The 72089-nt window shown below is 42.9% G+C and overlaps 4 protein-coding genes across 4 annotated transcripts; all 4 read right to left on the bottom strand.

Moving 5' to 3' along the window:
* Window positions 1-2990: 2990 nt before the first annotated feature.
* LOC118400488 (green-sensitive opsin-3-like) lies at window positions 2991-6495 on the bottom strand. The gene is made up of 5 exons (XM_035797406.2): window positions 6051-6495; window positions 5388-5556; window positions 4057-4222; window positions 3688-3927; window positions 2991-3509 (listed from the first exon to the last, which is right to left on the bottom strand). The coding sequence occupies exons 1-5, from the start codon at window positions 6409-6411 to the stop codon at window positions 3408-3410; spliced, it is 1038 nt and encodes a 345-aa protein (XP_035653299.1). The 5' UTR covers window positions 6412-6495; the 3' UTR covers window positions 2991-3407.
* A 21571-nt stretch (window positions 6496-28066) lies between these two features.
* LOC118383316 (green-sensitive opsin) lies at window positions 28067-31832 on the bottom strand. The gene is made up of 5 exons (XM_052473715.1): window positions 31397-31832; window positions 30811-30979; window positions 29968-30133; window positions 29553-29792; window positions 28067-29085 (listed from the first exon to the last, which is right to left on the bottom strand). The coding sequence occupies exons 1-5, from the start codon at window positions 31758-31760 to the stop codon at window positions 28981-28983; spliced, it is 1044 nt and encodes a 347-aa protein (XP_052329675.1). The 5' UTR covers window positions 31761-31832; the 3' UTR covers window positions 28067-28980.
* A 4355-nt stretch (window positions 31833-36187) lies between these two features.
* Window positions 36188-49043, bottom strand: LOC118400487 (green-sensitive opsin-like). The gene is made up of 5 exons (XM_052473716.1): window positions 48616-49043; window positions 48068-48236; window positions 39179-39344; window positions 38764-39003; window positions 36188-38649 (listed from the first exon to the last, which is right to left on the bottom strand). The coding sequence occupies exons 1-5, from the start codon at window positions 48977-48979 to the stop codon at window positions 38545-38547; spliced, it is 1044 nt and encodes a 347-aa protein (XP_052329676.1). The 5' UTR covers window positions 48980-49043; the 3' UTR covers window positions 36188-38544.
* Window positions 49044-58816: 9773 nt separating this feature from the next.
* On the bottom strand, window positions 58817-59818 carry LOC127906065 (green-sensitive opsin-2-like). The gene is made up of 3 exons (XM_052474568.1): window positions 59614-59818; window positions 59163-59241; window positions 58817-58842 (listed from the first exon to the last, which is right to left on the bottom strand). Exons 1-3 carry the CDS (start codon window positions 59779-59781, stop codon window positions 58817-58819), a joined length of 273 nt encoding a protein of 90 aa, XP_052330528.1. The 5' UTR covers window positions 59782-59818.
* Window positions 59819-72089: the final 12271 nt, after the last annotated feature.

The raw sequence follows: 72089 nt of genomic DNA, 5'->3' as shown, positions 1-72089 counted from the left end.
AACTAGAAGCACAAGCATTTCGCATTAACATTTTTATTTAATTTTATTTTTTATTTCACCTTTATTTAACCATCCTTAAGAGGTTTTTAAGCATCTGCCTCTGATTCCAAAGATTGCAAGTTCAAGTCCAGCGATAGAATGCTTTTTGGGCTTTAAAAAAAAAAACTATCCCAAACCTTCACTCTTACCTTAACCATTCGTAGTTAATGCTTAACCTTAATATTTTGGAGATAATGTGTAAACTTATCCCTAACCTAAAAAATTCAGAGGTAATGCCTAAACTTAACCTTAAATAATTCCACATTTGACATTTGCAACAATTTGACAGAAATGGATGAACGTCTAATTCTGACTCGAGACTGCGAGCTAATTGACAAGTGCATGCTGGGCTAAGCATGCCCTGAGCTCCTGAAGTGAAGTGAGCTCTACTGGAGATGTACTGGAGCGAAATTGGAGAGGGCAGGGAATGCCGGTGCTACAACCTTTGAGAAAGTCGTTCTGCGCTCCAGTCAAATTGGGTACGCTTCTCGCTCCAGCTCTGCTCACATGCTGGTGACCCTTGATCCCGTCCGGAACATGATGTCAGGTCTAGAGTGTTTTAAGCTCCAGAGGCCCTATGCAAAATGTGATGGTCACTTTCAGTAGCCTTAAACTACTGAATGTTTTTGGACTTTGTAGAAACACAAGTCATGGAAACGTTGAGAGAGATATCACTGCACATGGATACTACACTGGATTTTGGCGGCACAGCAGGAGTTAAGTTTATTCCGGGTCGATACTGAACAATATATAGTCTCTGGGGCCTCGCAGATCATCTGAAAATGATGTTCAATTTTTCCGTACGGTGTGCCACAAGCGCATGAAGCTAAAGGTAGGTTATAGTATGCAATATCTAGTGCTTCTGTGATTCCAGGAGAATATAGGCTCCAAGAATCATCCAAGAATAACTAATAATACAACTGTGAAAAACATTTATTCGTAATCAAACGTATAACTACAAAATGTGGTTCAAATTATTATGATGATCTCATGGACTGTGAGTACTCACACTCATAGCCCAACATTTCTCCAGCCCCATCCCTCATTTGTACAACAAATCGGTGCAGGACATCATATTGGCTGAAAAAAGCACTGAACTAATTCAGGATTGTGGTATTAAAGAAATCGTCTCAAACTCATGAACTGTCATTCTTTACATCCATAGCAATGACTTTAAGATTGCATTTCTCCAGCTGCCATTTTGCTGAAACTCAAACTTCATGTTGTGACTTTAAATTGACTATTTGTTATCCTTATGTTTTGTTTTGACTATTTCAGGTGGAGAGATGGACAAAGTTGGATCCACAGGAAAGGTTTTGCAGACCATGAAGGAACCATGAAGATATTCACATCCAAGAAAATGCATTATATTCCTTTTATCTGATAAGAATGGAACTCTCCTGATATTCTATAGCATACTCATTATTAGGCATGTTATTCTTTTACACCCTCTTTTTTCTGTTCTAAAGAGCTGTTCCACTTTTAAAGCTAAACATATGTGTTTAAGGCTGATGACACAATGAACACTAAGTCAATACCAAAGTGTGTCTCTCTTATTTCTGTTGCTACATAAGCCCTTCCATTACTCATAAAACACCACTGCTACCTTACTAGCTAATCTCTGGTCAGAAAACTGGTTTAACAGTAAATCTGATTTAACAGAAACACACAGACATTTACATGAGGCCAATATTTGATTGTTGTACTTTACACCATTTGTTCACTAAGTCTGCTTGTGACAATAAAAAGATGAGGAGAAATGGAGTATATTTTTGTTTTGGTCACTTTAAGGTCAAACTAGTTGAACTATCTCCTTAAGCTGTTCACAAGTCACCATACACTTAAAGGTGTAGGCCTTTATTCCATTATTTGAAATGGCTAATGAGTGTCTGAAAATCTCAGAGGCTAATGAGTGTACAGTATATGCTGTGATTTCTTACATGACTTAAGTTATTTCTAACAGGTTGTCCATGCAGAAATAAACATTGTGAACTCAATTGATGAGGTTAAGCTTGCCTTGTGTAATCACATGGGATATTTTTACATCTGCTCTGCAAGCCTATGTGTCTAGATTGCACTAATCTTGCTTAAATAGTGGAACAGGATAGGGATAATACTATGCCACTAAAGGACTATCGCCTTTATTATGGAGTGGCACACTAGAACTACGGCAAGGTAGTAATAGAATGGTATTTCAAGTGATAGTTCAGCTCCATGAGTTATAGTGTGATAAATGTGTAGATATCTATAACCAAGGTAGTGGGTATGTAGAGGGGCAATTCACTGCATTTTAACCTCAAATCCATCAGACCTGGGTTCAAATACTATTTACTGTATTTGAATTATCAAATACATTTCAAAAAAGGATTTGACAAAGTTTCTTTGAAAATACAAATAGTTTAGTATTGGAATGTATTTGAAAATATTTCAAATAATTGGAATGGAATTGAAATCATGAGTTGATTAGTCCCATGTGGCTCTGTTAGTAGAGCATGGTGCTTGCCATGCCAGGGCTGTGGTTATGATCCCCCATGGGGGAACAGTAGGAAAATGTATGCACTCACTACTGTAAGATGCTCTGGATAGAAGTGTTTTCTGAATGCCAGGATAGGTACACTGAGTATAAAAAACACCTACTCTTTCCATGACATAGACTGAGAATATTAGGAAGGTTCCTATGTTTGGTACACAAAGTGTATATTGACTAGATTCTCTAAGGGACGCTCTAACAATGAAAATACATGTATTTTAAAAAGGAAGGCAGTTGGGAGGCAAGATCAGATGGGATCATTCTAAACAATGAGAAAGCAGATATGCATGTAAACTAGTTAACACAGCCACAAAGTCAGAATTGGCTAGCCTATATTAGGAATGTGTAGAATATGCAACATTAGTGCTAATCATCTGGACTAGAAATCAGTAAACAAATGTAAATGACCAGCAAAAAGTAGTAGTTTCATGCATGTATTTATCTAGTACTAGATTTATTTATAAAATACTGTATACACAGGAAATGATGACAACAAAATAATTGCTGGCCTCGCCATAAAATAAAAATACAATTTCATGATCCATCAAGACAAACATTAGAGCTGTTCTGAAAGCCTGAGGCTCATCCATTTGTTACCACCTATAAGAGGCAAATCAGCTGTTTCTTTTGGACGAGTATAACATGTATGTCAAGTCAATTCTCAACTACATTAAGTGGCACAGTCTGTGAGCGTAGAGAGAACAACAGAGCCCAATCATTACAGGTCAGTACAGTTTAATGTCCATTTGGTGAAAGAAGTGTCTTCAAAAGCAGTCCATGTAGAGCATCTGACAAGGGTAGAAATCAGAGGGCAGGAAGTGCAGCGTGAGGGAAGTCTCTATGCAGGGCCCACAGAAGACACTTCTGTCTTGCTTGTTGACACAGAAGTCTCATCCTCAGGGGCTGCTATGCCTACAGCAGCCAGCATGCAGTTACGGAACTGTAGAGAGAGAGCGCGAGACCACAATGTCAGAGATGGAAGAGTCAAGATGCTAGAGTACTAGCACAGACAGTAGAAATTACTTTTATGATATAAGTAGGCTTATGTTGTTGGTGACCTGTGACCAACCTATTTGTTGAACACTAAAAAGGAAAGACCAAAATCCCATGTTACCAACCTGTTTGTTCATCAGCACATAGATGACTGGGTTGAAGATGGCTGAGCTCTTTGAGAAGAAGGCTGGGACAGCCATGAACTGGGCAGTGAACGCAGCTCCTTTGTTGAAGAAGATCCAAGCAGCAACAGAGGCATAGGGGGTCCAGGCAATCAGGAAACCACAAACCATCAGGAGGCACATACGTGTCACTTCCTTCTCAGCTTTCTGGGTGGATGCTGAGTCCTGCTGGGAAGCTGCCGCCTGAAAATGAAGAGAAGCAAGATAAATGCTTGTGCGACTTATTAGAAATCATATCCTTAGCATAAGAATCCAAATGCTATGACTTTGTGGGTCTGCTAGTTACATTTTCTGTGTCTAAGAACCACATACCGCCTTGACTGTGAGGACAAGGCTTCCATAAGTGAAGGCAATGATGAAGACTGGAACCATGAAGTGGCAGACAAACATGTATATGACATATGAGTCATTGTTGTAGCCTGGACTCAGAGTATAGTAGTCAGGTCCACATGAACACTGCATACCCTCAGGGATGTATCTATGAGGGAAAGTCAGTTGATGAGACAGTTTTAGATGATACATTATAAGAAGATCATCAGTGTTAACCTTGACTAACAACCAAAATCTCTACAGTAAATATTTCGGTATGTCGACAAAACAAAATACACGAGGCAAGGTGGGATCTTTTTGTGTCTGTAAAATTAATTATATGAAGAAATGTCTGTGGAAAAGATTTTACAAGCAAATATTTATATAACTATCAAAGTAAACTTGGAGTCACGCAATGTACATGTTGTGTGGTCCCCTCCACTATGACTCATCGCTAAAGCATGCACTTTATTAGGTAACAGATTCAATAAATGATGATGAACTTCAGAGGGTGTTGAAAGTGCAAAGTGATGAGCATGATGCTTCTTTCCAATAAATAGCATAGTCTTATTCTGGTGACATGATAATTGATGCTAAGACTGCCATTTGACAAATAATAATAATCTCATCATTTAGGCTATATGTGTTCTCTAGCCAACTGCGTGCCAATACCACTCATTATGTGACACAACATTTGTTTTGCGAAAACCATCAGCAGAGTTGAAAATGCGATGGAAACCCATTTAACTTTTATTTTGTTTATTAAGGAAACATGGAATTTAACCGCAAAAGGTATTTTATGTGAACTTCGTCATCCCGCAGAACCTTATATCTGCAACAAGTCAATGTAATAGAAATCCATCACTGGTGGGGAAATGTGTGTATTGTTTTAATGTAGATTTTAGAATATTCGCATGGAAATCTGTCACCAATTGGATGGAAACCTAGCTAATGTCACTAAAATGCAATAACACAAAAAAGCCAACAACTTTTGCTAGAGAATACCATGATTGACCAAATGCATTATATGTGATGCATTGTATTAAACCTAACCTATTATTGTCTTTACATCATTGTTTGATCTCATCTCATAGACATTACACCTGAATTTATAATGACTGTGTAATTGATGTGATTAAAAGATCAGACAATTATATGAATTGCAAATTGCAACATAAGGGGATGGTTTCTCTTAAGCCTTCTACTGGATTAGAAAGCATGGTCAATAAAGATACTATTGAAATCGTTTTTTAGTCCAGGACTAAGCTTAATCTGTGTCAGATAAATGTAGTATCTTTGTGTTTTACTTTTATATCATATTACATGCACTGTACCTGGACCAGCCAACCAGTGGGGGAACAGCGCAGGTGGCAGCCATCACCCAGGTGAATCCAACACCAGCACCAGCATGGGCGACACTGAATTTGAAGCTGCCCATGGGCTTGCAGACCACAATGTATCTCTCAATTGCCAGCACCACCAGAGACCACAGAGCCACCTGACCTTGAATTGAGAATAGGAAAGGGAAGAGATTTGTTTTTGCTTGTCCTGCAGTTGTTAGGCAAAAGAGGTTGGAGCATGGAGATGCAAACAACAGAGAAGGAGATCTAATTGCTGCATAATATGGACTGTATGGAATCTTGGATCTTACGATACAACGTTATTTCTAAATGACCAGACTATTATTTCATTAAATCTAAATTCTTTAATCTTGATTGAGACTATCCAAGTATATTTGACAAAAATCTGATTGCATACCCAATCCGTGAAATTTATTGAAACTACTTCTTCACATGTTAAACAATGAAGTCAAGAAAACTCTGTTGCTGTGAACACTAATTAACTAATGTACCATATGGGGAGAAGAATGGACAGCAGGAGAGTGAACCTTTATGCTCTCGCCAACTTCATTGCTGTCATTGCAATGCCAATTCAATAAGAAACAGACTGGCACCCATGCTATCCAAAGTGAACAACCTGCACAAAAGATTTCTCACCTCCAAGTGTAGCCATGAATCCCTCAACGGCACAGCCCAATGGTCCCCAGATGAAGTAGCCATTGACAGCAGATGTAATGGTGATAGTGAATCCAAAGAGAACCATGATCAACCCAGCCAGAGCCAAGTTGACCAGAATGAAGTTGAGGGGTTGCTGGAGCTTCTTGTTTGTCGCTGTGACGTACAAAGTCAGACCGTTGATGGGGAATCCAAAACAGATCAGGAAGAACATGTAGACAGCAAGCAGATAGAATTGCCATGGAGGCGCCAAGTAGTACTGTTGGTATAGAAAAGGACTCCTTACAAGCCCAGTCCTGTTGGACATGGGGATGTAGAAGTTGTTGCCCTCAGTGCCATTCATTTTGAGTAAATGGACAGGTGGTGAAGGTGAAGAAAAAGTTGAGTAATTTGGTCAACCCTGTCTCTTTGGATGCAGCAGCTCTCTAATGCAAATGTTGTCTTGAGATTGATTTTATACAGTTTTGTGGAGGCTGCTTTCAGGGGATTTAAAATCTATTAATAAGATTAGTCTGGGATTATGAGATTCAAAGTCTTACAGTTGACTAACCTCTGATTCCAGGGGATTTGGATATTTATTCATAGGCCTTTGAAGTGTCTGTGATAGTACAAGTTGTAAAGACATTTCACAGGTTGGTATAAAAAGAACAGAAAGGCTGTATATGCACCCAATTACCACCATTATTTTATTCATTTGTTTGTTTATTTGTTTGTCTGATTTTGCACTTGTAACAGTACTCTTCTGGCGTTGTGTACATCAGTCATCGACACGGAACTCCAATATGTAGCTCCAATCATGTAGCTTTATTCTGATAAGAACGACACAAGATTGCACGTCATGCAATGCCCGTCTCACCATCCAACTCTGCACTCACGCACGCTGGTTTGGTGCTTGTTCACTGGGGCAGTTACCAAAATAATACAATTACAATATAATATCTTTAACAATGTACCTGATAAGAACGACACAAGATTGCACGTCATGCAATGCCCGTCTCACCATCCAACTCTGCACTCACGCACTGTACAAAATATATGAACCCCCCCACCAGACACAGTAAGTTGCTAGCTAATACTGGCGTGAATTCTCTACAACAAAATGCACAACAAATATTCTCCAAAAACCCCTGCATCTTATGTGTGATGTTTGAATAACATTTACGAACTATTTGATATAAATTGTACATTTAAATAATCACTTGAGAGCATAAAATCACTTTTGACGTACGGTGCTTTGCAACCAACAACTTACCGCTGGTTTGGTGCTTGTTCACTGGGACGATTCTAACTGGAACATCCCCCCTCGTAAGCAAGCTACGCAAACCAGCCAATAAGATGCCATGTTGAGTAGGTGAAGGCAAGACAAACTCAAACCAAAAACCCATTGGCTTAACAATAAAGTGGCAAGGGGAATCACCAATATAACCCTGTTACACTCCCCCCTACTGAATTCCACTTGCCAAGAAAAATAACAAAATACAAAACGGCACTGTGCAAACATACCAGATACAGAGACACTCAACATATGTACAGAATAATCCAGAGAAAAAAAATGTACTACCTAATAGAGAACTAAAAGGTAACGCTGTGTATATAAAGGATGCAGACCCTGCTTTAATTAAATCAGTCACTAAATATTCCAGTCCTTAGACTATTCTCCTTGAGAATTAGAGTGAAAAGCGGTTGATCAAACCCCTTAGCCCTCATAGGTAAACATGCCCTATCACATGTTAAGTACACTCGGTGACTTTCAAACATCCAAGTAATAAAATAAACCACCATAAGAGACTTTATCATATGTCACATTACCATCCTGCAACCTCTAATTATGGTCACAATGATGTAAAAGCAAAACAAATAAAAGATGTCAATACCATTGACCCTCTATTCACATATTTTACCTTCAAGAGCTAACTTTCTGCTGATTCATAATCTCAATCAGTCTTGACACTGGTTTAAATAGCCTTCCTGCCCTTGACCTAATATGACCCCGACTACCTTCAACTGCATAAGGGGTAACAGTGTTGTGCACTGTTGCAATAGTGTCCGTCAACACAGTCAGTACTTAACTGATCAGGTAAGGAATGGTCCGCGTTTGGTAGGTCAGTACGGATATCGTAAGCAGACTGGTCAATTAGCTCACTCACTACACTGTTACAGTCTCGGTCAGATTCTTGAAGACTCTCTGATCGAGGCAGACCTTCCAGCTGCATTATATCATCCACGGAAACCAAAGGTGGAATATCCTGAGCATCCAAGGATCGCACATCACCCTCCAGGCTTGTGTCACCTGTTCCTTCGGAAGACAACTCTGACACCCACACTCTGGTTCTGTACTCAGCACCATCATCCACTGCAGTGTCCATGGCAGCTGAGACCACTAGGCTGTCATTCATGTCCTCAGACTCTGTTAATCCAGACATGTCTGTTCCCTCCTCAACAGCAGCATGGGGAAGAGGAAGAAAGTTGACTGGCATTATCAGATTGCGATGTACCGTCTTCTCCCGTCCAGTGGAGCTGTTCTGAATCTTAAAAGTGTGACTGTCAGCATTCAATCCAGTGACAAGGTAGACAGTATCCTCCCAACGGTCAGCGAGCTTCCGCTTTCCCCGCTCCCCCTTGTTAGCCAGCAATACACAATCCCCAATCTCCACTGGTGCTCCTCTGACTCTTCTGTCATAAAGGTCAGCATGTCTCTTCAACTGCTTCGCTGCAGATGCCTGTGCTGCATTCATGGCTTCTTTCAGATCTCTCCTCAAAGACTGAACAAACTGGTCATAGTCGACAACTTCTGGGTTCTCTATGACCGAGCCAAAGACTATGTCAACAGGCAGTCTTGGCGTCCTCCCAAACATTAGCAGGAAAGGGGCAAAGCCTGTGGTCTCGTGGATTGTACAATTGTATGCAAACGTAAGGGACTTCAGCGCCTGAGGCCATCTGTGCTTAGCTCTCGTTGGCAGGGCCCGGATCATGTTTCCCAAAGTCCTATTCATCCTTTCGCAGGACCCGTTCCCCATCGGATGGTACGGCGTGGTGTGAGACTTCTGAACGCCTGCAACACTCAACAGTTCGGCTATTAAAGCGCTCTCAAAGTTGGCTCCCTGGTCTGAGTGTATACGGCGAGGCATCCCGTAGACACAGAAATAGTTGTTCCACAACTGATGAGCTACTGACTTAGCAGACTGGTTCGGACACAAGAAGGCATGAGCTAATTTGGTAAAGTGGTCAGTAACAACGAGCACATCCAAGGATTTGTTTGAAGAATCTTCTGCAGACCAGAAGTCTATGCACACTAGTTCAAGAGGCTCAGTTGTTATTATGCTCTCAAGAGGAGCTCTTGCTTCCGGATCAGGAGTCTTGCTCACCACGCATCTCCTGCAGCAATTCACATAGGCTTTTACCTCCCTCTCCAGGCCATGCCAGAAGAATCTCTGTCTTGTCAGGTAGACTGTTCTCTGTTGGCCCTGGTGGCCAGCTTCATCATGGACACCCTTCAACACCATTGCTTTCATGGAGGCTGGAACCACATAAAGATACATTTTCCTCTTTGTAACCACATTCTTTGAAACACGATACAGTACACCCATCTTCATGGTCAACTTGTCCCAACTTCTGAGAAGACCCAAAACCTCAACACTCTCATGGGCACGCTCTCTCCGGGATGGTCTTCTCCCCCTCTCAACAAAGAAGATGACTTTGCTGATCACGTTGTCATCACGCTGCTTACTCATCAGTAGGTCGTGTGGCAGAACATCGACATTGGTCTGCTCTGATGGCATAACAGCCTGTGGGAGCTGTGGCAACAGCAGTGCATGTGAGCCCACTTCACCCACCCAGCACCTATGTGAATGAAGAACAGCTGCAACTTCATGTCTTGATAAAGCACCAGATGGGGGGTCAACAGTAGCCTGACAGCTAATGACCACTTCGTTGGAGTCAGAGGCTTTGTCAAAGGGGTGGCTGGACCAGCGAAACACATCTTGCACTCTGTCTGTGCGCACAGCGTCGGCTTCAGCTAGTAAGGTCTCGTACGGGACCCTTGTCAGGCGATGGAGTGCACTGGGTCGTACGAAGGGCTCTCTGCTCAAAGCATCTGCAACAACATTCATTTTTCCAGGGATGTATTTAATGTCAAACTCGTACGGTGCCAGCTTGGCGACCCATCTCTGTTCACAAGCATCAAGCTTTGCTTTGGTCAGAATGTATGTCAAGGGATTATTATCCGTCCATACCGTGAACTGCTGTCCCCGTAGCCAGTGGTGGAACTTGTCACAGATAGCCCATTTCATGGCAAAGAACTCGAGCCTGTGCGCAGGATACCTTGACTGTGCATAACTGAGGGACTTGCTCGCGAAGGCTATAGGTCTCGCTGTAGCTCCCGGTTCTTGCACCTGAGATAGCACAGCACCTAAGCCATTGCTGGATGCATCCACCGAGAGTAGAAAGGGTTTTTCGAAGTTGGGGTGGGCCAACAAAACCTGGTCCAGCAAGGCTTGCTTTAGCTGGAATAAGGCCTGTCTGCATTCTGTTGTCCAGTCGGCAGCCGTCAACTTCCTGACAGGTGAGCTTCGCTTCTTTTTCCAGCGTGGAGCCCTGTGTCCAGTAGTCAATCCAAAGAGAGGCTTTGCAATGGTCGAGCAACCTTCAATGAACTGTTGATAATACACCACCATCCCAAGGAATGACCTCAATTTCTTCTGAGATGGAATGTCAGTGCCATCTTTCATCAGATCATCTTCTGTTACTCCTGTAATGGCCCTCACCTTCTCAGGGTCTGTAGCTACACCATCCGCACTAATGATATGCCCCAGAAACTTCACAGACCTCTGCAGAAAGTTACACTTTTTTGGCGCCAACTTCAGGTTGTGAGCCTTGAGACGCTCAAAAACCATTTCCAGGCGCTGTATAGCCAGATCTTCAGTGGGCGCATAGACCAAGACATCGTCAAGGTAACACAGCAGGCTAAGAAAGTTCTGATCCCCAAAGATGTTTAGCATCATCCTCATAAAGGTTGCCGGACTATTACATAACCCCTGTGGCAATCGATTGTATTCGTACAATCCAAATGGGGACGTAAAAGCTGTGAATCTCCGGTCATCCTCATGCACTTCCACATTGTAGTAGCCAGAGGTAAGGTCCATTGTCGAGAAAAAGGCATTTCCACCTAACGCAGCCAGCGCGTCAGCCTGGTGAGGGAGTGGGTGGGCGTCTTTGATGGTGCGAGCATTGAGCAAACGAAAATCAGTACAGAGTCTCAGGTCTCCAGACTTCTTCCATACAAGGACAAGGGAGAGGCGAACTCACTACTAGACTTCCTTATGATATCACGTTCTTCCATCTCATTCAATGCTTGTTTGAGCTTCTCATAATTATTTGGTGAAAGGCGTCGGTAGGGCATCCGAAAGGGTTTCTCATCACTCAGTTGAATGCGGTGAAGACATCCGGAAGCTTTTCCACAATCCAACTTGTGCCTGGAAAAATAGACTGGTACTCAGCTATGAGCTGGGTGAGTTTCTTCTTACCAGCAGGAGACGCTTGACAGGAGGAGACATCAATATCAGTCAAACCTAAGTCACGTAAGACCTCAGGCTCGCTTGAACTGTCAGGTCCGTCAGTATCGTGAAGTTGGCTGGAACCGTCAGTCAGTGTCAAGTCATCTTGGCAGTCAGTGAGTATATCAGCCGTTCTCTGCACTTGCTGCTGTAAAGCTGCTGATGAACCATCATTCACACCCGAACAGTCAAAGTCCTCTAGAGCCATGCAAGGAAAGACATCGGCTAGAGTGGCGTTTCGTCTCAATGTCACTGTCTTCTGAGAAGGGTTTATCACTCTAACAGGGAGCCACCCATCCCCCGCAATAGAGCTACTGTCCTCCCTACCAGTATTGACCTTGGTGTTGACCTTGAACTGCTGGGCTCAATGACAACAGCACTGCCAGCTGATAGATTCTGAGTGTTTCGTAGTCTGCCCCAGACTAAGTGCTCCTGCATAGGCTCTAGAGTCACAGCCCCTTTTAGTCTCACAGTTCCAACTTTGTCAGGTACTTCACTGTCTCTCCATCTCTCCACATTAGCCATCATCTCGATTAGCTTGCTCTCCTCACCCCGTCACACACAGGAGTGTAAACCCTCTTCCAGAGATCTCCATCCGTCTTCAGGTGGCGAATCAAGTGCTTTAGGAGATTGCTGCCCAAGATGAGGTCATCACTCTGGCCTTCAACCACCAGTGTAGGCACAGCGACTCTACATCCGTACACCTCCATCTCCAGCTCACATACTCCCAAAGGCCTCGTCTTCAACCCACCACAACCAACCAAGACTACCTCTGTAGGACTCAATGATGGACTTTTCAACACTCCTGCATGCAACAGTTCAGGTAAGACCCTAGAGCTCAAGGTACAAGCCATGGACCCACTGTCAAGCATAGCTCTCACTTCCACTTCTCCTCCTATTAACACCGTGGGCATAGAATAAATCATCATACGGGAAAGTCTCTGTGTGTTCTGCATTATGATACTCTTCTCAGTCTCCATTTCGTCACAAACACTTTTATATACAGACTCCAAATCAACAGCTCTCACTGATGGGGACTCTACAAAAGGCCCAACACTCTCCCCTTCTACATGCAGGCCTACTAGTTTTCCGGAAGCTGAGCAGTGATTACTGTAGGGACTCCACTAGCTGTGCTCAGAGCTGCGGCCTTGGGGCACTGAGAGCGTGCGTGGCCAGCTACATGACAAAGAAAGCAGAGGTGATTGGTCCTGCAGTGAAAGTAAGTATCATGTCCAGCATCCCCGCACACGTTACATGGCCCATTAGACTTCACTTTGCTCCTATTCCCTTTTTGGAACTTATGGTCAGACTGTTGTGGCCTCTGCTCCAGCACACGCTCCAGCATGGCAAGGATACGTTCCATGGGCTCAGCTGAGCCCTGAATAGGCTGGGCTGGGTAAGGCAACGTATTGGGTACTTCCATGTGGGACCTCACAGCAGGCATGGTGATCGGCATGACAGCACCAACTTCCTGCTTCATTGTTGCGATGGCTGGGGTCACCTTAGATAAGTGAGAGTACCTCCGCTCCCTCCTGTATTCATCCAGCCTCTCATGAACATCTGCAGCGGTCCATTGCTGTAATGGCTTGCACTTAAAGATAAGGGACAGTTCAGCGTTAGGGCAATGTCTGATGAACATGACTGTGAGCTCACGAGATGGGTCTTCAACACTTTTTTTCTGTCTCTTTAGACAATCTTCTGCAACCTCCATAGCCCTGTTCATTCTGAGCCAATATTCAAATGGTTGTTCATCAGTCAGAGGTAATGTGGCATAAAAGTCAGCAAGGGGCATGCTTGAAAAAACAGTGTCACTAAAATGTTGTTTCAGTATGTCAAAGATGGGACTCTGGCCTTTAGATAAATCAATGGAGGGATTGCTGCGTATGCCAACTTTAACAACATCGCGGGCCCTTCCCATAAGCCTGCCCATAACCTCAACTGCTTGGTCCATCACAGACACGCCCCTCTTACGCATGTAAACCATTACCATATCCTCCCACTCATGCACTGTGCACTTTTCAGAGCCATCCCCCCGAAAATACACCGGTTCCCTGATATCAGACTTCAATACCAGGTTCAGGCCTGACACATCCATACCCCTCGAGCTGCATACACTCCCCATAACATTGTCCCCAACATGTCCAGCAATTGCCTTTGACTCCAAACAGGAGGCAATGTTCTCCCCAATGGAATGACCAATCTGCTGTACTATGTCTGCTATGAAATCCATGGAGACCTCCCCACTCCCTGTATTTGGCATACCTCTTTCATACACATCCTTGGGCGTGTCCATGGATAAACTATCATCAAAACCCTCCAGTTTGGGCATAGGTGTAGAAGTAACTGGAATTTTGGCTGAACCCCTACCCACAGATGGTGACAGATTAAATGACAGGAAACCCCTACCTCTCCCAACACCTTCCATTTTAACAATGGGAAATCAACACCCTAATGAAAATGTAAACAGCAAAACATGTATAAATATATCACCTAAATCTCACCTATATCTAGTACACTGGTAAAACTCACCCTACTTATATCAGATATACATCAGAATTGCAAATAAACAAGTAACACAAAAGTTATCCTTTGTCTGTGAAGGGCCTCAGACAGAGAAATTATCAATTGCAATAATAAAACGTTCTAATGGCGCCATCTTGTGGCGAAATGCGATATCGCCAAACTGCACCAGCAACGTCTTATCTGATTCTTCAACAGCAACCACGGCGAAGTTCTGGGATGGAAATCCAACGAAGGATGATCCGATCCAGAAGAACAGTCACGGCACCACTGTAACAGTACTCTTCTGGCGTTGTGTACATCAGTCATCGACACGGAACTCCAATATGTAGCACCAATCATGTAGCTTTATTCTGATAAGAACGACACAAGATTGCACGTCATGCAATGCCCGTCTCACCATCCAACTCTGCACTCACGCACGCTGGTTTGGTGCTTGTTCACTGGGGCAGTTACCAAAATAATACAATTACAATATAATATCTTTATCAATGTACCTGATAAGAACGACACAAGATTGCACGTCATGCAATGCCCGTCTCACCATCCAACTCTGCACTCACGCACTGTACAAAATATATGAACCCCCCCCACCAGACACAGTAAGTTGCTAGCTAATACTGGCGTGAATTCTCTACAACAAAATGCACAACAAATATTCTCCAAAAACCCCTGCATCTTATGTGTGATGTTTGAATAACATTTACGAACTATTTGATATAAATTGTACATTTAAATAATCACTTGAGAGCATAAAATCACTTTTGACGTACGGTGCTTTGCAACCAACAACTTACCGCTGGTTTGGTGCTTGTTCACTGGGACGATTCTAACTGGAACATGCCCCCTCGTAAGCAAGCTACGCAAACCAGCCAATAAGATGCCATGTTGAGTAGGTGAAGGCAAGACAAACTCAAACCAAAAACCCATTGGCTTAACAATAAAGTGGCAAGGGGAATCACCAATATAACCCTGTTACACACTCAGCACCCCGAAAACACAATAATTTCAAAACTTTTAAATCAGACTAAAATGTAAATTTACCTCAAAGGTCAATGTATAGACTTGTAATTGAGTCAGAGATTGCACATTTGAATTTATAAACCCAATTATACATCTTATAAATAACTTCAGTCAAATATGTCCACAAAAATACTACTAAAATACTAATATGAAGTGAAAATATAAAGCAACTAAGATTGCCTGTAGGCTGGGTCCTTTATGTTGTGGTTTGTTGAGCTGATAATTGTATATACAGTAGCCTATAAAAGCATTCACAGCGTACAGTATGCAGCAAAAGTGGGCATAGCACTTTGGTGTTCTCAAATCAAATCTATATGTTATACTGCCACATTGTGAGATGGGAGTAATATTATGTTCACTTGATAATATATAAATAATATAATACCATTAATATATAATACAAAATAATATATACCAATTAGCACACCATTTTATCCAAAGCATATTACAGTAGTGTGCAGACCTGGGTTCAAATACATGCATATTATATGTCAAGTACAGAAACATTCTCTCACAGTAAACTGCGTTTATTTTCAGCAAACTTAACATGTGTAAATATTTGTATGAACCTAACAAAATTCAACAACTGAGACATGAACTGAACATATTCCACAGACATGTGTCCAACAAAAATGGAATAATGTGTCCCTGAACAAAGGGGGGTCAAACTCAAAAGTAACAGTCAGTATCTGATGTGGCCACCAGCTGCATTAAGTACAGCAGTGCATCTCCTCCTCATGGACAGCACCAGATTTGCCAGTTCTTGCTGGGAGATGTTACCCCACTCTTCCACCAAGGCACCTGCAAGTTCCCGGGCATTTCTGGGGGAAATGGCCCTAGCTCTCACCCTCCGATCCAACAGGTCCCAGACGTGCTCAATGGGATTGAGATCCGGGCTCTTCGCTGGCCATGGCAGAACACTGACATTCCTGTCTTACAGGACATCGCACACAAAATGAGCAGAATGGCTGGTGGCATTGTCATGCTGGATGGTCATGTCAGGATGAGCTTGCAGGAAGGGTACCACATGAGGGAGGAGGATGTCTTCCCTGTAATGCACAGCATTGAGATTGCCTGCAATGGCAAAAGCTCAGTCCGATGATGCTGTGACACACCGCCACAGACCATGATGAACCCTTCACCTCCAAATCGATCCCGCTCCATAGTACAGGCCTCGGTATAACGCTCACTAAGTTATTTGGGTATTTACAAATGATCTTTGAAAAAGGGACGTTTCTTTTTTTGCTGAGTTTATTTTCTGTGTATTTAAGTATTTCCAAATACACTGGCCAAAGTTTCTGAATGTCTACCAAATACTTCCAATGGTAATTGAAACCATTTTTAAATATTGTTTTTCAAAGACATTTAAAATATCTATTAAATATTCTGCTATAAAAATACATTTAAAAAATCCATAAACGAGTATGTTGGAGACCCCTTGTTGGCTCATTTTAATTTGAATGCAAGGCAAACTGGTTTTGGGCTTCTAGGGGTAAAGCATTAGTATTTGAAAGTACACTTTTCAGTGTGTTTGACTATTTTCAACTCCACAGCCAAAAACAACTACAGTCTTGACTGAAATGATTGGCACCTGTAAAAAATGTAACGATGCCATTGACCTTAATTAATAAGGGCCCCAGGACCAGTGGAAGCGAAATATCTCCATAACTGTCACGCCCTGGCCTTTAGTATTCTGTGTTTTCTTGATTATTGTGGTTAGGCCAGGGTGTGACATGATTGATTATGTGTTTGTCTTGTCTAGGGGTTTTGTAGATTGATGTGGTTGTGTTCAGTGTAGTATTCTAGGTAAGTCTATGGTTGCCTAGAGTGGTTCTCAGAGGCAGTTGTTTATCATTGTCTCTGATTGGGAACCATATTTAGGCAGCCATATTCTTTGGGTATTTTGTGGGTGATTGTTTCCTGTCTCTGTGTTTTGCACCAGTTAGGACTGTTTCGGTTTTTCCACGTGTTCTTATTTTTGTATATGTATATTGTTCACGTTATCATCTTTATTAAAGATGTTCAACCATAACCACGCTGCATTTTGGTCCTCCTCTCCTTCCCAGGAAGAAAAGCGTTACAATAACATCAAAGATTCACCACCATATTTCATATTAGGTAGTTCTTTGCATCCTTTTTTCGATGTCAAACCCACCACTGGTGTGTGCTGCCAAAGAGCTCTATTTTGATGTTTTCTGACCATAGCACCAGTTCCAATCCAAGTGCCAATGCTGTTCAGCAAACTTCAGGAGTTTACATTTATTGTATGACATGAAAATAGTGCTCTTTGGCAACACACACATCAGGGTCACCACTTGTAGTGCCAAGCAATATTTCAAGTATCACTAATATGAATTCAGACATAGTTTATCAAGAAACTGATACAATTCAATATTGTATGAATAGCTTTCATGCCTACCAATATTGACTCATGAGTTTCTTGCTAAAGTGTGTCTATGAATATTAAAGGTTATGTATCTATCTTGTAGTTGTGTGTTGACTACCAACCTTGTTGGTTATGTATCTGTAATGTACTGTGTCGAAGCCTCAGGGGTGAGGGGTCAACTTGCAATTGACTGTCCCAAGGACAAATAAACATTATTGAATAGAATTTAGCTTGAACGTGAGTTGAAGCTGACCCCATTTCAGGTCAGTGAAAGGAAAAGCTATCTAAAAGTCAACAGTAAAATCTAGTGAAAGACTTAACTGACAGCTTTTTTCCATTTAGTGACACACTGGCCACGTGTGACTTGTCACAATCAAGTGCATATCAGAATGTTTTCTTAACTGACTTTCTCGTGGTACGAAAAGGTAAACATATGAATACAATCAAATGCTGTCTGTGAGTTACCAGCTGCTACACATCTGCACGTCTAAACATATTACTTGATTAGAAAATCATTATTACCCATGATTAGCTGTTTACAGCCAGGCACCACTCGTAACAGCTAATTAAGACGTTCCTGCTACTCCATGAACACTTGGTGGTGGGGCAAGTGGTTTTCATCATGTATGTTGTAGACACAATCCATCTCTATAAGAATAAAGGGTTGACTATGAACATACCATGTCATTGGAGGGCAGTATGAATTGAAGTTACACACTAAGAAATCCAGGTTAATAATACCAGCCAGTACATCTTACAGTATTGGCTCAAGCTTCACCATTGTGCACAACCACTTTGAGGAATTTGTCTGGTATTGTATACCATGAACTAAAAACATTCTGCCTAAAACAGTACCATAAAACCTGTTGATTTTAATGTGTGTATTTGATCCAAAGTCATGTTACCCCATTCCCAGTATATGAAATAACTAATATTACCTCAGTTGCAGATTATTTTATGGACTTGCTTACAAAGTATTCATACCCCTTGACTTATTCCACATTTGGTTGTGTAACAGCCTGAATTCAAAATGGATGAAATACACTACCGGTCAAAGGTTTTAGAACACTACTCATTAAAGGGTTGTTCTTTATTTTTACCATTTTCTACATTGTAAAATAATAGTGAAGACATTAAAACTATGAAATAACACATATGGAATCATGTAGTAACCAAAGAAGTGTTAAACAAATCCAAATATATTTTACATTTTGATTCTTCAAATAGCCAGGCATTCTCTCGACCAGCTTTATGGGATAGTCACCTGGAATGCATTTAAATTATCCGGGGTGCCTTCTTAAAAGTTCATTTGTAGAATTTCTAGTGTAGAAGGAGCGTCTTCCACTTTCAAAGATGAAGAATTTTCAGAATATGAGGGTCATGTCTCTGTCAATTCAGAGTCTGACAGTGAGGACCAGCCCGTTAGCATCCAGCTCATCAGCAGCCTGCAGGAGAGGAAATATGGAGTCAGAAAATGGTGAAATTGAACAGTCTTCTTGCCCCAAGGAATGAGCTACCCCGCATGGCTGCGGATGGAACCAGGAACAAAACGAAAGACTTTTACTCATGTACAGGACATAAAGTCTTCTTTTGAACTATTCATCCCAGACACCATCCGGAAAATCATGCTGGACTGCACTAATTTGTAGGGAAGGTGTGTTTTTGGAAGGAGATGGACCAAACTCATTTACATGCATACGTTGGTGTTCTTATCCTTGCTGGTGTTTTCAGATCCAATGAAGAATCCACAGAATCCCTGTGTTATGCAGAAACTGGCAGAGAACTTTTCCGTGCCACAATGTCTCTGGAAAACCTTCCACATTATTTCCAGGAATATCCACTTTGATAACTGAGACACCAGAGAGACAAGCTATCTGCAATCAGGTCAGTGTGGGACAAGTGGGTGGACTGCCTTCCCCTGTTTTACAACACTGGGCCCAACGTTACTGTTGATGAGCAGCTTATGCCATTTAGGGGCCGCTGCCCTTTCAGGCAGTCTAAACCTGCAAAATTTGGAATCAAGATCTGGGCTGCTTGTGATGCTGCTTCATCATATGCGTGGAACTTGCAAGTGTATACGGCGAAGCCAGATGGAGGAGCCCCTGAGAAGAACCAAGGGATGCGGATTGTCCTGGACATGACACAGGGACTCTGTGACCACAGTGATAACTTTTTTACTTCGCACTAGCTGTCCACTTGTGATATTCTTCAACATGTTGGACATCTCGGTGTACAACGCGTTTGCCATCTGGATGGCGCTGAACCCAGATTGGAACAGAGGGAAGGTCCAGAGGAGACAGCTCTTTCTTGAAGAGCTGGGCAAGGCATTGGTAAGACCTCAAATCCAGAGGAAGCAACATATCCCATGGACCCCAGCTTCTGCAGCCATCGTGAGGAGGATTCAGGAGGAGGATGCTGGTGCCCCATCCACCCGACCCACAGAACCAACAACTCCAATACCTGAAGTAAGTATGATGTTGCATGTTTGTGTGTCTGACTCTCCTACCCTGGCCTGCTGTAACAATATATGTGAGTGAGTGAGTGAGTGAGTGAGTGAGTGAGTGAGTGAGTGAGTGAGTGAGTGAGTGAGTGAGTGAGTGAGAGATGTTAGCAAAATTCCTGAACTAAGTGTTTTCATCGTTCTAGATTGCAGCTGGTAGCAACAAGAAGCACTGTGATGTGTGTGGACCCAAATAGGACAGGAAGACACAGTACACAAGTGCAAGAAATACATTTGCAACACACACACAGTAAACTCTGTCCTTCACGTGGTGTGTAGACCTTTTTATTTTATTTATTTTACTAGGCAAGTCAGTTAAGAACAAATTCTTATTTTCAATGATGGCCTAGGAACAGTGAGTTAACTGTCTGTTCAGGGGCAGAATGACAGATTTGTACCTTGTCAGGTTGGGGATTTGAACTTGCAACCTTTCAGTTACTAGTCCAATGCTCTAACCACTAGGCCACCCTGCCTTAATTTGTGTTCAATGGGCTCATTTATCATGTCCATAAAATACTGTACGTAATATTTGTCCTTCCAATTTGCTCAGTTCAAAGAAAATAAATATCAATAGTGATTAAAATCTTGTTTCATTTATATTTGTTCAAGATTAACATGATTTATTCCACCCATCTCTTGATTACAGTTTATTTAAAATAAATTAACAGCGATTTTATTGATAAATGTGATCGAGCAGAGGTAAATGGCAAATATTAATCATGTATGCTGTCTATATCACTTGCAATTGATATAAGTCAACATCTAAGTATTAAGTATTAAGAATTTTTACATAAGTTGTTATGGCTGTATTGTTTTAATCTCAGGGCCAGGCGTCCCGCTAGATGTATAACAAATTATTGTTAATCTAACTGCGCTGTCCGATTTACACTGAAAGCATGCCATGCGATTGTTTGAGGACGGCGCCCCACATCAACATAAAAAAATATCCCAAAAAGTCAGTTTAGTTGGCGCTGATTTAAGTAATCCACTCGTTCAACGTGCAGAGAAAGGAATCCCAGAAGCTACCGCTAAGCTTTGTTAAAACAAGTCAAAATATGTTTCTATTTAATTCTCAGGTACCCTAAAACTGTAATTAAACTATAATATTTCAAACGGAAAGAAGTATGTTCAATAGGAAAACGACATTAGCAGGTGCGCATCCTCTTCATCGCACGCGCACAGACTGATTTCCAACTTATAATTCTTTCTCATTTGGGAAGAAACAAACCTGAAACCTTGAACTAAGACTGTTGACATCTTGTGGAAGCCATAGGAATTGCAATCTGGTAGCTGGATTTGGATATGCCCTTGTACTTTCCATTGCAAGAGCATGGGCTCTCAAAGAAAATAATCTGGTTGGTTCTTCTTTGGATTCTTTCCAACCATATCTATTGTGTTATAGTCTCATACATTATTTTAAAGTTCTACAAGTATGGAAGTATGGTTGTTTTAAGCCTACCCCCCAAAAATCTCCTTGATTTAGCACAGACACTTCAAAACCTTATGTCTTATGATACATTTGTGGGATATTAGGTTGTTGTTACCATTTTACCATGTCGCTTTCTCAGTTAATACCTGGTCATTTGACTATTTTGTGCATTTGAACTAGAAATATTGTCTTGTTGAGTGCATGAACCACCAAACAATCAAAAACTAGAATTCAGTGATACAGACACTTTTTGTCCATGCAATTCATTTATCTAGAATTACATTCAGTGTTTATAAAATCTTTAAAGCAAATTTTGACATACAGCTGGCCAACAAAGTCATTTCTTGCCTCACATAATACAAATTAAGTATCAATCCCTCAAGACAGATGTCACGATCGTCGTATGGAGTAGACCAAAGCGCAGCGTGGTCAGAATACATTCTTCTTTATTTAATGAAGAGAACACTTTCAGATTTACCGTATGCAGGTACATAGCAGGCTTTGCAGGTGTGGTTCACTTGCGAGCACTGAATACATTTAATTAAACCGCTGAAAACCCTCCCACTTGCTGGCCAACAGATTTTCTCATGGATTGTTCATTCAACATGGTTATCATAAGCCATCCCTTTAAATACAGTTTACATTTAATTATAATTTTTGTCAACAGATACATCAAGACCACGGGTTCAGAATATAGGGATTAATGGAAGAAAGCCATCTAAATAGTGTATATGCGTGGTCGTCTGTTTCAGCGCCAACTGGTAGATTAAAGATATTCTGATGTTGTAGATCATTTAGACATATTTTGGGGTTAGGAATATATGTATAAATCATAAAAAAACAGGTTTGGATAGCCTATAAAATATATATTGATGAATAAAGGATACCGTGGTTTCATTCATCCTGAAAGTTGTCATATTCAAGTTAAATCCATACAATTTTGGAAGTTGGGAAAATTTTTAGAACAGGGGTTGAACAATAGTCAAAAGTCAAAAAGTCTTCCTAATCATCACTAATCATGAAACTGTACTCCAGGTTTAAATTGCTACTTGTAGTCTGAGTTCCATAATGATCCCAAATTATTGCACAATGTTAGCATAATATGATCCACTATTGCTAGTGACCCTCAAGAACAACTACAAGGACATGACTGAAGAAAGGTAAACGGAATGAAATGATGCAAAATGTACACTACAAATTGAAGGAAACTAACACTAAAGTGACAGTTATAAATGTACACTGAGTATACAAAGAACACCTATTATTTCCATTACATACACTGACCAGGTGAATCCAGGTATAAGCTATGATCCCTCATTGATGTCACTTGTTGTCCACTTCAATCAAAGTAGATGAAGGGGAGGAGACGGGTCAAAGACATGTTTTTAAGCCTTTAGACAATTGAGACACTCAGGCCGTCCTACAATCTAAGCTAGATGCTCTCAATCTCACACAAATCTTTAAGGAACCTACCAGGTACAACCCTAAATTCGTAACCATGGGCACACTCTTAGATATCATCCTGACCAACTTGCACTCTAAATACACCTCTGCTGTGTTCAACCAGGATCTCAGTGTTCACTGCCACATTGCCTGCATGCGTAATGGGTCTGCGATCAAACGACCACCCCTCATCACTGTCAAACGCTCCCTAAAACACTTCAGCGAGCAGGCCTTTCTAATCAACCTGTCCCGGGTATCCTGGAAGGATATTGACCTCATCCCGTCAATAGAGGATGCCTGGTTGCTCTTTAAAAGTGCTTTCCTCACCATCTTAAAAACCTCTCTGGGATATGTGGGACGCCCACCTGGCCAAAAGCCAGGGAAAATGCAGAGCGCCAAATTCAAATAAATTACTGTAAAAATCCAACTTTCATGAAATCACACATGTAAGATACCAAATTAAAGCTACACTTGTTGTGAATCCAGCCAACATGTCAGATTTAAAAAAGGCTTTTGGGCGAAAGCAAACAGTGCTATTATCTGAGGATAGCACCTCCGTAAACCAAGAGAGAAAAGCATATTTTAACCCTGCGGGCGCAACACAAAACGCAGAAATAAAAATATAATTCATGCCTTACCTTTGACGAGCTTCTTTTGTTGGCATTCCAATATGTCCCATAAACATCACAAATGGTCCTTTTGTTAGATTAATTCCGTCGATATATGTCATAAAGAGGAAATGTTCAACTTCATTAACCTTTTGCGTGTAGGGGGCAGTATTTTCGTTTTTGGCTAAAAAATGTACCCATTTGAAACTGCCTATTTCTCAGCCCCAGAAACTAGAATATGCATATAATTGTCAGATTAGGATAGAAAACACTCTAAAGTTTCCAAAACTGTAAAAATATTGTCTTTGAGTATAACAGAACTGATATTGCAGGCGAAAGCCTAAGGAAAATCCAATCAGGAAGTGCCTCTTATTTTGAAGCCCTTCTGTTCCTATGCATGCCTATCCTCCATTGAAAGGGATATCAACCAGATTCCTTTTTCTATGGCTTCCCTAAGGTGCAACAGTCTTTAGACATAGTTTCAGGCTTTTATTTTGAAAAATGAGCGTGAAGGATCACATTGCGTAAGTGGATGTTATTGAAAAAACTACACACTCGGTTGATATATTATCAAATATATATTTTAAAAACAACTTGAGTATTGATTATAAAAAAACGTTTGACATGTTTCTGTGGACATTATGGATATTATTTGGGATATACTTCTGCGTTGTCGTGACCTCTCTTTCCTGTGGATTTCTGAACATAACGCGACAAAGAAACGTTGGTATTTTGGGTATAAAAATAATCTTTATGGAACAAAAGGAACTACGTCTGGTAAGACAAGGGCGGGGGTGTGTGTCTATTTGTCAATAATATCTGGTCCGCAATGTATAATATTAAAGAAGTCTAGAGGTATAGAGTAAGGTATAGAGTACCTTACCATAAGCTGTAGACCACACTATCTACCAAAAGAGTTCTCATCTATATTATTCATAGTCATCTATTTACCACCACAAATTGATGCTGGCACTTAGACCGCACTCAACGAGCTGTATAAGGCCACAAGCAAACAAGAATGCTCATCTAGAAGTGGTGCTCCTAGTGGCCAGGGACTTTAATGCAGGCAAACTTAAATCCATTTTACCACATTTCCACCTACATGTTTCAAGCAGACCACCATAGTCCATGTGCCCCAGGCAGCGAACCTGCCTAAATGATTACCACCCTCTAGCACTCACGTCCGTAGCCATGAAGTGCTTTGAAAGGCTGGTCATGGCTCACATCAACAGCATAATCCCGGATACCCTAGACCTTGGCCTGGGCAACTCCAGTCCTCGAGGGCCTGATTGGTGTCAGACTTTTTCCCCAGCCCCAGCTAACACACCTGACTCCAATAATCAACTAATCAGCTAAAAATGCAATTAGGTTAAATTAGTTGTGTTTGCTAGGGATGGGGGAAAAGTGTGACACAGATCAGGCCTCCAAGGACTGGAACTGCCCATGACTGCCCTAGACCCACATCAATTCGCATATTGCCCCAACAGATCCGCAATCTCAATCACACTCCACACTGGCCTTTCCCACCTGGACAAAAGGAACACATATGTGAGAATGCTGTCCATTGATTACAGCTCAGCGTTCAACACCATAGTGCCCATAAAGCTCATCACTAAGCAAAGGACCCTGGGACTAAACACCTCCTTGTGCAACTGGATCCTGGACACCCTGACGGGCTGCCCCCAGAGGTTAAGGGTAGGCAACAACACATCTGCCACGCTTATCCTCAACACTGGGGCCCCTCAGGGGTGCGTGCTTAGTCCCCTCCTGTACTCCCTGTTCATTCATGACTGCATGACCAAGCACGACTCTAAGACCAAATCAAATCAAACTCAAATCAAATACAATTTTATTTGTCACATACACATGGTTAGCAGATGTTAATGCGAGTGTAGCGAAATGCTTGTGCTTCTAGTTCCGACAATGCAGTGATAACCAACAAGTAATCTAACTAACAATTCCAAAACTACTGTCTTATACACAGTGTAAGGGGATAAAGAATATGTACATAAGGATATATGAATGAGTGATGGTACAGAGCAGCATACAGTAGATGGTATCGAGTACAGTATATACATATGAGATGAATATGTAGACAAAGTAAACAAAGTGGCATAGTTAAAGTGGCTAGTGATACATGTATTACATAAGGATGCAGTCGATGATATAGAGTACAGTATATACGTATGCATATGAGATGAATAATGTAGGGTAAGTAACATTATATAAGGGAGCATTGTTTAAAGTGGCTAGTGATATATTTACATCATTTCCCATCAATTCCCATTATTAAAGTGGCTGGAGTTGGGTCACTGTCAATGACAGTGTGTTGGCAGCAGCCACTCAATGTTAGTGGTGGCTGTTTAACAGTCTGATGGCTTTGAGATAGAAGCTGTTTTTCAGTCTCTCGGTCCCAGCTTTGATGCACCTGTACTGACCTCGCCTTCTGGATGATAGCGGGGTGAACAGGCAGTGGTTCGGGTGGTTGATGTCCTTGATGATCTTTATGGCCTTCCTGTAACATCGGGTGGTGTAGGTGTCCTGGAGGGCAGGTAGTTTGCCCCCGGTGATGCGTTGTGCAGACCTCACTACCCTCTGGAGAGCCTTACGGTTGAGGGCGGAGCAGTTGCCGTACCAGGCGGTGATACTGCCCGCCAGGATGCTCTCGATTGTGCATCTGTAGAAGTTTGTGAGTGCTTTTGGTGACAAGCCAAATTTCTTCAGCCTCCTGAGGTTGAAGAGGCGCTGCTGCGCCTTCTTCACGACACTGTCAGTGTGAGTTGACCAATTCAGTTTGTCTGTGATGTGTATGCCGAGGAACTTAAAACTTGCTACCCTCTCCACTACTGTTCCAATGATGTGGATAGGGGGGTGTTCCCTCTGCTGTTTCCTGAAGTCCACAATCATCTCCTTAGTTTTGTTGACGTTGAGTGTGAGGTTATTTTCCTGACACCACACTCCGAGGGCCCTCACCTCCTCCCTGTAGGCCGTCTCGTCGTTGTTGGTAATCAAGCCTACCACTGTTGTGTCGTCCGCAAACTTGATGATTGAGTTGGAGGCGTGCGTGGCCACGCAGTCGTGGGTGAACAGGGAGTACAGGAGAGGGCTCAGAACGCACCCTTGTGGGGCCCCCGTGTTGAGGATCAGCGGGGAGGAGATGTTGTTGCCTACCCTCACCACCTGGGGGAGGCCCGACCATCATTACGTTTGCTGACAACACAACAGTGGTAGGGCTGATTATCGACAATGATGAGACAGCCTGTAAGGAGGAGGTCAGAGACCTGGCCACGTGGTGCCAGGACAACAACCTCTCCCTCAATGTGAGCAAGACAAAGGAGCTGATCTTGGACTACAGGAAAAAGTGGGCCGAACAGGCCCCCGTTAACATCGGCGGGGCTATAGTGGAGCGGGTTGAGAGTTTCAAGTTCCTTGGTGTCCACATCACCAACGAACTGTCATGGTCCAAATACACCAAGACAGTCGTGAAGAAGGCATGAGAACACTGTGCAGTAACACTCCCATCCAACCTGAGCTTGAGAGGATCTGCAGAGAAGAAATCTACAAATACAGGTGTGACAATCGTGTAGCATCATACCCAAGAAGGCTCGATGCTATAATCACTGCCAAAGATGCTTCAACAAAGCACTGAGTAAAGGGTCTGAATACTTATGTAATTGTGGTATATATAAATTATATAAATTAGCAAACATTTCTAAAAACCTGTGTTTGCTTTGTAATTATGGGGTATTGTGTGTAGATTTGATACATTTTAGAATAAGGCTGTAACCTAACAAAATGTGGAGAAAGTCAAGGGGTCTGAATACTTTCCGAATTCACTGTATGTCTTACCACCAAGTAAAAAACGAAACAATTGTTGAGCAACCCCTGAGAGGAGTATTAAAAAGGAGACGCTTCTTGGCTGTACCTTCTTATACACAGTTACAGTGTGGTGCTTAGACGTGTTTTGTATCTTAATATGGCCTTTCCATGTATACATTAACTTATTGAGCAAATTCATGGTGACATTATAGGTTAAACACAGAGCTTAGTGTCACTGTCAGCACTATCAATCACCGATATCTGACACCAACAGTGACTGTCAGGCACATAAGAGCAGCTTAGAAAGAGGAAATAGATTGCAGAGAGGATTCAGAGTCCCAAAAGACAACATAAAACTGTGCATGGCCCAGAGAAGACAGCCCTGTCTTGCTTGTTGACACAGATGAATCCCCCTTATCACCCATTGAGTTCTTGCCATAGAACAAAGTTGTCAGGGTGTATGAAACTGCAGAGACAAAATAAGGATCAAAAGCCAGGGAATAGATACATAATTGTACAGACCTCACCATTAAGAGGAATTAGTACTATATCAAACCTTTTGTATACATTTCTGTATTTTTGGTAGCACCTTGTGTATAAATGTAAATATTTTTGGTTCACCTAACGTGTGACCAACTGTGATCAAACATGAATTGTCATAGAGGAATAATTATATTTGTGTACATAGTCCAGTCAAAAACATTAATTGACACAGAAATCTTTTCATGCATGCATTTATTAATCTAGAATAACATTTTCATAAGAAGTATTTATAAAATGTATTCAGCAAATGATAATATACAAGTGGCCAACAAAAGCCACACGTATGTAGCCTCACATTGTACCAATTAAATCTTAATCCTTCATCGTCAAAGTATGAAAGTAGTTCAGTATGTCATTCCAAGCTCAACCATTCACAATAGGCATCTTTCCACCTCAGCTATGATTTGGTATGTATGTCACCCTCTTAACATAAATGACAGTCAATATACCAAGTGCAGATTTTTGAAAGAGTAGAGACGCCTTGATGTGTGCAGTGTAATTACATTTATATTTTAGTAATTTAGCAGACGCTCTTCTTCAGAGTGACTTGCTGTACAGGAGCAATTAGGGATAAATGCGTCGCTCAATCAAGGGCACACGGACATATTTTTCACCTAGTTGGCTAAGGGATTCAGACAAGTGACTCTTCAGGTACTGGCTCAACGCTCTTAACTGCTATGCTACCTGCAAACACCCATAATTAGCAAGAATCCACTTTGTGTCAAAGTAGCATGACTTTTAGTGGTATTGCTGTTCATTAATGCAGGTGTTGCTCAGAGAGGAATTGTTTGTCTCACTTTGAAGAGTGCCCAAAGCTACGGAGCGAAAACAAAACCTTCAAGTGGTTCGTCATGAAAACTCTTGAGGATTCAACTTGCTGGGAAAAAATGAAAAATCACAACTTGAAAGTTCTCCTGTGCTCCGGTGGTCTAAGGAAATACAACATATATTGCACAATAAAAATGGGATATGTTTGATTAAGCAATGTTTTGTGGACTGTACTGTAAGAGGGCATCTTCTGATTAGAAAATAAATCCACCTAATTGAAAATATGCCAGTCCATGTAAAAAATAAAATCTTTGGACGTTGTTATGCAGGGCCCACAGAGGACACTTCTGTCTTGCTTGCTGAAACAGAGGTCTCATCTTCAGTTCCTGAACTAATTCCTACAGCAGCCAACATGCAGCTACGGAACTGTAGAGAGAGAAGGATAATTAGAGAAATAGATTGTTAGCATTTTTCACTTTTCCCAACATGAAGCATTGTTTATTGATGCACAAAAGAGAGAGCCCAACATGCACTGTATACAAAACATTAAAGACACCTGCTCTTTCCATGACATAGACTGTCCAGGTGAATCCAGGTGAAAGCTATGGTCCCTTCTTGATGTCACTTGTTAAATCTACTTCAATCAATGTAGTTGAAGGGGAGGAGACAGGTTATAGAAGGATTTTTAAGGCGTAAGGCATTTGAGACATGGATTGTGTGTGTGCCATTTACGGGGTGAATGGGCAAGTTAAAATATTTACATTTCTTTGAACAGTTTATGGTAGTATGCGCACTGGTTTGTGACAAGAACTGCAATGCTGCTAGGGTTTTCACACTTTCACATTTTCATGTGTGTGGGGGGTTGTTTGGTATAGTCAGTGTTTGTTACCAACCTGTTTGTTCATCAACACATAGATGACTGGGTTGAAGATGGCTGAGCTCTTTGAGAAGAAGGCTGGAATAGCCATGGCTGTGGCTGTAAAGGCAGCTCCTTTGTTGAAGAAAATCCAGGCAGCAAAGCTGGCATAGGGGGTCCAGGCAATCAGGAAACCACAAACCATCAGGAAGCACATACGTGTCACTTCCTTCTCAGCTTTCTGGGTAGATGCTGAGTCCTGCTGGGAAGCTGCAGCCTGAAAACAAACAAGGGAACACACATGAAATCAGATGATTGCTTGAAAAAAAGTATGGACAGTATATCTCAAATACTTTCAACCACCGAATATCGAGTGATTAATTTGTTGTGTGTCGGAAAAAGGGATAGACAAACTGTCTGTCTGAGCAGTGTACTAGAATTAACCGTCTTACCGCCTTGACGGTGAGGACAAGGCTTCCGTACGTGAAGAAGATGGTGACGACAGGAACACAGAAGTGGCAGGTGAACATGTAGAGCACATATGATTCATTGTTGAAGCCTTCGGCCAAGGTGTAGTAATCAGGTCCACATGAGCACTGCATGCCCTCTGGGATATATCTATGTGGGAAAGACAATAAATGAGCCTGTTTTAAAATATTTTGCTTTAAAATGTATAAAAGGTTATCACAGTTATTCACTTGATGAAGTATTTGAGTTGTAAACTCCCATCTGAAAGACCATTACTGTAATTACTACACTTGTCAAATGTATTAATCAGATCATTGACCTTATTTGGAAGAGGAAGTAGTCAGTTTACTGTGCCTGTTAAGTTTTATGAATACTATTGTAACAACAAACTGAGAGAACTGAGAGGCAAAGACTGACAAGAGATACTGTACAGTACTGTAGTAGAGAACTAAACAAGCGCTCCCAGTTTATTGAAGTGGGGGAAGGTCGGCAGATTACCTGCAGATTGCTTGCCTGCCCTCTCTACAGGGTGCAAACAGTACCAAACCAATATCAATCATTTACTTCTCATCCAGTTTTGCATTAACTAATCAGACTGGGTATTTAACATTGTTTGTAATTGATCTATCCATTGTGGGTGAATCTTAACTTCCACTTATCTCAAATTTTCACTTAGTCTCCCATTGAAATCACTGCACGACAAAGTGTAACTTAAGTGGAAGTTGTGATTCCAGAAGCAGCAACTGCCATTTGTGGTGAGCAAGAGGAGTTACCCCCTTCAATGTAAAGCTCTGTGAGACCTCTTATTAATCAATGTTTTGAGTTACCTAGACCAGCCAACCAATGGGGGGGCAGCACAGGCCATTGCCATGACCCAGGTGAATGCACATCCGGCACCAGCGTGGGTGGTAGTGAATGTGAAGCTGCCCATGGGCTTGCAGACGACAATGTATCTCTCAATGGCCAGCACCACCAGAGACCACAGAGCAACCTGACCTAGAATGAGACAAGGAAAGTGAGCAGTTATGACTTGTTTTCCATTTGGTTGCTGAGACTTCCCCCAGCATCTCCATCAATGTGTGTATGTCAAACAATTAATATTTTTTTAGACCAGGATTGGTTGCTTATATCAGTCGGTTTGTTCAGACATAAATTGTTGATCTAAATATAGCAACAAAATAAATATAATTTGACCTAGTTTGGCTGTATTACACAAATACAGTGAGACCAGGTGAGAGTTTTATCCAGTGAGATCAGGTGAGACAACCACATATCACAGTCATAGAAAATACATTTTCCCTTAATCCATTAGTTATGTGGAAAGTCAGTGCTAGTAAGAAAATACACATTTGTGTTATGTGTGTATGTGTGTGGGTGGGGGGTGTGTGTGTATGTGACTAGATGTTCTCTTACCTCCAAGTGTAGCCATGAAACCCTCGATGGCACAGCCCATAGGTCCAAAGACGAAGTAACCATTGATGGAGGTAATGAAGGTAATGGTGAATCCAAAGATGACCATGATCATTCCAGCTGCAGCCAAATTGACCAGAATGAAGTTGAGGGGTTGCTGGAGCTTCTTGTTTGTCGCTGTGACGTACAAGGTCAGACCGTTGATGGGGAATCCAAAACAGATCAGGAAAAACATGTAGACAGCAAGACCATAGAATTGCCATGGATCCGCCAAGTAGTACTGAGGGTATTCAAAGGGACTTCTTACAAGTCCAGTCCTGTTGGACATGGGGATGTAGAAGTTGTTTCCTTCAGTGCCGTTCTGCATCTTTAACCAGGGAGTGGTTGAGATGAAAAGTGGAGAATCTGCTCTAGCTGCAGTCTAGTGTCTTCTGGCTCCTTCATTATCAGGGATTCTATGGGTATGGTTATATACCCTTCTAAGCAGCCTCATCAGGGATCAACTGGTGATCAAGGAGAGTACCACGTGGAGGGGGAGGCAGGGGGTGGGGCCACGTGGGGAGATGGGCGGGGGGATTTGAATGAGAGTGATTGGATAATTGGTCTTGTCATAATAGGCAACCCTGGTCCTGGAGTACCGCAGGCATTTCATGCTATTGATTTATCTGACATGAAAGACCAGATGTTTTGAATTTAGGCAATCACTGAACTGATCAATTTGGTAAGTTTGGGTTCTAAAAAAAAAAAAATCTGGTTTTGGTTTCTGGTACAACTATCAGTTCCTTTCTGACTGGGTCTTGCTTGTTATCTACAGCAAAAACATTTTTGAATGAAAAACACCCACTTACATTGCATGCTTAATGTTTAATGGTTGTATATAGTATGATAATCTCAAGTATCATCTTGAATGCTGCAGGTTAGCTAGCAACAAGTAACATAAAAAACGCACAAATACTATACCCCTCCTAAAATGATAACCTCTTTCTCACTCATCATTATTCATGATTCATTCATGACTATCACTAATCATCCATATTACTGTAGAAGTGTTAAGAAACATATAACATTTTTATTTACAATAAAAGTGACTCCAAAATGACACAATACATTATTCACCATTCAATTATATTGTGAACAGAAAAATCGGAAATACACCCAAAACAAACAGCAAATGCATCCAACAAGTTTGTAGAGTCACAAGCCTGGTGTAATCATTGCCTGCTAGGAATATGGGACCAAATACTAAACTTTTGACTACTTTATTACACATATTAGTGAATCTGTGCCAATACTTTTGGTGCACTAAAATGGGGGAGCTATGTACAAAAAGTGCTGTAATTTCTAAATGGTTCACCCAATATGGATGAAAATACCCTCAAATTCTATCTGACAGTCTGCACTTGAACCTCAGTCTTTGTTTGATTTCAAATACAAACTTTTGGAGTAAAGAGCTAAAATAAGAAAACATGCTTCACTGTCCCAATAATTACGGAGGGCACTGTATTTGTCCTACATTTGAATGTTTTTACAAAACATTTACAGCATTTTATTCATGGCCCCAAAAATATCATACATTGGAAAAGGTATCAGAGAATGAGGACCAAATGTCAGTGAACAAGGTACTACATACAGACACAGGATATGACCACCAACATGTGACCTACTGGGGTTCAACCTGGGTCTCAAGCATGGCACAAGACAGCATCGTTAGTTTTGGGAGGTACTGTAACACAACTCTTCAGGACAGATTTTTCCGAACCACCTCTGAAAATAAGGATGATGACCTCAGGAGAAAGGCTTTGCTATAAGGCATTTATAAAATAAATCTCTTAAAATGGTCACTGATCAGTGAGTTTGTATCATAACATTACTATGGTCTTGATCAATCATTTTGGCGTATTTCCAGAGACAACATTTCATGATTTTACTGATGAATCATTTGGTAAGTGATCAGCTAATCAAACAGCTAAACAAATCAGCTCAACAAACAAAATAGCAAAGTAAAAATATAAATAAATTAACTGTATAAAAAAATACATGATTTATGCATCCATTTATCTGTCCCATCCTACATTACATAGAAATACATTTTTATATAAATGTTTATAATACATTTTTACGTAACATAGAAATACATGTTTATTCAATGGTCTCTTAGAATGCATCAATGCATCCAAGTGCAGACAACACAATCAAGATTGCGACATCCAATCCAAATAAAGTTCCATGTATGTCTTAACACCAAGTATAAATTACTCGGTTGAGCAACCTCTGAGAGGAGCATTAAAAAAGGACGATTCTGGGCTGGGGTGTAACTTCTTACATACTGTTACAGTGTGGTACTTGGCTGTGTTGAGATTAGAATTTCATACGTGTTTTGTATTTTTGTATCTAAAAAACATGTCCTGCATTGAAATGACCTAGTGGCCTCATGGGTGGAATGTTATTAATATTTTTCATAATTTAACAATTAATAAATGTTTTTTTTTGAGGGGGGGGGGAATCCAGTGTTTCTATGTCAAACTGTTTTGCTATATTTCAGTCTTCTGTGATGTACAGTGGGGCAAAAAAGTATTTAGTCAGCCACCAATTGTGCAAGTTCTCCCACTTAAAAAGATGAGAGAGGCCTGTAATTTTCATCATAGGTACACTTCAACTATGACAGGCAAAATTAGAAAAACAAATCCAGAAAATCACATTGTAGGATTTTTAATGAATTTGCAAATTATGGTGGAAAATAAGTATTTGGTCACCTACAAACAAGCACGATTTCTGTCTCTCACAGACCTGTAACTTCTTCTTTAAGAGGCTCCTCTGTCCTCCACTCGTTACCTGTATTAATGGCACCTGTTTGAACTTGTTGTCAGTATAAAAGACACCTGTCCACAACCTCAAACAGTCACACTACAAACTCCACTATGGCCAAGACCAAAGAGCTGTCAAAGGACACCAGAAACAAAATGGTAGACCTGCACCAGGGTGGGAAGACTGAATCTGCAATAGGTAAGCAGCTTGGTTTGAAGAAATCAACTGTGGGAGCAATTATTAGGAAATGGAAGACATACAAGACCACTGATAATCTCCCTCGATCTGGGGCTCCACGCAAGATCTCACGCCGTGGGGTCAAAATGATCACAAGAATGGTGAGCAAAATCCCAGAGCCACACGGGGGGACCTAGTGAATGACCTGCAGAGAGCTGGGACCAAAGTAACAAAGCCTACCATCAGTAACACACTACGCCGCCAGGGACTCAAATCCTGCAGTGCCAGACGTGTCCCCCTGCTTAAGCCAGTACATGTCCAGGCCCGTCTGAAGTTTGCTAGAGAGCATTTGGATTGATCCAGAAGAAGTTTGGGAGAATGTCATATGGTCAGATGAAACCAAAATATAACTTTTTGGAAAAAACTCAACTCGTCGTGTTTGGAGGACAAAGAATGCTGAGTTGCATCCAAAGAACACCATACCTACTGTGAAGCATGGGGGTGGAAACATCATGTTTTGGGGCTGTTTTTCTGCAAAGGGACCAGGATGACTGATCCGTGTAAAGGAAATAATGAATGGGGCCATGTATCGTGAGATTTTTAGTGAAAACCTCCTTCCATCAGCAAGGGCATTGAAGATGAAACGTGGCTGGGTCTTTCAGCATGACAATGATCCCAAACACACCGCCCGGGCAACGAAGGAGTGGCTTCGTAAGAAGCATTTCAAGGCCCTGGAGTGGCCTAGCCAGTCTCCAGATCTCAACCCCATAGAAAATCTTTGGAGGGAGTTGAAAGTCTGTGTTGCCCAGCAACAGCCCCAAAACATCACTGCTCTAGAGGAGATCTGCATGGAGGAATGGGCCAAAATACCAGCAACAGTGTGTGAAAACCTTGTGAAGACTTACAGAAAACGTCATTGCCAACAAAGGGTATATAACAAAGTATTGAGATAAACTTTTGTTATTGACCAAATACTTATTTTCCACCATAATTTGCAAATAAATTCATTAAAAATCCTACAATGTGATTTTCTGGATTTTTTTCTGATTTTGTCTGTCATGGTTGAAGTATAAAGTATAATATTGGGATACAAACTCAACATTGAATACATTTCAACTCTATATCTGATATGGTACAGGTGCCTTCTTTTTTGTAAGCCCATACCTATATGTGTGGTGTATACTTTCGTTTCAAAGTACATTTGTTTAAGACTACCAATAAGCACTGTGTGTGACCCTGATTTAGCCCATTGCAGTAAAAGGTTAATATGGCCTTTCCGTGTATACATTAGCTTGTTGAGAAAATCCATGGTGACACTATAGGTTAAACACAGAGCTTAGTGTCACTGTCAGGACTATCAATCACCGATATCTGACACCAACAGTGACAGTCAGACACATAAGAGCAGCTTAGAAAGAAGAAATAGAATGAAGAGAGGATTCAGAGTCCCAAAAGACAACAGAAGACTTGGCCCAGAGAAGACAGTCCTGTATTGCTTGTTGACACCGAAGAAGCCCTCTCATCACCCATTGAGTTCTTGCCACACAACATGGTCAGGGTGTATGAAACTGTAGAGAAAGAATAAGGACCACAAGCCAGGGACTAGATACAGACTCTTGTATAGGACATGGCAATGAAGATGAATGTGCAATAAATTAACAACTTTTTTTGGTAGCAACTTGTGTATAAATCAATTAATATTGTTGGTAGAGCCTAACATGTGTGACCAACTGGGATCAAAACAACCAAACATTAATTCTCATATAATTATATTTTTGTACATATCCAGTCAAAAACATTCAAAGACACAAAAACCTTTTGATGCATGCATTTATTAATCTAAAATAACATTAATAAGTATTTATAAAATGTTTTCAGCAAATTATAGCATAAAGGTGGCCAACAAATGCCACATCACGAACACCTGCTCTTTCCATGAAAAATACTAACCAGGTGAATCCAGGTGAAAGCTATGATCCCTTATTGATGTCACTTAATCAGTATAGATGAAGGGGAGGAGACATATTAATGAAGGATTTTTAAACCTTGAGACAATTGAGACATGGATTGTGTATGTCTCAGCCTCCAGTATTTATGCTGCAGTAGTTTGTGTCGGGGGGCTAGGGTCAGTTTGTTATATCTGGAGTACTTCTCCTGTCCTATTCGGTGTCCTGTGTGAATCTAAGTGTGCGTTCTCTAATTCTCTCCTTCTTTCTTTCTCTCTCTCGGAGGACCTGAGCCCTAGGACCATGCCCCAGGACTACCTGACATGACGACTCCTTGCTGTCCCCAGTCCACCTGGCCATGCTGCTGCTCCAGTTTCAACTGTTCTGCCTTACTATTATTCGACCATGCTGGTCATTTATGAACATTTGAACATCTTGGCCATGTTATGTTATAATCTCCACCCGGCACAGCCAGAAGAGGACGGGCCACCCCACATATGCTCTCTCTAATTCTCTCTTTCTTTCTCTCTCTCGGAGGACCTGAGCCCTAGGACCGTGCCCCAGGACTACCTGACATGATGACTCCTTGTTGTCCCCGGTCCACCTGACTGTGCTGCTGCTCCAGTTTCAACTGTTCTGCCTTGTTATTATTCGACCATGCTGGTCATTTATGAACATTTGAACATCTTGGCAATGTTCTGTTATAATCTCCACCTGGCACAGCCAGAAGAGGACTGGCCACCCCACATAGCCTGGTTCCTCTCTAGGTTTCTTCCTAGGTTTTGGCCTTTCTAGGGAGTTTTTCCTAGCCACCGTGCTTCTACACCTGCATTGCTTGCTGTTTGGAGTTTTAGGCTGGGTTTCTGTACAGCACTTTGAGATATCAGCTGATGTACGAAGGGCTATATAAATAAATTTGATTTGATTTGATTTGATTTATGTGTGTCAGTCAGCGGGTGAATGGGCAAGACAACATATTGAAGTCCCTTTGAACACGGTACGGTACAAGGTGCCAGGCACACCAGTTTGTGTCAAGAACTGCAAAGCTACTGGGGTTTTCACACTCAGCAGTTACCCATGTGTATCAAGAATGGTACACCACTCAAAGGACATCCAGCCAACATAAAACAACTGTGGAAAGCATTGGAGTCAACATGGGCCAGCCTCCATGTGGAATGCTTTCAACACCTTGTAGAGTCATGCCCTGACAAATTGAGGCTGTTCTGAGGGCAAAAGTGTGTAATAAATAGAACAATTATGATTGTCGGCTCCTAGGCAATTTAACCTCCCAACAATCCACATATTTGTTATTAGAGACTTCTCTCTTCCCGGATTCCCCGCAGGTGAAGGGACAGTAGGGGCACAATCAGCAACTCAATATTAGGAAGACATTTTTAATGTTTTGTACACTCAGTATATGTAGCCTCATTTCGTACCAATTCAATCTCAATCCTTCAAGACAAAAGCATGAGAGTAGTTCACTGTGCCATCTCAAGCTCAAGCAATTTTGTAGAGAAGGTATTGTGTGAAGCAATGGAAAAGAGTCCTAATTTGGTATGCATGTCACTTTTTTGAAAAAGAATGACAGTCAGTATACCAAGTGCAGATTTGTGAAAGGGTGGAGAAGCAATGAAGCGTAATTACATTTACATTCTAGTCATTTACCAGACACTCTTATCCAGAGTGACATATAGTAGAAATGATGGTTAAGTGCCTTGCTCAATCAGCAGTTTTTTCACCTCGTCGGCTCTGGGATTCAAGCCAGCAACCTTTTGGTTAATGACCGGACGCTCTTAACCGCTACGCTACCTGCTGCCCCCTCCCTTGTAATTGGCAAGAATCCACTTTCTGTCACAGTAGCATGACTCGCCTTTTAGTGGTATTGCTGTCCTTTACAGCAGGTGATTCTCAGAGGGGAATTGTGTCTCACTGTGACGGGTGCCCAAAGCTATGGAGCAAAAACCAAACCTTCAAGTGGTTAATCATGAAAACTCTTGAGGATTCACATTGCTGGAAAAAAATGAAAAATCACAATTGCGAATGTTCTCCTGTGCTTCGGTGGTCTAAGAAACTGCAACATAAAATGCAGAGTAAAAATTGGCTATGTTTGATTATGCAATGTTTTGAGGACTGTATCATAAGAGAGCATCTTCTGATTAGAAAATAAATCTACCTAATTGAAAATTTGCCAGTCCATGTAAAAAATGTAATCATTTGAAGTTGTTATGCAGGGCCCACAGAGGACACTTCTGTCTTGCTTGCTGAAACAGAGGTCTCATCTTCAGTTCCTGAACTAATTCCTACAGCAGCCAACATGCAGCTACGGAACTGTAGAGAGAGAAGGATAATTAGAGAAATAGATTGTTAGCATTTTTCACTTTTCCCAACATGAAGCATTGTTTATTGATGCACAAAAGAGAGAGATCAAAATGTGTTACCAACCTGTTTGTTCATCAGCACATAGATGACTGGGTTGAAGATGGCTGAGCTCTTTGAGAAGAAGGCTGGAATAGCCATGGCTGTGGCTGTAAAGGCAGCTCCTTTGTTGAAGAAAATCCAGGCAGCAAAGCTGGCATAGGGGGTCCAGGCAATCAGGAAACCACAAACCATCAGGAAGCACATACGTGTCACTTCCTTCTCAGCTTTCTGGGTAGATGCTGAGTCCTGCTGGGAAGCTGCAGCCTGAAAACAAACAAGGGAACACACATGAAATCAGATGATTGTTTGAAAAAAGTATGGACAGTATATCTCAAATACTTTCAACCACCGAATATGGAATTGATTGATTTGTTGTGTTTCGGAAAAAGGGATAGACAAACTGTCTGTCTGAGCAGTGTACTAGAATTAACCGTCTTACCGCCTTGACTGTGAGGACAAGGCTTCCGTACGTGAAGAAGATGGTGACGACAGGAACACAGAAGTGGCAGGAGAACAGGTAGAGCACATATGATTCATTGTTGAAGCCTTCGGCCAAGGTGTAGTAATCAGGTCCACATGAGCACTGCATGCCCTCTGGGATATATCTATGTGGGAAAGACAATAAATAAGCCTGTATTCAAATATTTTACTTTAAAATGTATGAAAGGTTATCACAGTTATGCCTTGGATGATGTCTTTGAATGATAGTCTTTCAGAAAGGAGTTTACTATGAATACAATACTTGTCAAATGTATAAATCAGATTGACTTAGATGCCGTTTATCTATACGTATGTAGTATAACCAGATGAGATGGTTTTTGCCCTTTCTCAGAATGCTGAGAGGCTATGGTCAGCATCCTTTAAACACAAACTCAAAATGTCTACTTCCACCTCAGTGTGTGATCTCACCAGATCAGATCACAATCTTTCCCAAAACCTTCCTGGCCACTCCGATCGGATCTTTGAGAACCAGACACTATTTTAACTTCAGGTGTAAATTAAATAAGTGAATCTAGAATAATGTGTCACCTTATTTGAAAGAAGTGGTCAGTTTACTGTGCCAGTTAAGTTATGAATAACATAACTAGAAAACTGAGGCCAAGACTGAAAAGAGCTACTGTACAGTACTGTAGTAGAGAGCTACTCAGGGGGCTTCCGAGTGGTGCAGCAGTCTCAGGCACTGCATCTCAGTGCAAGAGGCGACACTACAGTCCCTAGTTTGAATCCAGACTGCATCACATGCAGCTGTGAATGGGAGTCCCATAGGGCGGTGAACAATTGGCCCAGAATCGTCCGGGATTGGCCGGGGTATGCCGTCATTGTAAATAAGAATTTGTTCTTAACTGACTTGCCTTTCTCCAGTCTATTGAAGTGGGGAAAGGATGGCAAATTGTCTGCAGATTGCTTGCCTGCTCTCTCTACAGTACCAAACCGTTAAATTAACTTCTCATCCAGTTATGTATTAATTAATCAGACTTGGTAGTTGACACAGTTAGTAATTTATCTATCCATTGAGGGTGAATCCTAAATTCCACTTATCTCAAATTTTCACTTTGTCTCCTATTTAAACCAATGCACAACAAAGTGAAATTTAAGTGGAAGTTGTGATTCGCACCAATGTAATCACACCCTGGTGGTACTCACGCCTCAAGACTATATTAGAACATTACGGTCTCCGGTTCTAAGGCAAGGCTGCACTGATGCATTCACTGGTTTAAGCCGATATGGCCAACATGTTTCTTCTAGTCTTTCCACTAAGGCTGAATGAATAAACCACGTAAAAACGTTCATATTTTTTGTTTGAAGACCTATTCAGGCCCATGCTCCATTATTTCTGAGTACAGTGGTCTCCAGAATGTCTGTTACATTTTTGTCATTTAACAGACACTCTTATCCAGAGCAACTTACAGTTAGATCATTAATCTTAAGATGGCTAAGTGGGACAACCTCACATCACAGGCATAAAAAGTACATTTTTCCTCAACAACGTAACTATCAGTAGAGACAGATTTAGAATGGGGGGGGTTGGACTGTTTGAAGAGGTAGGGTTTCCGATGTTTTCGGGAAAATGGGCAGGGACACCGCTGTCCTAGCTTCAGGGAGAAGCTGGTTCCAATATTGGGGTGCCAGGACAAAAGAACTTGGATTGGGCTGAGCGGGAACTGCCATACCGTAGGGACGGGAGGGCCAAAAGACCTGAGGTGGCTCAGGTGTAGGGTTTGAGCATAGCCTGAAGGTAGGGAGGGGCAGTTCCTCTTTCTTTTCCATAGGTAAGCACCATGGTCTTGTAGTGCATGCGAGCTTCGACTGGAAGTCAGTGGAGTGTGCAGAGGAGTGGGGTGACATGAGAGAACCTGGGAAGGTTGAAAATCAGGTGGGCTGCAGCATTCTGGATAAGATGCAGGGGTTCAATGGCACAAGTGGGGAGCCCAGCCAACAACGAGTTGCAGTAGTCCAGACGTGAGAGGACAAGTACCTGGATTAGGACCTGCTCCGCATCCTGTGTGAGGTAGGGTTGTACTCTACGGATGTTGTAGAGCATGAACCTGGGTGTCAGAAAGGGGGAAGGATTAAAGTAGTTGAGTGTCATCTGCATAGCAATGGTAGGAGTGACCATGTGAGGATATGACGGAGCCGGGTGACTTGGTGCATAGAGACAAGACAAGAGGGCCTAGAACTGAGCCTTGGGGGACACCAGTAGTGAGAGTACGTGGTGTAGACAGATTCTGTCCACGTCACCTGGTAGGGGCGGCCTGCATAGCCTGAGACGCCCAGCCCTTAGGGTGGAAAGGAGGATCTGATGGTTCACTGTGTCGAAGGCAGCAGATATATCTAGGTGGAAAAGAACAGAGGAGAAAGAGTCAGCTTTGGCAGTGCGGAGAGCCTCCGTGACACAAAGAAGAGCAGTCTCAGATGAGTGACCCATCTTGAAGCCTGACTGGTTAGGGTCAAGAAAATCCTTCTGTGAAAGGTAACGAGAAAGTTGATCAGAGACGGTGCTCTTCCAGAAGTGGTGCTCCTAGTGGCCGGGGACTTTAATGCAGGAAGACCTAACCTCTACCAGCATGTCACATGTGCAACCAGAGGAAGAAATAAAAACTCTGGACCTTTACTCCACACACAGACGTAAACAAAGCTCTCCCTCGCCCTCCATTTGGCAAATCTGACCATAATTCTATCCTTCTGATTCCTGCTTACCAGCAGAAACTAAAGCAGAAAGTACCAGTGACTCGCTCAATACGGAAGTGGTCAGATGACATGGATGCTAAGCTACAGGACTGTTTTGCTAGTACAGACAGAATATGTTCTGGGATTCATCCAATGGCATTGAGGAGCATACCACCTCAGTCACCGGCTTCATCAATAAGTGTGTTGCCGACGTTGTCCCTACAGTGACCGTACATATCCCAACCAGAAGCCATGGATTACAGGCAACATCCGCACCAAGCTAAAGGTTAGAGCTGCCACTTTCAAGGAGAGGGACACCGCAGGATGCGGTTTCAAGGAGCGGGATGCCTTAAGATGAACCATCAAACAGGCAAAGCATCAATACAGGAATTTGATTGAATCCTACTACACGGGCCCTGACGCTCATCGGATGTGGTAGGGCTTGCAAACAATTACGGACTACATACGGAAACACAGCCGCAAGCTACCCAGTGATGTGAGCCTACCAGATGAGCAAAATGCCTTTTATGCTTGCGTCGAGGCAAGCAACATTGAAGCACGCATGAGAACACCAGCTGTTCCGGACTACTGTGTGATCATACTCTCTGTAGCCGGTGTGAGCAAGACCTTTAAACAGGTCAACATTCATAAGGCCGCAGGGCCAGACGGATTACCAGGATGTGTACTCAAAGCATGCACGGACCAACTGGCAGGTGTCTTCACTGACAATTTCAACCTCTCCCTGACCGAGTCTGTAAAACCTACATGTTTCAAGCAGACCACCATAGTCCCTGTGCCCAAGAAAGTGAAGGTAACCTGCTTAAATGACTACCGACCCGTGCACTCATGTCGGTCTCTAAGAAGTGCTTTGAAAGGCTGGTTATGGCTCACATCAACACTATCATCCCAGAAACCCTTGACCCACTCCAATTCAAATACTGCCCCAACAGATCCACAATCTCAATTGCGCTCCACACTGCCCTTTCCCACCTGGACAAAAAAAAACACCTATGTAAGAATGCTGTTCATTGATTACAGCTCAGCGTTCAACACCATAGTCCCCACAAAGCTCATCACTAAGCTAAGGACCCTGGGACTAAACACCTCCCTCTGCAACTGGATCCTGGATCTCCTGATGGGCCACCCCCAGGTGGTAAGGGTAGGCAACGACACATCTGCCACACTTATCCTCAAGACTGGGGTTCCCTCAGGGGTGCCTGCTCAGTCCCCTCCTATACTTCCTGTTCACCCATGACTGTGTGGCCAAGCACAACTCCAACACCATTATTAAGTTTGCTGACAACACAGCAGGAGGCCTGATCACCGACAACGATTAGACAGCCTATAAGGAGGAGGTCAGAGAACTGCAGTGTGGTGCCAGGACAACAACCTCTCCCTCAATGTGCGCAAGACAAAGGAGATGATCATGGACTACAGGAAAAGGAAGGCCGAATATGCCCACATTCACATCGACAGGGCTGTAGTGGAGCGGGTTGGGAGTTAGGTTCCTTGGTGTCCACATTACCAAACTCTCATGGTCCAAATATACAAAGACAGTCGTGAAGACGGCACGACAGGTTAGTGCGTACGGCCTAGTACGTCACTGGGGCCAAGCTTCCTGCCATCCAGGACCTATATACTTAGCGCTGTCAGAGGAAGGCCCAGAAGAATTTGACTGCACTCCCAGCTACCGCACAACAATCGGAGCACCAAGTCTATGTCCAAAGGCTCATTAACAGCTTCAACCCCCAAGCCACAAGACTGCTGAATAATTAATCAAATTGCCACCCTGACTATTACCATTGACCAACCCCACCACTTTGTTTTTACACTCTCCTACTTGCTGTTTATTTTCTATGCTTAGTCACTTTACCTACATATACAAATGACCTCGACTAACCTGTACCCCCGCACCTTGACTCGGTGCTGGTGCCCCCTGTATATAGCCTCTGTATTGTTATTTTCTTAACTCCATTTCTTGAACTGCATTGTTGGTAAGGGCTTGTAAGTGAGCATTTCACAGTAAGGTTGTTGTATAACACATGTTGTATTCGGCGCATGTGACAAATAAAATGTGATTTGAGACAGCATGCTCAAGTGTTTTAGGGTTTCCTCCATTTTCGCTCAGCTGCCCTGTTCTGTAAGCTCTTTTTGCTCGTAACGAGTCACTAGGCCACGGAGCAGGATGGGAGGGCTGAGCTGTTCGGAAAGAAAGGAGACAGTGCAAATTATAGGATGTGGAAAGGGAGGAGAGTAGAGTCGAAGAGTCAGAATCAGGAGACCGGAGGGAGAATGATTTAACAGAAGGGGGAGATGATATGGTAAAAGAGGAGAGAGAGCGAAGAATGCAATGGCGCATTACCATCTGGGTAGGGTAAGATTAGTTAGGATTGGAGGAAAGGTAGACAGAAAAGGAAACAATGAAGTGATCATAGACCTGGAGGGGCAAGAGAGGCAAGGAGGGGAGAGAGAGATGGAATGGAATGAATCTAAGTCAGACGACGGGAGGTTGAAGTCGCCAAGTACGAAGAGCAGTGAGCCATCATCAATAAATGAGCTTGAGGAACTCTCCAAGGGCACCTGGTGGGTGATAGATGTCCACTCAAGCTTAACATTATTGGCAAGTGACAATGACAGCATGGAATTTAAATAAGGAGATGGACAGATTGAGAGAGGGGGAAAAGAGAAAATCTCCACTTAGGAGAAATGACAAAACATTGCAGCCAAGGCATGGGGAGCGTCTGTAAAGTCTAAAGTCTAGAAAACATACACACATAGTTGACAAAGCTACAAAAGAGCAAAAGGAGATGTAAATAACTAGGTAAGATACACAAGTGACAGAGTGGTGTGGAGCCTTCCTCTCTCGAAGAATGTTGCAGAACAACTCAGCAGAACCGTCTTTGTTTCGGTGATGGTCTTAGTTTGAGACACGACCGCCACTTACACCTGCTGTTGAGAAACCAGCGGAGACTGAAGAACTAACACTAATTGCTAATTGTCTAGCAGAGGTGCAGAGCACACCTCCCTGTACTAATTGCTGATTGTTTAGTAGAGGTGAAACCACTCCCCCTCCAATACAGCCACTGATTACCAAAAACAAGCCACAAATTGCCCTGCCCCTTGATTCTGGTTGATGTGTTAACAACTATCTGCAAATGATGAGCAGTCAGGAGTTCACACACCAAGTAGGCTACTGGGAAGACAGTATTAGACACATAAAGACCAAAACATGATACGTATCACTCCTGGAGATATCAGGAGTCCTCTAGCTATAGAATGATTTGAAGTTACCAATCAGACAAGCTAAGCTTGACATCAGTCAAGTGATCTGAGTCAGATAAGACCATGTAAGCTATCTCACTGACATAAGGTCTAGCCTAGCCTATGGGAGAGAGTATTTAGGTTCATGCTAAGGTATCAGATAAGATTCAGTGAACTTCATCAACTAAACATACTTTTTCACATTATGCATTCTTTTGTTGGCTATCACGTTCTAAGCTACTCAAGATTGGGCCTCATTAGATCTGGTTGGACATGGTTAAATTTCAAATCTGTTCACACTATCCTTAAATGCTATAATTTCTAGCCTAAAATAGGCATTATCCCTTTTCACCTCTCCACTAAAAAGGCTGATGTGGCAAGGTTTCTTGAGCAAAACCAGAAAAGGTTTGGTGAACAAAAAAAGATGAGTTACCCCCTTGCAATGTATATCTCTGTGAGACCTCTTATTACAGTTTTTTTTACAATCGCTAGGACCCCTTTCTCAATACTTAGGTCCCTTTGTCAAAACTCTTCACACAGTTTTCCTAACCAACTTTTAGCCTGGCGCAGCAGTTAATTTCACATCCAAAATGCACTAAAACTAACACTTCATACATGTCTCAAATCAACTCATTCTTCCATAACACTAGCAAAGGTTGTCACCCAATAAGCACACTTTGTCACTCATAAAACAATGACCTAAAAAAAAATAACAACACGTAGCATTACACAATGTTTTCTTTTGTAAAATGTCTTTACAAAACAAGAATGACACCTCTCTACTGTTTAGAATCCACTGCAGTATATGTTACAGGAATGAATCAGACATGATGCAATATGCTTCAATAGGTTTTATGTCATTTTCTGGCATTGAGTGATTCCAAAATACAAGAATTTGTATATACACCATCCTCCGATGCAGATAAAGTAGCAATGCTAGTCAACCCTGTCTTCTGCATTTGGCCACAGGTTCTCAGCCACATCACATCTTATGTCAACTTGGGCAATACACCTAGGAAAGAAAATTTTGGCATGCCTGGTCCATCCCTGGCAATCTTCTGCAGATATGTCCAGGCATCCAGCATTCATTGCATCCAGGAGGGACATTTGATCATGTGGATGGTGGTCATAAACCTTCCACCTCCATGAGGTAAATAATTCCTCTATGGGGTTGAGGAATGGTGAGTAAGGTGGTAGGAAAAGTGACACCGTCTTTGGATAGGCTGCAAACCACTCTGTGACTGCACGGAAGTGGTGAAATGCCACATTGTCCCTTACAATTACAAACGTTAGCCGATTTCGCCCCACTGCAACCCTTTCCTCGCCTGGCACAACCCTTCCATAGAGGTCATCCAGGAATGAAATGAGATGCTCGGTGTTGTATGGCCCAATTAGCAGTTAGTGTAACAGCAGTCCATCAGAGGATATTGCTGCACACATTGTGATGTTGTCACCCCTCTGGCCCGGGACATCCACTGTGGCTCTTTTCCTAATCACATTCCTTCATCGCCGCCGTGTTTTGGCCAAGTTGAAACCAACCTTATCCACAAAGATGAATATGTGGGGCGTTTACCTGGTTTCAATCTACATGATAATAATATTACGGTAGTTTACATTATACCTAAAAACACGCCATTGTGTGCCTCTGCCCTGTTTGGTTTTGTTCAAACCCAGTTCTGTGTTTTATAGTCATCTTACCTGGATATATTGGTTTCTGAGTTGCTTGACTCGTTCAGAGATCCTCTCAAAGGGGACAGTATACAACTGCTTCATACTGACTTGATATTGTTTCAGGACTCTATAAATATTTGTTATGCTTACATTGTGAATATTTCCAAATGTAATGTTGACTGCAAAAACTCTGTTCTGAAAATCTGTGAGTTGTATGCCTTTGTTTCTGATGACCATATCAACATTTGCAGTTTCCTGCACAGCAGTGAAAATCCTACCTCTCCTGCCTGTGGGAGGTAACCGTTGGGTCCTAAGCAGAAATACATAAACAATTACACACAAGTGGATTTGGAGGCTTTGCTCAATTTACTTCTGTAATGTGCAGTTCAGTCAGATGACCTTGCAGAATGCACATCTTATCTGTTGTTTTGCCGGACATTTCTCACAATAGATGCCACTGTTGAGCGTTGCAGATTTGGCTGCACTCTCAGACCAGCCTTTCTCATTCATAGACCATGATTTATTACATGATCAATTATAGTAGCCCTAATCTCATCTGAGACTACAGCTCTTGATCTTCCTCTAAGTCTTCTTCCACCACGCATACGTACTCCTCTCCCTCTCCCCTCTCCCTCTCTTCTTACTCTGTCAGCCACTTCTCTATCTCTGGCTGGGTCCATGTTTACATTACAGTACAGCATTATTCCTAAGATGTCCCCTTTTGTATAGATGGTAATGAAATTGATAGGCTAACACCCAGGTAGGTGTTCAGCTACAATGGGATTCAGCTGTGGTTGGTCTAATTGTTTTGATAGTATTTCATTTTTGGAATATATTTCAATACAGTATTACTGTAGAAATGTAGCAAATTGCTGTCTTATTCAATTTTATGTTAGGTTAGGTTTTTTTACTAAAGTTTAACAGTTTTGAAAAGATTATGTAAACTTGTGCAAATTGGCCTGTAGGTACATAGACACAAACACCACCAAAACTCTGAGTGAGAAAATGATTCAAACGATTGAAATTTGAAAGATGTAGTCATTGAATGCATTTTGTGCCATGAAGCCATGAGGCACAACATGAACAATGATCCACAGTTTAGCCCACATAGACTGCTGTTGTGCTCACTGTGTGAAGAGTTTTGAAAAAGTGACCTAAGTATTGAGAAATGTGTCATAGCGATTGTCAAAATCTGTAAAATAAAACTGTAATCAAAGTTTTGAGTTACCTAGACCAGCCAACCAATGGGGGGGCAGCACAGGCCATTGCCATGACCCAGGTGAATGCACATCCGGCACCAGCGTGGGTGGTAGTGAATGTGAAGCTGCCCATGGGCTTGCAGACGACAATGTATCTCTCAATGGCCAGCACCACCAGAGACCACAGAGAAACCTGACCTAGAATGAGACAAGGAAAGTGAGTAGTTATATCTTGTTGTCCAATTGGTTGCTGAGACTTCCCCCAGCATCTCCATCAATGTATGTATCTCAAACAATTCATGTTTCGTAGACCAGGATTGGTTGATAATATCAGTCGGTTCGTTGAGATATAATGGTATTATGTAAATATAGCAACAAAATAACTAGAATTTGACTTAGTCTGGCTGTATTACACAAATACACTTTTATCCAGTGAGACGAGGTGAGACAACCAGATATCACTGTCATAGAAAATACGTTTCCCCATAATTCAGTACTTATTAACAAAGTCAGTGCTAGTAGAAAAATAAGAAGTTGTGTCTTGCGTGGGGGTGTATGTTACTGGATGTTCTCTTACCTCCAAGCGTAGCCATGAAACCCTCGATGGCACAGCCTATAGGTCCAAAGACGAAGTAGCCATTGATGGAGGTAATGAAGGTAATGGTGAATCCAAAGAGGACCATGATCATTCCAGCTGCAGCCAAATTGACCAGAATGAAGTTGAGGGGTTGCTGGAGCTTCTTGTTTGTCGCTGTGACGTACAAGGTCAGACCGTTGATGGGGAATCCAAAACAGATCAGGAAAAACATGTAGACAGCAAGACCATAGAATTGCCATGGATCCGCCAAGTAGTACTGAGGGTATTCAAAGGGACTTCTTACAAGTCCAGTCCTGTTGGACATGGGGATGTAGAAGTTGTTTCCTTCAGTGCCGTTCTGCATCTTTAACCAGGGAGTGGTTGAGATGAAAAGTGGAGAATCTGCTCTAGCTGCAGTCTAGTGTCTTCTGGCTTCTTTATTATTTGGGATGCTCTGGGTATGTTTATATACACGTCTAAGCAGCCTCATCAGGGATCAACTGGTGATCAACTGGGGTTCAAGGAGAATACCACGTGGGGGGGTTGATTGAAAAAGATTTGGATAATTGGTCTTGTCATAAACACCTAGGTGATCTTATCACAACAACATATCTATTAAGGATCCAGTTCAGAGTGTGTTCTGTTCTATATATAGAAACCAGTTTTACTCACAGAGCCTGACAGATTGAGCTGATGCAGTCGCTTTGTCACCATCACAAACACAGCCTGTTACTGAGCATTTGTGTGTGTGTGTGTGTGTGTGTGTGTGTGTGTGTGTGTGTGTGTGTGTGTGTGTGTGTGTGTGTGTGTGTGTGTGTGTGTGTGTGTGTGTGTGTGTGTGTGTGTGTGTGTGTGTGTGTGTGTGTGTGTGTGTGTGTGTGTGTGTGTGTGTGTGTGTGTGTGTGTGTGTGTGTGTGTGTGTGTGTGAAAAGATGTTGAGATATATAATATCTCTGCTGTTTGTTTTTACCTGAAAATAAAGTTAACGTCATGCTACCATCTGCAACAAAACTGAAATTCTAAATCATTTGAGTAGGATACCATAGCACACTGTTACAGGATCAGCACCTTTCACATGAGAAAATGGGGCTTAATGCTTTATCTCAATCAGCCAGAGACACATTTATCTCTCAATGGTTTTCAAAAGGAGTACCAGAATATCAAAATTATTTGATGCTGAAGTAAAATTGAAACATACCTATTACACGCTGTGTGTTTATATGTTGAGCCAAAGTAAGCTTTATAGTTCAAATGTATATATGTATATTTATTGCAGCTTTCAGGATCTACCAAAATATGTTTTTTTGCTTCAGGTACAACTATCAGTTCCTTTCTGACTGGGTCTTGCTTGTCATCTCAATCAATAATGTGTTTTGAATTATAAACACCCACTTACATTGAATGTTTAAATATTGCATGTTTAATGTTTAATAGTTGTATATAGTATGATAATCTCAAGTCCAGTATTGTATGCTGCAGGTTAGCTAGCAAGAAGCAACATACTGTATATTCTGTATATTCTGTATATTCTGTATATTCAGTATATATGTAGCTATTACAATAACTAATCTATACATTATGCACTGTGATTGGCTATTATTTACATTGAAAATATAATATTGGATTATATTCACTTTGCATAACGTCATCAATGGAAGGCACTGTTATAGATCTGTTGCTAGCAAGCTAACCGTCAGTCGGTTAGCTAGCTAGGTAGTAGACTGCATTTCTATGAATAATTCATGATTGGAATAATCTATTACTTGTTTATATCATATACAAAAGGAAATGTTTGATACCAACGGTCAGTTATTTTGTATCATACAATTTCAATGGTCTTGATCAACCTGAGGAATCTAATAAAGTTATATTTTTGCTGAACAAATTTAAAAAAGCAAAACAACAAAAAACTAAACCACCAAAACATTGTTATGCATATCTTTATTTGTCCTACATTTTTATGATTTTACAAAATATCCACTGCATTTGATTCAAGCCCCAAAAAAATTCACAAAAACACCATATATTGGAAAAGGTCTCTCAGGATGCTTCAACGCATCCAAGTGCAGATCACAAAGTCAAGGTTGAGACATCCATTCTTCAGATGTTTAAATTAACTACCACATGTATTCCACAACAAGAATAACAACTCAGTTCAGCAAACTTGAGAGCAGCCATTTCATGATGTATTGACTGGGCTGTACCATCTTATTTAGTGTTGTAGTGTTGTACTTAAATATGGTGAACGTAACCTTTTACTGCAGTGGGCTAAATCAGTGTCACGTGGAGTGATTCTTGGTCATTTAAAAAACAAATCTACTTTGAAACAAAAGTACACACATAGTTATGGCCTTACAAAAAAGAGGACACCTGTACCATGTCATTGACTGTAGGAAAGGCCTCTATGACCTATATGTGTACACCTTAGCTTCATGAGAATATCCATGCTCTATTTATTAATTAACACAGAGTTTAGTGTCAGTACTGTCAATCCCAAATACAAATCGCAGACATGACCAGTGGCCAAGGAGGACATGTATGAGGATACTGTATGTTTCTATGCAGGGTCCACAGAAGGCACCTCTGTCCTGCCATTTGACATAGAAGAAGCTTCTTCATCACACAATGGGTTCTTGTTTCAGAACAAAGTGATCAGCATGCAATTACGGAAATTAAGGTAAAGAATGAGAACCAAAAATCTGTGAACAAGGTACTAGATACAGACATATGATATGACCACTAACATGATACCAACTGGGGTTTGACCAGGGTCTCCTACATGGCACAAGAGAGCGTAAGTCCCTTGAGCTAAAGCCTATACATTCGTTTTGGGAGGTAACACAACTCGTCAGGCAAGATTTCTCCGAACCATCTCTGAAATTAAGGATGAAGACCTTAGGGGAAAGGCTTTTATTATAAGGCATTCAGTGGTGTAAAGTACTGAAGTAAAAATACTAGAAAGTACTACTTTAGTAGTTTTTTGGGGTATGTGTACTTTACTTTACTGTTTATATTTTTGACAACTTTTACTTTATTAATGCTTAGCAAGACAGGAAAATGGTCCAATTCACACATTTATCAAGAGAACATCCCATATCATTGCTTCTGCCTCTGATCTGGCGGACTCACTAAACACAAATACGCGTTTGTAAATTGAGTGTTGGAGTGTAACCCTGGCTATCCATACATATAAAAATGGGACTGTCTAGATTGCTTAATATACAGAATTTAAAATGATTTATATGGGGGCAAACTACCTGCCCTCCAGGACACCTACACCACCCGATGTCACAGGAAGGCCATAAAGATCATCAAGGACAACAACCACCCGAGCCACTGCCTGTTCACCCCGCTATCATCCAGAAGGCGAGGTTAGTACAGGTGCATCAAAGCAGGGACAGAGAGACTGAAAAAACGCTTCTATCTCAAGGCCATCAGACTGTTAAACAGCCACCACTAATATTGAGTGGCTGCTGCCAACACACTGACTCAACTCCAGCCACTTTAATAATGGGAATTGATGGAAAATATATCACTAGCCACTTTCAACAATGCTACTGTCAGGACCTGGTTACAAACCCGGGTCTCCAGAGTGAGAAACAGTCACTTAACCAACTGAGCCACAAATAGTCGGCAGAACCCAGAAGATGAGGCAGACACAGCAGTACTTGAGACGGTGTATTTAATGAAGTAAAAAGTGAAGTTCTTCAGGAAAACATGTAACTCCACAACCTCAAAAGGAATTCCACAAGAACAAAAGGTAATCCTCCAAGACAAAAAGGTAAATCCACAAGGTGTAAGGTATAGCACAAAAAGCCTCAAAAGATACTCAAAAACAAATAAACAAGAACAAAAAACAGAATTCCACAAGAGAGTCCACCGGGATCAACAAGAGTTCACAGAGTACTAGGGCTGGGTGCTAACATACAAACACAGACTAAAGAACTGAGGAAAACAAAGGGTTTAAATACAATCAGGGGAAACGAGGCACAGGTGCAAATAATAATGGGGATCAAGGGAAAACAAAAGGTCAAAAGGCACAATGGGGGCATCTAGTGACCAAAAACCGGAACAACCCTGGCCAAAACCTGACAGAATCCCCCCCCCCTAGGAACGGCTCCTGACGTTCCTACCAGCTCTCTCAGGGTGGAGGGCCCTGAACTGACGAATGAGGTCAGGGTCCAGTATGTCTTTGGCAGGAACCCAGGAGCGCTCCTCGGGACCGTAGCCTTCCCAGTCCACCAGATACTGCCAGGACCGCTGCACCCGGCGGGAATCCAGTATCCGATGGACGGTATAAGCCGTCTGGCCTCCAATGACACGAGGCGGAGGGGGAGGTCTTTCTGCCGGGACAAGGGGAGAAAAAACAACAGGTTTTAATAAGGAAATGTGAAACGTGGGATTAATCTTAAGGGATCTGGGTAAGTGTAGGCGATAAGAAACTGGGTTAACTCTCCTGGCAACCTTAAAGGGACCGATGTATTTTTGGGACAGCTTGCGAGACTCCACCCGTAGTGGTAAGTCTCTTGTGGAGAGCCAGACTCTCTGGCCGGGGCGCAGGGTAGGCCCGGGACGGCGACGTCTGTTGGCTTGTTGTTGGTACCTCTGTGAGGAACGCATAAGATTAAGACGGGTCTTCCTCCACATAAGCCGACAGCGTCTGACGAACTTCAAGGCTGAAGGCACTCTGACTTCTGCCTCTAAACAATGAAGGACGACCATGTGGACGGGTTGTTACGAGTCATACATCGGAGGGTGGTTTCCAGCTCTTGATTCATCCTCTCTGTTTGGCCGTTGGACTCCGGATGGTACCCTGAAGATAGACTGGCAGAAGCCCCCATGAGTTGGCAGAAGGCCTTCCAAAACCTAGAGGCGAACTGGGGACCTCTGTCAGAAACCATATCTTGAGGAATGCCGAAGACTCGGAACACATGATTAATTACCAACTCAGCCGTTTCCTTGGCAGAAGGTAACTTAGTCAGAGGAACGAACCTGGCCGCCTTTGAAACCCTGTCGATTATGACTAGGATAGTAGTATTGCCATGGGATGGAGGAAGGCCAGTAATAAAGTCCAACGAGATATGGGACCAGGGTCTGTGGGGAACAGGTAAAGGGTGAAGGAGTCCTTGCGGGCGGAGGTGAGAAGATTTGCCCTGGCAGCACACGGGGCAGGCATTGACGAAAGTGGCAACGTCTTCTCTTATGGTAGGCCACCAGAACTTACGCTGGATGAACTCCAAGGTGCGACCTACGCCCGGGTGACAGGTGAGGCGAGAGGAGTGCCCCCACAGAAGGACCTGAGTCCTCACTGCCTTGGGGACAAACAACCGATTGGCAGGACCTCCTTTCGGGTCCGGTTCAATAGCTTGAGCTCGTCTCACGGTATCCTCAACTTGCCACGAGATCGGAGCCACGATCTTAGCAGCAGGAAGGACAGGCATGTCCGTGTCATCTCGAATGGCAGGAGGGTAGACTCGGGACAGGGCATCCGGTTTGAGATTCTTCGATCCGGGCCGATAGGTGAGGATAAACTGGAATCGATTGAAGAAAAGAGACCATCTAGATTGTCTAGAGTTCAACCGCTTCGCCTGCTGGATATACTCCAGATTTTTGTGGTCCGTAAGCACTTGAAACGGGTGAGAAGCCCCCTCGAGCCAGTGTCTCCATTCCTTCAATGCCATCTTAACCGCTAGGAGTTCATGATCCCCCACATCGTAGTTCCTCTCAGCCGGGGTAAGCCGGTGTGAGAAGAAAGCGCACGGATGAAGCTTCTTGTCTTCACCCCTCTGAGACAGGACAGCTCCAACACCAACCTCTGAGGCGTCTACCTCCACCACAAACGGTTCATCCGTAGTCGGTAGTATCAGGATGGGAGCAGAGAGGACGCGCTGCTTGAGTCCTTGGAAGGCCGTCTCAGCTTCTCTTCCCCACAAAAATCTTGCATTGCCACCCTTGGTTAAAGCTGAGAGGGGCTGCCACCAAGCTGAAGTTCTTGATGAACTTGCGGTAAAAGTTAGTGAAGCCCAGGAAACGCTGAACTTCCTTAACGGATTTGGGGGTGGGCCAATCCGCTACCGCCCCTACCTTCCTGGGGTCCATTTGGACTCGACCGGGTTCCACTACAAATCCCAGGAATTGTACTCGGGATGAATGGAATTCACATTTTTCCGGCTTAACGTACAGATTGCTGTCTAGGAGGTATTTGAGTACTTGTCTGACATGCTTTGTGTGTTCTTGAAGAGAGCTCAAAAAGATGAGGATGTCATCCAAGTAAACGAACACAAATATGTTAAGCATATCCCTAAGCACATCGTTTATAAGCGCTTGGAACACCGCTGGGGCGTTGGTCAGGCCGAAGGGCATCACCAAGTATTCATAGTGACCAGTAGGCGTGTTGAAAGCGGTCTTCCACTCATCACCAGGTCTGATCCGCACAAGATGGTATGCGTTCCGCAGGTCAAGCTTAGTGAAAACAACTGCTTCCTGGAGCAGCTCGAAGGCTGTGGCCATAAGGGGTAGCGGGTAACGGTTACGGACGGTTATGGCATTGAGTCCCCGGTAGTCGATGCAAGGACGTAATCCACCGTCTTTCTTGGCCACAAAGAAAAACCCTGCTCCCGCCGGGGAGGTGGATGGACGCATGAGGCCTGCTTCCAGAGCGTCCTTGATGTAGGTATCCATAGCAGCTCGTTCGGGTGGAGATAGGGAAAAGATCCGACCCCCGGGTGGGGCAAGTGCCCGGAAACAGTTCGATGGGGCAATCATAAGGTCTATGGGGTGGTAGCATGGTGGCCCTCTGTTTGCTAAATACCAGTTTGAGGTCATGGTAACACTCGGGAACTCGGGTCAGGTCGATGGATTCTAAAGACTCGGGAGTAGAACTCTGGGAATTCGGGAAAATACAAGTAGCTTGGCACGTAGGACCCCACTGCTTGATAGTGCCCACAGACCAGTCGATGTGAGGGTTATGGCTGTGAAGCCAGGGGTATCCAAGGACGAGAGGGAACTCGGAACAGGAGATCAAATGAAAGTTCATCAATTCCTGGTGTTGTGAAACTGAAAGTCGCAAGGAGGTAGTGACATGAGTGACAAGTCCAGATCCCAAAGGGCTTCCATCCAATGTAGTAACCCTCATGGGGTCACTTAGAGGTTCAGAGGGAACGCCATTCTCCTTCGCCCAGACACCATCCATGAAGTTACCTGCGGCTCCAGAGTCTACCAAGGCTTGAAGGTGAAGCTTGTGGTTGTCCCAGGAAAGGGTGACTGGAATGAGCAGACGGGAGTTGGACGGATGGGAGGAGGTTATGTTTCCCGTTACAGTTCCCCCGGTCTGTACGGGACAGAGCGTTTCCTGGAGCCCGGGACACGTGGAACGGAAATGGCCCGGTTTGCCGCAATATAGACAGCGTCGCTCCTCATCCGGCGGTCTCTCTCAGCCTGGGAGATGCGTCCAATCTGCATGGGTTCCGGTGGAGCCAGCGAGGATAAAGGTGGGGACTCGGAGCTGGGACTGATAGGGGCTAGAGGTCTACGGTTGAGTTCTCTCTCTCTCAGACGCTGGTCAATGCGTGAGGCCAACTTGATCAGGGACTCGAGATTGTCCGATGGTTCCCGAGTGGCCAGTTCCTCTTGGAAAGTGTCGGAAAGGCCTTTCAGAAAGCACACCGTGAGCGCCTCGTTGTTCCAGCCACTCGCTGCTGCCACCGTGCGGAACTGGATGGCATAGTCCGTCACGCTGCACCAACCTTGGTGGAGAGTCAGGAGCTGTTTGGCTGAGTCAGGACCACTGCTTGGGCCTTGAAACACTCATTTGAATTCCTCAGCAAAGGCAGAGTAGCTGGCACAGCAGGAACTATGGGCATCCCACACAGCAGTAGCCCAGGCCAGGGCTTTTTCCGACAGCAGGGTGATGATATATGCGATCTTAGACCGGTCGGTGGGGAACGACGAGGGTTGCAGCTCGAAGGAGAGAGAACATTGGGTGAGAAACCCTTTACAAGCACTTGGATCACCTGAGAACCGTTGGGGAGGTGGAAGACGAGGTTCAGCCAGAGGGTTAACTGCCATGGGTACGTGAATCTGAGGTACTGGGACGGGAACTGTTGCCGGGGTAAGTCGATCAGATATCTGCTTTATGGAAATCAGCATCTCCGACAGAAGATGAGAATGTCTAGCCATCAAGGCCTCTTGCTGAACCAGGGCGGCTTCGTGGCGTTGGACAGTCTCCTGGTGGTGGGACAGCATGGCAACAAGGTCCTGGGAACAACCCTGGCCAAAACCTGACAGCTACTTAATATAATGTTTACATACCCTACATTACTCATCTCATATGTATATGTATATACTGTACCCTATATACCCTATATAATCTACTGCATCTTTATGTAATACATGTATCACTAGCCACTTTAAACTCTGCCACTTTGTCTACATACCCTACATTACTAATCTCATATGTATAAACTGTACTCGATACCATCTACTGCATCTTGCCTATGCCGCTCTGTACCATCACTCATTCATATCTTTATGTACATATTCTTTATCCCTTTACACTTGTGTGTATAAGGTAGTAGTTTTGGAATTGTTAGGTTATTGGCTTTCAACCACCAAATATTGATTGATTTATTTGTTATGTGTAGCAAAATCAGGTAGACATACTGTGTGTCTGTGTGGATGTGTTTGAGCAGTGTACTACAATTACTGCTTTTGTCACACCCTGATCTGTTTCATCTGTCTTGTCGCCCAGTTACCCCATTATCCCCTGTGCATTTATACCTGTGTTTTCTGTTTGTCTTTTGCCAGTTTGTCTTGTCTCGTCAAGTCTACCAGCATTTTCCCGTACTCCTCTTTTTCTCTCTAGTCCCTGTTTTCTAGTTTTCCTGTTTTGACCATTCTGCCTGCCCTGAACCTGCCTGCCATTCTGTACCTTGTGACACTGCCCTGGATTACTGACCTCTGCCTGCCCTGACCGTGAGCCTGCCCCTTTTTTTTGTAATAAACTTTTGTTTCTTCAACATGTCTGCATCTGGGTCTTATCCTGAGGTCTGATAGGGTTGACTGTGAGGACAAGGCTTCCTTTTAAGTGAAGACAATGGCGATGGCAGAAACACAGATGTGGCAGGAGAACAAGTACAAGACAAACAATTAATTGTTGAAGACTTTCGGCCATTGTGTAGTAGTCTGGTCCACATGAACACTGCATCTATGTGGGAATGACAAATAAGCCTGTTAAGATATTTTACTTTAAAATGTATAAACTCTTATTACAGTTATCCCTTGAATGAAGTTTTTAAATGTTAAACTTCTTTCTTCAATGGCCATTACTATAAATACTATATTTGTGAAATGTATGAATCAGATTATTGACTTAAATGCTGTTTAACTATAGGTATGCAGTATAAGCAGATGGGATGGTTTTTGCCCTGTTTTAGTGCCAAATCCAATCCTGAAGGGCAGACTGTTGAGAGGCTATTATCAACATCCTAAAACACAAACTCAATATGTATACTTCCACCTCAGGGAGTAGTCTCAACAAATGATTGGATCTTGGAGTACCAGATAGGATTTAAATATCTGGTGTAAATGGAATTCATTATTCCAAATACAATTTTCACCGTATTTGGAAGAGGAAGTGGTCAATTAAGTTTTATGAATACCATTGTAACAAGAAATTGAGAGAACTGAGAGGCCAAGGCTGACAAGAGTTCCTCTACAGTACTGTAGTAGAGAACTACTTAAACACTCCCAGTCTTAAGCTCCAAATCTATTGAAATGGGGGAAGGGTGGCAGATTGCCTCCAGATTGCTTGCCTGCCCTCTCTACAGTGTACATACAGTACCAAACCAATATCAATCATTAACTTCTCATCCAATTATGAATTAACTAATCAGACTGGGTATTTGGCATTGTTTGTAATTTATCTATCCATTATGGATGAATCCTAATTTCCACTTATCTAAAATGTTCAATTCGTCTCTCATTAAAATAAAAAAATGACTAAGTGAAACTTAAATGGAAGTTAGAATTTGCACCAATGTGATCAACAGGGTATCAAACCCTGGTGGTACTCACACCTCAAGACTACATTAGACAGGGTTTCCCAAACTCAACGTCTCAGCTAAGGATCAGTGAACTACCTTGACGAAACATACTTGGTCAAAAAGAGGAATGCAGCTTGGTAAGGCTATCATTTGCTAAACTACTCAAGATTGGGCCTGGTTGGGTCTGGTTGGACATGGTTAAATTCAAAATATGTTCATACTATCCTTGGAATGCAATCATCTCTAGCCTAAAATTGGCATTATCCTTCCTCACCTCTCCACAATAAAGGCTGATGTGGCAAGCTGTCTTTGTCTTTAGTAAATAACAGAAACTGCCATTTGTGGTGCCCAACATCAGTTACCCCCTTGCAATGTATAGATTTGTGAGACCTCTTATTAATCAAAGTTTTGAGTTACCTAGACCAGCCAATGGGGGGGGGGGGGCAGCACAAGTCATAGCCATGACCCAGGTGAATGCACATCCAGTAATAGCGTGGGTTGTACTGAACTTGAAGCCTCCCATGGACTTGCAGACCACAATGTATCCCTCAATGGCAAGCACCACCAGAGACCACAGAGAAACCTGACCTAGAATGAGACAAGGAAAGAGAGAAATACAGTAGTAATAACATGTTTTCCATTTGGCTTCCAGCATCTCCATCAATGTGTGTATCTCAAACAATTAATGCTTTGTAGACCAGGATTGGTTGCTTATATCAGTCGGTTACTTGAGACATAAATGGTATTATGGAAATATAGCAACAAAATAACAATCATTTAATTTAGTTTGGCTGTATTACAGAAATAAGCTTTTGTCCAGTGAGAAAACCACATATCACAGTCATAGAAAGCACTTTTTCCCTTAATACAGAAGTTATGAGAAAAGTCTGTGCTAGTAAGTATATTTGTATTGCGTGTGTGGGGGGGATATCAGGATAAACATGTAGGGTCAGACCGTTGATGGGAATCCAAAACAGATCAGGAAAAACATGTAGACAGCAAGCAGATAGAATTGCCATGGATCCGCCAAGTAGTACTGAGGGTATTCAAAGGGACTTCTTACAAGTCCAGTCCTGTTGGACATGGGGATGTAGAAGTTGTTTCCTTCAGTGCCGTTCTGCATCTTTAACCAGGGAGTGGTTGAGATGAAAAGTGGAGAATCTGCTCGAGTTGCAGTCTAGTGTCTTCTGGCTCAATTGTTGACAGGGATGCTCTAGGTATGGTTATATACCCTTCTAAGCAGACTCATCAGCGATCAACTGGCGATCAAGGAAGGTACCACGTGGCGGTATTTTATTGAGAGATATTTGGATAATTGCTCTTGTCATAATCACCTACATGATCCTATCGCAAAACATATAGAGTATTTAGGATCCAGTTTCAGTGGGTTCTGTTCTATATATAGAAACACGTTTTATTTACAGAGCATGACAGACAGAGCTGATGCAGTCACTCTGTCACCATCATCAACACACAGCCTGCTACTGGGAATGTGTGAGTGTGTGTGTGTGCGTGCGTGTGTCGTTACTTGAAGACTGTTATTTATCTAATTAGCTAACTATGTTTAATTTTTACCCAAATAAATGAATCATGCAACAATTAGCTCATTAGGATCTGGGGCACCACGAGAGCGGTTCTTTCAAAAGTTACCATCTCCCAAATTAAACTCTATCACATCTGATTGTCCGAAATGGGTCTGTAATTGTCCTTCTTTGTAGTTGTCCTGTATCCAGTGACTTGTCATGTAGTCCTGAACAGAACTACAGAGTTTACTTTTTCTTCCATTCACTCTTGAAGAGGCTTCTTTGAAGATGGGCTATTCAGCCATAATGATGGTTTGAGCAGAGTAACAGGATGGTCCTACTTAAATTGACTTTCGAATATACTTTAATATATTGGTAACAGGCAGCGACAGCAGGAGCAGCGAAAGGAGGAAAGGACATGGGAGGACGTTATGGACAGCAGGAGTATAGAGTATACGACTTGGGAGGAAATAGACAGGTGGGCGGTCGACCCAGAGAGAGTGCCGGAGCCCGCCTGGGATTCGCTGGAGCAGTGCAAAGAGGGCTATAGGAGAATGGAGCCGAAGAGAAAGACACGATGGCGCAGAAAGAAACCCGAAAGTCACCCCCAAAAATGTATTGGGGGGAGGCTCAGGGAGAGTGTGGCAGAGTCAGGGTTCAGACCTGTGCCAACTCCCCCTGTTAATCGTGAGGAGCAGCGATCAAAGGACTTCTGGACTTGGGAGGAGATATTGGACGGAAAAGGACCCTGGGATCAGCCTGGAGAATATCGCTGCCCCAAGGAAGAACTGGAGGCGGCGAAAGCGGAGAGGCGCTGGTATGAGGAGGCAGCACGGCGACGCGGATGGAAGCCTGAGAGTCAGCCCAAAAATGTATTGGGGGGGGCTTACAGGGAATATGGCTATGCCAGGTAGGAGACCTGCGCAAACTCCCTGTGCTTACCGGGGGGCTAGAGAGACCGGCCAGGCACCGTGTTATGCTATGGAGCGCACGGTGTTTCCAGTGCGGGTGCATAGCCCGGTGCGGTTCATACCAGCTCTTCGTATTGGCCGGGCGAGAGTGGGCATCGAGCCAGGTAAGGTTGGGCAGGCTCGATGCTCAAGAGCTCCAGTGCGCCTGCACGGTCCGGTATATCCAGAGCCACCTCCACACACCAGTCCTCCGGTAGCAGCTCCCCACACCAGGCTTCCTGTGCGTGTCCTCGATCCAGTACCACCAGTTCCAGCATCATGCACCAGGCCTTCAGTGCGCCTCGCCTGTTCAGCACAGCCAGAGCCATCCTTCTCTCCAGCTCTGTCGGAGCCTCCCGCTTGTTCAGCGCAGCCAGCGTTTTCCTCCTCTCCTGCGCTGTCGGAGTCTCCCGCCTGTTCAGCGCTTCCAGAGCCTTCCTCGTCTTTAGCGCTGCCGGAGCCTCCTGCCTGTTCGGAGCAGCCTGAGCTACCAGTCTGCATGGAGCAGCCAGAGCTGCCAGTCTGCACAAAGCTGCCAGTCTGCATGGAGCAGCCAGAGCTGCCAGTCTGCATGGAGCAGCCAGAGCTGCCAATCTGCATGGAGCAGCCAGAGCTGCCAATCTGCATGGAGCAGCCAGAGCTGCCAGTCTACATGGAGCAGCCAGAGCTGTCAGTCTGCATGGAGCAGCCAGAGCAGCTAGATCCGCCAGTCAGCCATGATCTTCCAGTTCTGCCAGTCAACCAGATTCTTCCAGATCTGCCAGTCAACCAGACTCTTCCAGATCTGCCAGTCAACCAGATTCTTCCAGATCCGCCAGCCAGCCAGGACCCTCCCTATGGTTTTGAGGTGCGTCCGGGAGTCCGCACCTTAGGGGGTGGGTTCTGTCACGCCTTGGTCTTAGTATTTTGTGTTTTCTTTCATTATTTGTTCAGGCCAGGGTGTGACATGGGTTTATTGTGTTGTCGTATTGTTTTTTTTTTGTAGGCATTGGGATTGTGGCTGATTAGGGGTGTGTCTAGCATTAGGCTTGGCTGCCTGAGGCGGTTCTCAATCAGAGTCAGGTGATTCTTGTTGTCTCTGATTGGGAACCATATTTAGGTAGCCTGGGTTTCACTGTGTATTTTGTGGGTGATTGTTCCTGTCTCTGTGTAGTTGTTCACCAGACAGGCTGTATAGGTTTTCACATTCCGTTTGTTGTTTTTGTATATATATAGTTATTTCATGTATCGCTATTCTTCATTAAAGAACATGAGTAACCACCACGCTGCATTTTGGTCCGACTCTCCTTCAACAGACGAACGCCGTTACACTGCAGCTTAACTTTTCTTTGTCTAATGTTTTTTTTTCTCAACCCATCATTCATACAGATTGCATAAAAGGGGCGTTTCTGGACAGCTAACAACCTCTCTGACCTCACTTCGGAGAGGTGACTATTCACTGTGCAAAGTTTATGGAAATTAATAATCTCTCAGTTTCTCAAATCACATCCCTCTCTTAACAAAAACCCTTTCATAATTGTTCACATTCCATGCAGAACGCATAGTATGGAAACTTTGTATATGTAGTGGGTATACTTTCCAAGTTACAGTATTTCCTTTCTAGCATTTTTTATGACATCACAAAATAACAAACAAAATTACATTAGTAATCTATAGATCGCCTCTGACCATTCTCCACATTCTATGTTTTGAAATATTTTTCCAGTAGTCGCTTTTGAACGTGTTGGAGTTTCAGCAGGAATAGTCTGTTGAAACAAAGCACATTCCTTTGGTGAATCTTGAGAGCACAGACCTGAATCTGCGGCGTTGATTTACAGCAGGTTTGTTATCCCCCACACCCTAAAGGGTGATAGGGGGTCTGATTGAAGTTATTCATTGCAAACTTTATCTGACATATTTGGATTATCGTGGACAGTCATGACTGTGGTGTGGCCAGATCTGATGAGACAATAGACAGGTATTTCACATCAGTAGCTGCCTGGAAAAGAGTTGCAAGAAGGCCTTCCTACATCACTTAGATATGTACTCTGTTTTTGAAACCAGGTTTGCAGTTCATTTGAGCTATATGAGATGGAAGGGAGTTACATACAATAATGGGAATATATAATAGTGTACGCTTTCTTGAATTTGTTCTGGATTTGGGGACTGTGAAAAGACCCCTGTGGTTATGTCTGGTGGGGTTTTCAACACAATGATTCTTATAAAAGAAGAAGTTATGCAGTCATTCTCTCCTCAACTCTTAGCCAAGAGAGACTGTCATTCATAGTATTTATATCAGCCCTCTGACTACAAAGAAGAGCAAGATGTGCCGCTCTGTTCTGGGCCAGCTGCAGCTTAACTAGATCTTTCTTTGAGGCACTTGACCACGTGACTGGAAAATAATAGAGCCTGCAGGACAAGCTTTTTGGAGTGTCAAAAAAGCAAAGCATCTCTTTAGTATGGACAGATCTCTCCCCATTTGTACAACCATTGAATCTCTATGTTCTGACAATTTACAGTTAACAATCTAAGGTAACACCAAGTCATTTAGTCTCCTCAAAGTTTTCAACAGCCACACCATTCATTACCAGATTCAGCTGAGGTCTTAGAGCTTAGGGAATGATTTGTACCAAATACAATGCTATTAATTTTAAAGATGCTCGGGACCAGTTTATTACGGGCAAACCATTCCAAAACTGACTGCAACTCCTTGTTAAGTGTTTCAGTGAATACATTAGCTGTGGTTACTGACACGTATATGGTTTATTTATCAGCATACATGGAAACACAGGCTTTTTAAAATGTCAGTGGCAGGTCATTTGTTAAAGTAGATGTCACAAACCTTGCCGAAGATGGTGCCTCTTCCTGTTCGGGCGGTGCTCGGCGGTCGTCGTCGCCGGCCTATTAGCTACCATCGATTCCCTTTCCGTTTGTTTTGGGTTATTGGGTAATTGGGTACACCTGTTTTGTATTAGGGTTTGTTTGTAGGGTATTTAAGGGCACTAGGCCCGCTGGGTATTTGTGCGGGCTTGTTTGTGTTACTCTGTGTTTGATGGTGTGAGTTATTCGTATATTTATTCTCTGGACTATTTTGTCCTGTGTGTTGGCGTGACTGTTTTGTTGCGCTGGGGAATACATTTGAAAGAAAGACTGAACCCTGCTCTCTGCGCCTGATTCCACCCACCACTCCTAGTTGATCGTAACAGTAGAAAATAGTAGATGGCCTAGAGAGCTGCTCAGTGGTACACCACACCCTACATATTTGACATTAGAGAAGCTTCCATTAAAGAAAACCATCTTAGTTATATTAGATAGACAGCTCTGAATCCACAATATGGCAAAAGTTTACAATATACAACTTATACTACCGGTCAATAGTTTTAGAACACCTTCTCTATCTAGAGTCTTTCTTTATTTTTATAATATTTTCTACATTGTAGAATAATAGTGAATACATCAAAACTATGAAATAATACATATGGAATTATGTATTAAACCAAAAAGTTTTAAACAAATGAAAATATTTTAGATTTTAGATTCTTGAAAGTAGCCACCCTTTGCCTTGATGACAGCTTTTTATCCCCATAAATCTACAAACAATACCCCAAAGCAGGTGTTTAGAAATGTTTGCTAATATATTAGAAATAAACAAATTAAATATCACATTTACATAAGTATTCAGACCTTTACTCAGTACTTTGTTGAAGCACCTTTGGCAGAGACTTCAACCTCGAGTCTTCTTGGGTATGATGCTACAAGCTTAGTACACCTATATTTGGGGAGTTTTTCCCATTCTTCTCTGCAGATCCTGTCAAGCTCTGTCAGCTTGAAATGGGGAACGTCACTGCACAGCTATTTTCCAGTCTCTCCAGAGATGTTCGATCGGGTTCAGGGCTCTGGCTGGGCCACTCAAGGACATTCAGAGACTTGTCCCGAAACCGCACCTGCGTTGTCTTGGCTATGTACTTAGGGTCATTGAACAAAAAATATAAATGCAACAATTAACAATTTTACTGAGTTACAGTTCTAGGGTAGCCTAGTGGTTAGAGCGTTGGACTGGTAACCGGAAGGTTGCGAGTTCAAACCCCCGAGCTGACAAGGTACAAATCTGTCATTCTGCCCCTGAACAGGCAGTTAACCCACTGTTCCCAGGCCGTCATTGAAAATAAGAATGTGTTCTTAACTGACTTGCCTGGTTAAATAAAGGTCAAATAAAAAAAATATGAAATAAACAGTTCATATAAGGAAATCAGTCAATTTAAATAAACCGTTCACCGCTATGGGGCATTCTGTTCACAACGTTAACATCAGCAAACCACTCACACACACAACACCAAACACACATTCTGCAATCTGCCCAGTTGAAACTGGGATTCATCCGTAAAGAGCACACTGCTCCAGCATGCCAGTGGCCATCGAAGATGGGCATTTTCCAACTAAAGTCGGTTACTGAGGACGACGAGCACGCAGATGAGCTTTCCTGAGACTGTTTGTGCAGAAGTTCTTAGGTTGTGCAAATCCATGGTTTCATCAGCTGTCCAGGTGGCTGGTCTCAGACGATCCCGCAGAAGCCGAATGTGGAGGTCCTGGGCTGGCATGACTACACGTGGTCTGAGGTTGTAAGGCTGGTTGGACGTACTGCCAAATTCTCCAAAACATTGGAGGTGGCTTATGGTAGAGAAATGAACATTACATTCTCTGGCAACAGCTCTGGTGGACATTCCCGCAGTTAGCATGCCAATTGCACTCTGCTTCAACTTGAGACATCTGTGGCATTGATTTGTGTGACAAAACTGCACATTTTAGAGTGGCCTTTTATTGGTCCACAGAACATGGTGCACTTTATTACTTCCGGCACCGACAGAGATGGTCGCCTCGCTTCGCGTTCCTAGGAAACTATGCAGTATTTTGTTTTTTGTGTGTTATTTCTTACAATGTTACCCCAGGAAATCTTAGGATTTATTACATACAGTCCGGAGGAACTATTGGATATAAGAACAACGTCAACTCACCAACATTACGACCAGGAATACGACTTTCCCGAAGCGGATCCTCTGTTTGGCCTACCAGCCAGGACAATGGATCGGATCGCAGCCAGCGACCCAAAACAACGGTGCTGTAGAAGGGGCAGACGGAGTGGTCTTCTGGTCGGGCTCCGAAGACGGGCACATCAGACACCACTCCTTAGCATACTACTCACCAATGTCCAGTCTCTTGACAACAAGGTAGACGAAATCCGAGCAAGGCTAGCCTTCCAGAGAGACATCAGAGACTGTAAAGGTCTTTGTTTCACGGAAACATGGCTCACTCACGACACGCTATCGGAGTCGATATAGCCACCTGGTTTCTTTACACATCGAGCCGACAGAAACAAGCATCTCTCTGGTAAGAAGAAAGACGGGGTTGTATGCCTTATGATTAACGAGACGTGGTGTGATCATAACAACATAAAGGAACTCAATTCCTTTTGTTCACCTGACTTAGAATTCCTCACAATCAAATGCCGATCGCATTATCTACAAAGAGAATTCTCTTTGATCATAATCACAGTCGTGTTTATTCCCCCCCAAGCAGACACATCGATGGCCCTATGTAAACTGGAAACCACATATCCCGAGGCTGCATTTATTGTAGCTGAGGATTTTAACAAGGCTAATCTGAAAACAAGGCTCCCTAAATTCTATCAGCATATCGATTGCACAACCCAGGCTGGCAAAACCCTGGATCATTGTTATTCTAACTTCTGTGACGCATATAAGGCCCACCCCCGCCCACCTTTCGGAAAAGCTGACCACGACTCCATTTTGTTACTCCCAGCCTATAGACAGAGACTAAAACAGGAAGCACCCGCGCTCAGGTCTGTTCAACGCTGGTCCGACCAACTGGAATCCACGTTTCAAGATTGCTTCAATCACGTGGACTGGGATATGTTCCGCATAACGTCGACCAACAACATTGATGAATACGCCGATTCGGTGAGCGAGTTTATTAGCAAGTGCATCGGTGATGTTGTACCCACAGCGTCTATTAATACATTCCCCAACCAGAAACCGTGGATTGATGGCAGCATTTGCGCAAAACTGAAAGCGCGAACCACTGCTTTTAGGGCACGGTGACCGGGAACATGACCGAATACAAACAGTGTAGCTATTCGCCACTAAAGGCAATCAAACAAGCTAAGCATCAGTATAGAGACAAAGTGGAGTCGCAATTCAACGGCTCAGAGACGAGAGGTATGTGGCAGGGTCTACAGTCAATAACGGACTACAAAAAGAAAAACCAGCCCCGTCGCGGACCATGATGTCTTGCTCCCAGACAGATTAAACAACTTCTTTGCTCGCTTTCAGGACAATACAGTGCAACTGACACAGCCCACTATCAAAACCTGTGGGCTCTCCTTCACTGCAGCCAATGTGAGTAAAATATTTAAATGTGTTAACCCTCAAAAGGCTGCAGGCCCAGATGACATCCCTAGACGCGTCCTCAGAGCATGCGCAGACCAGCTGGCTGGTGTGTTTACGGACATATTCAATCCTTCCTTATCCCAGTCTGCTGTTCCCACATGCTTCAAGAGGGCCACCATTGTTTCTGTTCCCAAGAAAGCTAAGGTAACTGAGCTAAATGACTACCTCCCTGTAGCACTCACTTCCGTCATCATGAAGTGCTTTGAGAGACTAGTCAAGGACCATATCACCTCCACCCTACCTGACACTCTAGATGCCTATGTAAGAATGCTGTTCATCGACTACAGCTCAGAATTTAACACCATAGTACCCTCCAAACTCGTCTGGGTCTCAACCCCGCCCTGTGCATCTGGGTCCTGGACTTCCTGACGGGCCGCTCCCAGGTGGTGAGGGTGGTAACAACATCTCCACCCCGCTGATCCTCAACACTGGGTCCCCACAGGGGTGCGTTCTCATCCATGTGTGTGACAAATAACATTTTATTTTATTTTATTTGTGTAATGATCATGCTGTTTAATTAGCTTCTTGATATGTGTAATGATGGGGCGGTGAGTCGGAAGAAGGTGCAACGTTTTAATAAAACAAAACCAAGAACACAACACTAACTTAAGGCAGAAAGCCGATACACAAGAACAATACCAACTGGTGAGTGAACATGGGAGAGTGACGTACAAAGGCGAGGAGATGGCGGTAATGGTGTCCAGGTGTGAATCATAATGAGAAATGCTCACTAACAGGGACCTAACAGGAACCCCAACCACCCAAGCCATACATTATTGTCTCAGCTGCCGCACGGCAAATGGTACCGGTGCATCAAGTCTGACAGGTTCATGAACAGCTTCTACCCCCAAGCAATATGACTGATAAAAAGCTAACAAAATAGCTACAGACCAAGTTTATTATCTTTATTTACCTTTTATTTCACACTCACAGGACCCTCCCTACACACTCACTGTGATTCCAACACACACACACACACACACACACACACACACACACACACACACACACACACACACACACACACACACACACACACACACACACACACACACACACACACACACACCATCATTTTCTCCCTCACACATAATATGCACATATGTTGATACAGACTCTACACACCCGCACACCCACTCACATGAAAGCTGCTGCTGGTTTATTTATCCTATATCCTTTTTCCTAGTCACCTTACCCCTATACATCTTTACCTCCATCACACCAGTATCCGTGCACATGTAAATATGGTATTAGAACTAGACTTTTTAAACATTTCTTGTTTATAGTATGCTTACTTAGTGTATTTCATATCTTATTTGTATTTATTGTGCTTTTTTCAAGTAATTCATTGTTTGAGTTTGCAAGAAAGGCATTTCGCTGTGCTTGTGCATGTGACGTTAGACTTGAAAACAAATGTATGGAACATTTCTGGGATCTTTTATTTCAGCTCATGAAACATGGGACTAACACTTTACATGTTGCGTTTATATTTGTGTTCAGTGTATATGGTATACATGACATTTCAATGATGAATTATTCAATGATAACCTGCACAAGTGGGCCAGTCTACTTTTTGATAGAGAATGCAGTGATTCGTGCAGAACCTGTGGCCCATGATAAAATGGAGAGCAATGTGGTAAAACGCATCTAACGGCTTTAATGAAGTGGCAACTGCATTCATGTAGATGAATATAGATGATGTTACCACAGTCTAGGACATGTTGGGATGTTGTCTGAACAAGCTGCTGTCTTCTATTAAGTGCAAGGCACAACCTATTTCAATAGGTTGATTACACATATAACCTGTGATATGATATCCATTTCAACTCATGCAGAGTAAGATTTGAGATTTGCAGGAACTAACACTCACACAATGTGCAAGGCCAAGCTTTGGTGCTGGGAGTTGGCTGCTCCTTCTCTTCTATCATAAAAGTAAACGTTTTGAGTATTGGAAACCGTCAAAGTGATAAGACAGACTTTCTTTTAATTCCCTTAACTTTTGAAACTGCAAAATAACTGTACAATTAGATATTAGAAACTGCCTTGTGTCTATACAGGTTTGATAGGGGGATGGTCTGACTGTCCAACAGACAGAGATGACAGGATGCTGCGGGGACAGGTACGACCTGCCTCAACCCAATCAACCAAAGACCGCGGAATTAATTAATTAATTCAATTAGGGCAGTATCCTGTTAGTTAAGATTCAAATAACCAGTTTTCTGGCTGGTTCACTAAATGGATTATTGAAGTCAGATCTAGCTAGCACAGCCGCAGTGCCCGTATTGACAGTAGGCAGCGCAGCTTCAGGTAGTCTAGGCTATCTGGCTAACTAGCTCTGTGTGAATTACAAGCCAGACTAGCTTAATTTCATTCATTAGGGCAGTATCCTGTTTTGAATATAACCAGTTATCTGGCTGAGGAAAGTTGTGCTTGAGAAGGACATGCTACCTTTCTGAAAACACAACAAATCTAAGTAAATGCTGCAACACTATACAGTGAGTGCTGTCATTTTTCTACTGTATATAAGACCACCTCACTTTACATATAATCAAGACAGATGCAGGAATTCTTACACAGCTAAGATTATTTAAGATCTGTGAGCCATTCCACTAAAGGGAATGGTTCATCTCTTCCTTTGGACTGCATTGTCCATTACATTCCTGCGCTCCTTTGCTGTAAGTGAAGATTACTGGTGGACCTACACATATAGATTGATGAACCTGACATCCCAAAGACATGTAAAATATATATATATATATATATTTAAAATATATATTTTAAAAAAGGCCACTATGAAATGAAAATAGAACACACATATAGATTGATGAACCTGACATCCCAAAGACATGTAAAATATATATATATATATATATATATATTTTAAAAAAGGCCACTATGAAATGAAAATAGAACATAAGCATTCCAGCCACGGCCAAGTTGGCCAGCAGGAAGTTGATAGGTTGTTGGACTTTCTTGTTCTGAACCCGAGGATTCGTCACAAGTACCTGAAATGTTATGTTCACCAAACGGTGCCGCTATAACAGCGACATGTTTATATCTCCTGGTCTATTTGACTCAGAGTGGTAACATTTGGCACACATGATTAGGGATATGAGTCTTGCTAACCTGTGTGGTTTAGTTTGACTGTATGGTGGCGCTGTTGGACATGCAAGGAAAATCTTCTAAGCAAACTCATTGGCTCATAGCGGCAATATTGTTTGAGCAAGAGTCTTGGAAAATATGTGCATGCATAGACGTTATATACCAAATTTGGTATCGATCGGTCCAGTGTTTCTTTAGAAGAATACGTTTTAAAGTACAGAAGTATCTCATCCTAGGACGTGTCTTGGCACTGACGGAAACATGGATCACCACAGATAACACTGCTACTCCTACTGCTCTCTCTTCGTCCGCCCACGTGTTCTCGCACACCCCGAGAGCTTCTGATCAGCGGGGTGGTGGCACCGGGATCCTCATCTCTCCCAAGTGGTCATTCTCTCTTTCTCCCCTTACCCATCTGTCTATCGCCTCCTTTGAATTCCATGCTGTCACAGTTACCAGCCCTTTCAAGCTTAACATCCTTATCATTTATCTCCCTCCAGGTCCCCTCGGAGAGTTCATCAATGAGCTTGATGCCTTGATAAGCTCCTTTCCTGAGGACGGCTCACCTCTCACAGTTCTGGGCGACTTTAACCTCCCCACGTCTACCTTTGACTCATTCCTCTCTGCCTCCTTCTTTCCACTCCTCTCCTCTTTTGACCTCACCCTCTCACCTTCCCCCCCTACTCACAAGGCAGGCAATACGCTCGACCTCATCTTTACTAGATGCTGTTCTTCCACTAACCTCATTGCAACTCCCCTCCAAGTCTCCGACCACTACCTTGTATCCTTTTCCCTCTCGCTCTCATCCAACACTTCCCACACTGCCCCTACTCGGATGGTATCGCGCCGTCCCAACCTTCGCTCTCTCTCCCCGCTACTCTCTCCTCTTCCATCCTATCATCTCTTCCCTCTGCTCAAACCTTCTCCAACCTATCTCCTGATTCTGCCTCCTCAACCCTCCTCTCCTCCCTTTCTGCATCCTTTGACTCTCTCTGTCCCCTATCCTCCAGGCCGGCTCGGTCCTCCCTCCCGCTCTGTGGCTCGACGACTCATTGCGAGCTCACAGAACAGGGCTCCGGGCAGCCGAGCGGAAATGGAGGAAAACTCACCTCCCTGCGTACCTGGCATCCTTTCACTCCCTCCTCTCTACATTTTCCTCCTCTGTCTCTGCTGCTAAAGCCACTTTCTACCACTCTAAATTCCAAGCATCTGCCTCTAACCCTAGGAAGCTCTTTGCCACCTTCTCCTCCCTCCTGAATCCTCCTCCCCCCCCCCTCCTCCCTCTCTGCAGATGACTTCGTCAACCATTTTGAAAAGAAGGTCGACGACATCCGATCCTCGTTTGCTAAGTCAAACGACACCGCTGGTTCTGCTCACACTGCCCTACCCTATGCTCTGACCTCTTTCTCCCCT

Source organism: Oncorhynchus keta, chromosome 21 (genome assembly GCF_023373465.1).
Source record: "Oncorhynchus keta strain PuntledgeMale-10-30-2019 chromosome 21, Oket_V2, whole genome shotgun sequence".
Classification (NCBI taxonomy): Eukaryota; Metazoa; Chordata; class Actinopteri; order Salmoniformes; family Salmonidae; genus Oncorhynchus; species Oncorhynchus keta.
The sequence above is the reverse complement of the archived record's forward strand: the minus strand, read 5'-3'. Positions and strand labels throughout refer to the sequence as shown.

Coding starts and splice junctions, on each gene's coding strand:
- LOC118400488 (XM_035797406.2), bottom strand. CDS start 6,411: ATGAATGGCACTGAGGGCAACAACTTCTACATCCCCATGTCCAACAGG. Junction 4,223..5,387: donor CCACTGGTTGGCTGGTCCAG/GTACAGTGCATG, acceptor TTTCCCTCATAG/ATACATCCCTGAGGGTATGC. Junction 3,510..3,687: donor ATGTGCTGATGAACAAACAG/GTTGGTAACATG, acceptor CTCTCTCTACAG/TTCCGTAACTGCATGCTGGC.
- LOC118383316 (XM_052473715.1), bottom strand. CDS start 31,760: ATGCAGAACGGCACTGAAGGAAACAACTTCTACATCCCCATGTCCAAC. Junction 29,793..29,967: donor TTGTCCTCACCGTCAAGGCG/GTAAGACGGTTA, acceptor GTTTGTTTTCAG/GCTGCAGCTTCCCAGCAGGA. Junction 29,086..29,552: donor ATGTGTTGATGAACAAACAG/GTTGGTAACAAA, acceptor CTCTCTCTACAG/TTCCGTAGCTGCATGTTGGC.
- LOC118400487 (XM_052473716.1), bottom strand. CDS start 48,979: ATGCAGAACGGCACTGAAGGAAACAACTTCTACATCCCCATGTCCAAC. Junction 39,004..39,178: donor TTGTCCTCACAGTCAAGGCG/GTAAGACGGTTA, acceptor GTTTGTTTTCAG/GCTGCAGCTTCCCAGCAGGA. Junction 38,650..38,763: donor ATGTGCTGATGAACAAACAG/GTTGGTAACACA, acceptor CTCTCTCTACAG/TTCCGTAGCTGCATGTTGGC.
- LOC127906065 (XM_052474568.1), bottom strand. CDS start 59,781: ATGCAGAACGGCACTGAAGGAAACAACTTCTACATCCCCATGTCCAAC. Junction 59,242..59,613: donor GTTTTGGATTCCCATCAACG/GTCTGACCCTAC, acceptor ATTCTAGGTCAG/GTTTCTCTGTGGTCTCTGGT. Junction 58,843..59,162: donor CATGGGAGGCTTCAAGTTCA/GTACAACCCACG, acceptor ATGTCCAACCAG/ACCCAACCAGGCCCAATCTT.